The sequence below is a fragment of the Ranitomeya imitator genome, chromosome 4 (genome assembly GCF_032444005.1).
Source record: "Ranitomeya imitator isolate aRanImi1 chromosome 4, aRanImi1.pri, whole genome shotgun sequence".
Lineage (NCBI taxonomy): Eukaryota > Metazoa > Chordata > Amphibia > Anura > Dendrobatidae > Ranitomeya > Ranitomeya imitator.
Window position 1 is genome coordinate 590,723,215 of NC_091285.1, and position 72,089 is coordinate 590,795,303.

A 72,089-nucleotide genomic window follows, 5' to 3' on the forward strand; every position below is an offset into this window, starting at 1 on the left:
GGTGCAGCGCTTTATGGGGTTCATCAATTATTATCGCCAGTTCATCCCGCATTTCTCAACTTTGGTAGCTCCCTTGGTTGCCCTCACCAAGAAGGGGGCGAATCCCAAATTGTGGTCTGAGGAGGTCTCCAAGGCTTTTATCTCTATAAAGTCACACTTCGCTAGCGCTCCCATTCTTCATCGCCCCGATGTTGATAAACCATTTATCATGGAGGTGGATGCCTCTTCTGTTGGTGCTGGAGCAGTCCTCTTCCAAAAGGATGCTCAAGGTCGGAAGCATCCTTGCTTCTTTTTCTCCAAGACCTTCGCACCAGCAGAGAGGAATTATTCCATCGGGGACAGGGAGTTGCTAGCCATGAAGTTGGCTTTCTCGGAGTGGAGACATCTCTTGGAGGGAGCACGTTTTCCCTTCCAAGTCTTCACAGATCACAAAAATTTGGTGTATCTGCAGACAGCTCAGCGGTTGAATTCTCGCCAGGCCAGATGGTCCTTGTTCTTCTCCCGGTTTCATTTCACCCTGCATTTCCTTTCTGGGGAGAAGAACATTCGGGCCGACGCTCTCTCTCGCTCCGTTGTGTCATCTGCGGAGGAGGAGGAGGAGCCTCGGCTTATTGTCCCCACCGAGAGTTTGAGAACCGTGGCCCCGGTTTCGCTGGAGTCTGTGCCCCCGGGCAAGACTTTTGTTCCATCTAGTTTGCGACCGGAGGTTCTCTCTTGGGCGCACTCGTCTAGGGTGGGTGGACATTTTGGTACTAAAAGGACATCAGAGTTACTGGCGAGGACTAGAGTTGAGCGACCTTGACCTTTTTAGAGTCGAGCCGGGTTTCGCGAAACCCAACTATCTCAAAAGTCGGGTCGAGTGAAATCGGCCGATTATGACGTAAAGTCGGGATCGACCGAAACACGAAACCCAATGCAAGTCAATGGGGCAGCATAGTCGGCAGTGAGTGGGGGCCAGGAAAACACCTAGAGTGCCCATTTTAATGTCAAAACCATCCATTCTTCTTAATGAAGCTTGTCAAGCGTAATTTACCTTATAATAATTGGAAGGCATTTGAAATTGGGGGTCATTTGGCTAAAGTTGTGGTGGGTAGGGCTGGTTCAAGTAATTAGTGGGCCCAGGAAATCTGGACCACGTCACGGCAGTGGAGCAGGGAGAGGTAAGTATTTCAACTATGCAAGTGCTGTGAACCTGAGCAAGCAGGGGGGGCCCACTCGTTGGCATTGGCACTGGCACAGGGCCCCTCAAAGTACAGCGGTGTGTTTGCACGGCGGGGGCGCCTCCCACCGGCAGCAACACTTTTGCGTACCATGAGAGGCCCTGTGCCAGTGACGTCGCCAACTAGTATTCCTCCCCCCACCTGATGAAGGAACCTGCACTTTCATCTGCACCTTCCTGTTTGTCCCCGTGTAAGGTGGTATGGTATGCGGGAAGGGGGACCTGACTTTCAGCAGGGTCACAATCTTGCAGTGTAGCGTGCACGGGAAATGTTGCGTTATGGGTCAATGTACCAGCAGACTCATCTATCACTGGCTGGGCAATGGGCAGGATGAGGAGGAAACACAGATATAGGCCCAAAGAATAAAGTGGGCTAAATGCAGTTCAAAATTGGTAACACAGGACTAATCAGGGGGCATTGCAGTGGAGGACAACTGGAATGAGAGGCTGACACAGAGAGTAGGCCCAAATCAGTAAGTAGTCGAAATGCAGTTCAAAATTGGCAACAGTAGTAAACAGGCGGCACAGCTTTGTTCAGTGGAGGAGAACAGCAAGGAGTGGCAGACACCGATAGTAGGCGCCAACCCAACTAGTAGGCCAAATGCAGTCTAACATTAACAACTACTTAACGAGCGCCTGAAAACGGAATTTCAGGACAGGAAACCAGGAGAACAGCAAGGAGCGGCAGACACCGATAGTAGGCCCCAAACCAACTAGTACGCCAAATGCAGTTGTTCTGTTTAACCACAATTGAATGAGAGCCTGAAGATAGAAGTTCAGGAAAGGCAACCTGGAGAACACCTTGGAGTGGAACACACCATCTCTCTACACCCCATACCCAATTTATAGGTCTAATGCAGCGTAGTTTCCAACAACTACTAAACGAGAGCATGATGATCGAAGCATTGGCGAGGAAACCTGGGGAACACCTTGGAGTGGAACACACCATCTCTCTACACCCCATACCCAATTTGTAGGCCTAATGCAGCGTAGTTTCCAACAACTACTAAACGAGAGCATGATGATCGAAGCATCGGCGAGGAAACCTGGGGAACACCTTGGAGTGGAACACACCATCTCTCTACAGTGGAACACACCATCTCTCTACACCCCATACCCAATTTGTAGGCCTAATGCAGCGTAGTTTCCAACAACTACTAAACGAGAGCCGGAAGATCGAAGCAATGGAGAGGAAACCTGGGGAACACCTTGGAGTGTAACACACCATCTCTCTACACCCCATACCCAATTTGTAGGCCTGATGCAGCGTAGTTTCCAACAACTACTAAATGAGAGCCGGAAGATCGAAGCAATGGAGAGGAAACCTGGGGAACACCTTGGAGTGTAACACACCATCTCTCTACACCCCATACCCAATTTGTAGGCCTAATGCAGCGTAGTTTCCAACAACTACTAAACGAGAGCCGGAAGATCGAAGCAATGGAGAGGAAACCTGGGGAACACCTTGGAGTGTAACACACCATCTCTCTACACCCCATACCCAATTTGTAGGCCTAATGCAGCGTAGTTTCCAACAACTACTAAACGAGAGCCGGAAGATCGAAGCAATGGAGAGGAAACCTGGGGAACACCTTGGAGTGTAACACACCATCTCTCTACACCCCATACCCAATTTGTAGGCCTAATGCAGCGTAGTTTCCAACAACTACTAAACGAGAGCCGGAAGATCGAAGTAATGGAGAGGAAACCTGGGGAACACCTTGGAGTGTAACACACCATCTCTCTACACCCCATACCCAATTTGTAGGCCTAATGCAGCGTAGTTTCCAACAACTACTAAACGAGAGCATGAAGATCGAAGCAATGGAGAGGAAACCTGGGGAACACCTTGGAGTGTAACACACCATCTCTCTACACCCCATACCCAATTTGTAGGCCTAATGCAGCGTAGTTTCCAACAACTACTAAACGAGAGCCGGAAGATCGAAGCAATGGAGAGGAAACCTGGGGAACACCTTGGAGTGTAACACACCATCTCCCTACACCCCATACCCAATTTGTAGGCCTAATGCAGCGTAGTTTCCAACAACTACTCAACGAGAGAATGAAGATCGAAGCAATGGAGAGGAAACCTGGGGAACACCTTGGAGTGGAACACACCATCTCTCTACACCCCATACCCAATTTGTAGGCCTAATGCAGCGTAGTTTCCAACAACTACTAAACGAGAGCATGATGATCGAAGCATTGGCGAGGAAACCTGGGGAACACCTTGGAGTGTAACACACCATCTCTCTACACCCCATACCCAATTTGTAGGCCTAATGCAGCGTAGTTTCCAACAACTACTAAACGAGAGCATGAAGATCGAAGCAATGGAGAGGAAACCTGGGGAACACCTTGGAGTGGAACACACCATCTCTCTACAGTGGAACACACCATCTCTCTACACCCCATACCCAATTTGTAGGCCTAATGCAGCGTAGTTTCCAACAACTACTAAACGAGAGCATGAAGATCGAAGCAATGGAGAGGAAACCTGGGGAACACCTTGGAGTGGAACACACCATCTCTCTACAGTGGAACACACCATCTCTCTACACCCCATACCCAATTTGTAGGCCTAATGCAGTGTAGTTTCCAACAACTACTAAACGAGAGCATGAAGATCGAAGCAATGGAGAGGAAACCTGGGGAACACCTTGGAGTGGAACACACCATCTCTCTACACCCCATACCCAATTTGTAGGCCTAATGCAGCGTAGTTTCCAACAACTACTAAAGGAGAGCATGATGATCGAAGCATTGGCGAGGAAACCTGGGGAACACCTTGGAGTGGAACACACCATCTCTCTACAGTGGAACACACCATCTCTCTACACCCCATACCCAATTTGTAGGCCTAATGCAGCGTAGTTTCCAACAACTACTAAACGAGAGCCGGAAGATCGAAGCTCAGGAAAGGCAACCTGGGGAACACCTTGGAGTGGAACACACCATCTCTCTACACCCCATACCCAATTTGTAGGCCCAATGCAGCGTAGTTTCCAACAACTACTAAACGAGAGCCGGAAGATCGAAGCTCAGGAAAGGCAACCTGGGGAACACCTTGGAGTGTAACAAACCCTCTCTCTACACCACGGAAGGGCTGATTCTTAGGAAGGAAGGCTGTCGGAAAGAAGCAGGGCGCGTCCGAGGGTGATTATATTCTTATTAGGTATATACTCACCCTCGGACGCGCCCTGCTTCTTTATTTGTAATGAATGTTTATTTGCAATGTGGTTTTGACTTACTCTATTTTTTTGGTAAATAATGATTTTATTATTTTCATTGTTTTGCATCTTCTTGGCAATAATATAAAGAAGACGCGACAGGACAACACTCGGTGGATGCCATATCTGTGTTTAAAATTGAAAAAACCTTTCAGTTAACTACTTGCAGGAGAAAGTTATTGTAGCTGGTGGCCATTTTTAGTACTGTACCAGATTTTTGTTGTATGTGTTTGCTTTTAATGTTAAAATGTCTGCATTTGATATCTCTCCAGTATTTTCTTTTTTATAAGCAACATACTTATTTTTATATTTTCTGATGTTGGTTCCAGGGGTACACGGGCAGCAGTGGTGTGGTCAGTGGAGGCCTAGTGGAAGGAGTCACCGCAGACAGGCATCGAAGGCCTAAAATAATAACACATGGCTGTAGGCAATTTTAAATTGGTTCCAGGGGTACACGGGCAGCAGTGGTGTGGTCAGTGGAGGCCTAGTGGAAGGAGTGACCGCAGACAGGCATCGAAGGCCTAAAATAATAACACATGGCTGTAGGCAATTTTAAATTGGTTCCAGGGGTACACGGGCAGCAGTGGTGTGGTCAGTGGAGGCCTAGTGGAAGGAGTCACCGCAGACAGGCATCGAAGGCCTAAAATAATAACACATGGCTGTAGGCAATTTTAAATTGGTTCCAGGGGTACACGGGCAGCAGTGGTGTGGTCAGTGGAGGCCTAGTGGAAGGAGTCACCGCAGACAGGCATCGAAGGCCTAAAATAATAACACATGGCTGTAGGCAATTTTAAATTGGTTCCAGGGGTACACGGGCAGCAGTGGTGTGGTCAGTGGAGGCCTAGTGGAAGGAGTCACCGCAGACAGGCATCGAAGGCCTAAAATAATAACACATGGCTGTAGGCAATTTTAAATTGGTTACAGGGGTACACGGGCAGCAGTGGTGTGGTCAGTGGAGGCCTAGTGGAAGGAGTGACCGCAGACAGGCATCGAAGGCCTAAAATAATAACACATGCCTGTAGGCAATTTTAAATTGGTTCCAGGGGTACACGGGCAGCAGTGGTGTGGTCAGTGGAGGCCTAGTGGAAAGAGTCACCGCAGACAGGCATCAAAGGCCTAAAATAATAACACATGGCTGTAGGCAATTTTAAATTGGTTCCAGGGGTACACGGGCAGCAGTGGTGTGGTCAGTGGAGGCCTAGTGGAAGGAGTGACCGCAGACAGGCATCGAAGGCCTAAAATAATAACACATGGCTGTAGGCAATTTTAAATTGGTTCCAGGGGTACACGGGCAGCAGTGGTGTGGTCAGTGGAGGCCTAGTGGAAGGAGTGACCGCAGACAGGCATCGAAGGCCTAAAATAATAACACATGGCTGTAGGCAATTTTAAATTGGTTCCAGGGGTACACGGGCAGCAGTGGTGTGGTCAGTGGAGGCCTAGTGGAAGGAGTGACCGCAGACAGGCATCGAAGGCCTAAAATAATAACACATGGCTGTAGGCAATTTTAAATTGGTTCCAGGGGTACACGGGCAGCAGTGGTGTGGTCAGTGGAGGCCTAGTGGAAGGAGTCACCGCAGACAGGCATCGAAGGCCTAAAATAATAACACATGGCTGTAGGCAATTTTAAATTGGTTACAGGGATACACGGGCAGCAGTGGTGTGGTCAGTGGAGGCCTAGTGGAAGGAGTGACCGCAGACAGGCATCGAAGGCCTAAAATAATAACACATGGCTGTAGGCAATTTTAAATTGGTTCCAGGGGTACACGGGCAGCAGTGGTGTGGTCAGTGGAGGCCTAGTGGAAAGAGTCACCGCAGACAGGCATCAAAGGCCTAAAATAATAACACATGGCTGTAGGCAATTTTAAATTGGTTCCAGGGGTACACGGGCAGCAGTGGTGTGGTCAGTGGAGGCCTAGTGGAAGGAGTGACCGCAGACAGGCATCGAAGGCCTAAAATAATAACACATGGCTGTAGGCAATTTTAAATTGGTTCCAGGGGTACACGGGCAGCAGTGGTGTGGTCAGTGGAGGCCTAGTGGAAGGAGTCACCGCAGACAGGCATCGAAGGCCTAAAATAATAACACATGGCTGTAGGCAATTTTAAATTGGTTACAGGGGTACACGGGCAGCAGTGGTGTGGTCAGTGGAGGCCTAGTGGAAGGAGTGACCGCAGACAAGCATCGAAGGCCTAAAATAATAACACATGGCTGTAGGCAATTTTAAATTGGTTCCAGGGGTACACGGGCAGCAGTGGTGTGGTCAGTGGAGGCCTAGTGGAAGGAGTCACCGCAGACAGGCATCGAAGGCCTAAAATAATAACACATGGCTGTAGGCAATTTTAAATTGGTTACAGGGGTACACGGGCAGCAGTGGTGTGGTCAGTGGAGGCCTAGTGGAAGGAGTGACCGCAGACAGGCATCGAAGGCCTAAAATAATATCACATGGCTGTAGGCAATTTTAAATTGGTTACAGGGGTACACGGGCAGCAGTGGTGTGGTCAGTGGAGGCCTAGTGGAAGGAGTGACCGCAGACAGGCATCGAAGGCCTAAAATAATAACACATGGCTGTAGGCAATTTTAAATTGGTTCCAGGGGTACACGGGCAGCAGTGGTGTGGTCAGTGGAGGCCTAGTGGAAGGAGTGACCGCAGACAGGCATCGAAGGCCTAAAATAATAACACATGGCTGTAGGCAATTTTAAATTGGTTCCAGGGGTACACGGGCAGCAGTGGTGTGGTCAGTGGAGGCCTAGTGGAAGGAGTGACCGCAGACAGGCATCGAAGGCCTAAAATAATAACACATGGCTGTAGGCAATTTTAAATTGGTTCCAGGGGTACACGGGCAGCAGTGGTGTGGTCAGTGGAGGCCTAGTGGAAGGAGTGACCGCAGACAGGCATCGAAGGCCTAAAATAATAACACATGGCTGTAGGCAATTTTAAATTGGTTACAGGGGTACACGGGCAGCAGTGGTGTGGTCAGTGGAGGCCTAGTGGAAGGAGTGACCACAGACAGGCATCGAAGGCCTAACATAACAAAAATGTCAATACAATGGTATTGTCAGTGGCAGGCATTGAAGGATGTCAGCGCATAGACTAAACATTGGTGGGGCTGTGAGATAATTTTGCAAGTGGTAGAGCACTGTTTGAGCTGGGATGGGGGGGAAACTGTCTTGTGGCCGGCGGTACAGGCCCAGGGCCCCTCATATTACAACGGTGTGTCTGACGTTGGGTGCGCACCACCACCGCCAGAGACACTTTATTGTACTAGGAGGGACCCAGTGGCAGTGCCGTCGACCAAAAGCGGGCTCACCCACCTCTTCAGACAAACTGCACTCTCACGGGTGCTGTCGCCAAGTGTCGATACCACGGCCCCGTGTGGGGAGTTTGGCCATTTAGTGAGGTGTAAACATGTCGTATGCTGGACAATCAGGTGCAGAAAATTACGAGATTGGAAAAGGCATTCAGAATAGTCCACAGGCAAGACCTTTTCATAGGAAAGCTAGGTGTCAGCCGGGCAAGGTGGGGCAAAAGATTTCGAAATCCAGTCGTGGTTCATTTTAATGAAGGTTAGATCATCTACATTTTGGGTAGCCAGACGAGTCCTTTTTTCTGTTAGTATTGAACCTGCAGCACTGAATACTCTTTCTGATAGGACACTAGCTGCTGGGCAAGCAAGCTCCTGCAATGCATATTCTGCCAATTCTGGCCAGGTGTCTAATTTTGATGCCCAGTAATCAAATGGGAATGACGGTTGAGGGAGAACATCGATAAGGGATGAAAAATAGTTTGTAACCATACTGGACAAATGTTGTCTCCTGTCACTTTGAATTGATGCTGCAGTACCTGTCCTGTCTGCGGTCATAGCAAAATCACTCCACAACCTGGTCAGAAAACCCCTCTGGCCAACGCCACTTCTGATTTCTGCCCCTCTAACTCCTCTGGTCTGCTGACCCCTGCAGCTCGTGTGAGAACGATCACGGGCGCTGTGTGCAGGGAATGCCAGAAGCAAACGGTCAACAAGAGTTGATTGTTTGGTTGCTAATATTAGTTCCAAGTTCTCATGTGGCATTATATTTTGCAATTTGCCTTTATAGCGAGGATCAAGGAGGCAGGCCAACCAGTAATCGTCATCATTCATCATTTTAGTTATGCGTGTGTCCCTTTTGAGGATACGTAAGGCATAATCCGCCATGTGGGCCAAAGTTCCAGTTCTCAAATCTGTGGTTGTGCTTGGTTGAGGGGCAGTTTCAGGCAAATCCACGTCACTTGTGTCCCTCAAAAAACCAGAACCCGGCCTTGCCGCGCCACCAATTTCCAGTGGCCCCGGAAAAGCTTCCTCATTAAAAATATAATCATCCCCATCATCCTCCTCGTCCTCCTCCTCCTCTTCGCCCGCTACCTCGTCCTGTACACTGCCCTGGCCAGACAATGGCTGACTGTCATCAAGGCTTTCCTCTTCCTCAGCTGCAGACGCCTGATCCTTTATGTGCTTCAAACTTTGCATCAGCAGACGCATTAGGGGGATGCTCATGCTTATTATGGCGTTATGCACTAACCAGCCGTGTGCATTCCTCAAAACACTGAAGGACTTGACACATGTCTTGAATTTTCGACCACTGCACACCTGACAACTCCATGTCTGCCATCCTACTGCCTGCCCGTGTATGTGTATCCTCCCACAAAAACATAACAGCCCGCCTCTGTTCACACAGTCTCTGAAGCATGTGCAGTGTTGAGTTCCACCTTGTTGCAACGTCTATGATTAGGCGATGCTGGGGAAGGTTCAAAGAACGCTGATAGGTCTGCATACGGCTGGAGTGTACGGGCGAACGGCGGATATGTGAGCAAAGTCCACGCACTTTGAGGAGCAGGTCGGATAACCCCGGATAACTTTTCAGGAAGCACTGCACCACCAGGTTTAAGGTGTGAGCCAGGCAAGGAATGTGTTTCAGTTGGGAAAGGGAGATGGCAGCCATGAAATTCCTTCCGTTATCACTCACTACCTTGCCTGCCTCAAGATCTACAGTGCCCAGCCACGACTGCGTTTCTTTCTGCAAGAACTCGGAAAGAACTTCCGCGGTGTGTCTGTTGTCGCCCAAACACTTCATAGCCAATACAGCCTGCTGATGTTTGCCAGTAGCTGCCCCATAATGGGAGACCTGGTGTGCAACAGTGGCAGCTGCGGATGGAGTGGTTGTGCGACTGCGGTCTGTGGACGAGCTCTCGCTTCTGCAGGAGGACGAAGAGGAGGAGGAGGGGGTGCGAACGGCTACAGCCAATTGTTTCCTAGACCGTGGGCTAGGCAGAACTGTCCCAAACTTGCTGTCCCCTGTGGACCCTGCATACACCACAATTACCCAGTGTGCCGTGATGGACACGTAACGTCCCTGGCCATGCCTACTGGTCCATGCATCTGTTGTCAGGTGCACCTTTGTGCTCACAGATTGCCTGAGTGCATGGACGATGCGCTCTTTAACATGCTGGTGGAGGGCTGGGATGGCTTTTCTGGAAAAAAAGTGTCGACTGGGTAGCTCGTAGCGTGGTACAGCGTAGTCCATCAGGGCTTTGAAAGCTTCGCTTTCAACTAACCGGTAGGGCATCATCTCTAACGAGATTAGTCTAGCTATGTGTGCGTTCAAACCCTGTGTACGCGGATGCGAGGCTAAGTACTTCCTTTTTCTAACCATAGTCTCATGTAGGGTGAGCTGGACTGGAGAGCTGGAGATCGTGGAACTAGCGGGGGTGCCGGTGGACATGGCAGACTGAGAGACGGTGGGAGATGGTATTGTTGCCACCGGTGCCCTAGATGCAGTGTTTCCTACTACGAAACTGGTGATTCCCTGACCCTGACTGCTTTGGCCTGGCAAAGAAACCTGCACAGATACTGCAGGTGGTGCGGAAAATGGTGGCCCTACACTGCTGGAAGGGATGTTGTGTTGCTGACTAGCTTCATTGGCCGAGGGTGCTACAACCTTAAGGGACGTTTGGTAGTTAGTCCAGGCTTGCAAATGCGTGGTGGTTAAATGTCTATGCATGCAACTTGTATTGAGACTTTTCAGATTCTGTCCTCTGCTTAAGGTAGTTGAACATTTTTGACAGATGACTTTGCGCTGATCAATTGGATGTTGTTTAAAAAAATGCCAGACTGCACTCTTTCTAGCATCGGATACCTTTTCAGGCATTGCAGACTGAGCTTTAACCGGATGGCCACGCTGTCCTCCAACAGGTTTTGGCTTTGCCACGCGTTTTGGGCAAGATACGGGCCCGGCAGATGGAACCTGTTGCGATGTTGATGCCTGCTGCGGCCCCTCCTCCTCCGCTTCAGAACTGCTGCCGCCTGCACCCTGTTTCCCCAATGGCTGCCAATCGGGGTCAAGAACTGGGTCATCTATTACCTCTTCTTGTAGCTCGTGTGCAACTTCGTCTGTGTCACCGTGTCGGTCGGTGGTATAGCGTTCGTGATGGGGCAACATAGTCTCATCAGGGTCTGATTCTTGATCAGCACCCTGCGAGGGCAATGTTGTGGTCTGAGTCAAAGGACCAGCATAGTAGTCTGGCTGTGGCTGTGCATCAGTGCACTCCATGTCAGATTCAACTTGTAATGGGCATGGACTGTTAACTGCTTCACTTTCTAAGCCAGGGACGGTATGTGTAAAGAGCTCCATGGAGTAACCCGTTGTGTCGCCTGCTGCATTCTTCTCTGTTGTTGTTTTTGCTGAAGAGGACAAGGAAGCGACTTGTCCCTGACCGTGAACATCCACTAACGACGCGCTGATTTGACATTTACCAGTTTCACGAGAGGAGGCAAAAGAGTTAGAGGCTGAGTCAGCAAGATAATCCAAAACTTGCTCTTGCTGCTCCGGCTTTAAAAGCGGTTTTCCTACTCCCAGAAAAGGGAGCGTTCGAGGCCTTGTGTAGCCAGACGACGAACCTGGCTCCACAGCTCCAGACTTAGGTGCAATATTTTTTTTCCCACGACCAGCTGATGCTCCACCACTACCACTACCCTCATTACCAGCTGACAATGAAAGCCCCCGGCCACGACCTCTTCCACCATACTTCCTCATTGTTTTAAAAACGTAAACAAACTAACGGTATTTGTTGCTGTCACACAAATTACACGGTGAGCTATAACTTCAGTATGATTTAGCTACCCCTTTACAGGTGAGTGAGACCACAACGAAAATCAGGCACAATGTTACACACTCTGTTGTTGGTGGCAACAAATGAGAGAGATGCCACACACGCAGGACTGTCACTGAAGCACAAATGTAAATATTAATCTCCCACTGATTTGATTTTTTTTTTTTTTAAGGGAGACTTTAGGAAAAAAAATAATAGAATAAAATGATTTTTTCAGGAAGAATTTAGAAACCAAATAAAATAAAATGATTTTTTCAGGGAGAATTTAGAAAACAAATAAAACAAAAAAAGGCTTTCTATGGCCCACTGAGTGAGAGATGACGCACACAGGAGTCAGGAGTGGCACACAAGCCCAGAGGCCAATATTTATCTCCCACTGATTGATGTAGTGATTTTTTCAGGTAGATTTTGGAACCCAAATCAAGCTAAAAAAAATAATAGGCTTTCTATGGCCCACAATTGGAGAGAGAGAGAGAGATGGCACACCCAGGAGTCAAGACTGGCACACAAGCAGAAAGGGCAATATTAATCTCCCACTGATTTGTTTTTTTTTTTTTTTTTTCAGGGAGACTTTAGGAAAAAAAAAATAGAATAAAATGATTTTTTCAGGAAGAATTTAGAAACCAAATAAAATAAAATGATTTTTTCAGGGAGAATTTAGAAAACAAATAAAACAAAAAAAGGCTTTCTATGGCCCACTGAGTGAGAGATGACGCACACAGGAGTCAGGAGTGGCACACAAGCCCAGAGGCCAATATTTATCTCCCACTGATTGATGTAGTGATTTTTTCAGGTAGATTTTGGAACCCAAATCAAGCTAAAAAAATAATAGGCTTTCTATGGCCCACAATTGGAGAGAGAGAGAGAGATGGCACACCCAGGAGTCAAGACTGGCACACAAGCAGAAAGGGCAATATTAATCTCCCACTGATTTGTTTTTGTTTTTGTTTTTTTTCAGGGAGACTTTAGGAAAAAAAATAGAATAAAATGATTTTTTCAGGAAGAATTTAGAAACCAAAGAAAATAAAATGATTTTTTCAGGGAGAATTTAGAAAACAAATAAAACAAAAAAAGGCTTTCTATGGCCCACTGAGTGAGAGATGACGCACACAGGAGTCAGGAGTGGCACACAAGCCCAGAGGCCAATATTTATCTCCCACTTTTTTTTTTTTGTTCCAGGGAAAATTTATAAACCCAATAAAAAAAATAATAAATAGGCTTTCTATGGCCCACTATCTGAGAGACAGAGAGAGATGGCACGCTTAGGACTGGCACACAAGCCCAAAGGCCAATATTAATCTCCCACTTTTTTTTTTTTTTCCAGGGAAAATTTATAAACCCAATAAAAAAAAATAAAAATAAATAGGCTTTCTATGGCCCACTATCTGAGAGAGAGAGATGGCACGCTTAGGACTGGCACACAAGCCCAAAGGCCAATATTAATCTCCCACTGATTGATTTATTGATTTTTTCAGGTAGAATTTAGAACCCAAATAAAGCAAAAAAAAAAAAAAATGGGCTTTCTATGGCCCACTGAGTGAGTGATGATGCACACAGGAGTCAGGAGTGGCACACAAGCCCTGAGGCCAATATTTTTCTCCCACTGATTGATGTAGTGATTTTTTCAGGTAGATTTTAGAACCAAAATCAAGCAAAAAAATAAATAGGCTTTCTATGGCCCACTGAGTGAGTGATGATGCACACAGGAGTCAAGAGTGGCACACAAGCCCTGAGGCCAATATTTTTCTCCCACTGATTGATGTAGTGATTTTTTCAGGTAGATTTTATAACCCAAATCAAGCAAAAAAATAAATAGGCTTTCTATGGCCCACTGAGTGCGAGATGACACAGACAGGGATGGCACTCTAGCAGAAATGTCAATCTTAATCTCCCACAAAAGAAACAAAAAAAACAGGGAGTGTCCTTCAATTACTATCTCCCTGCAGTAATCTCAGCCAGGTATGGCAGGCAGCAATAAGGAGTGGACTGATGCACAAATTAAATAAAAAGTGTGTACAAACCAAAAAGATAGCTGTGCAGAAAGGAAGGAACAAGAGGATTTGTGCTTTGAAAAAAGCAGTTGGTTTGCACAGCGGCGTACACACAGCAATGCAGCTATCAGGGAGCCTTCTAGGGCAGCCCAATGAGCTACAGCGCTGAGGGGGAAAAAAAAAAAATGTAGCTTCCACTGTCCCTGCACACCGAAGGTGGTGTTGGGCAGTGGAAATCGCTACAGCACAAGCGGTTTGGTGGTTAATGGACCCTGCCTAACGCTATCCCTGCTTCTGACGAAGCGGCAGCAACCTCTCCCTAAGCTCAGATCAGCAGCAGTAACATGGCGGTCGGCGGGAACGCCCCTTTATAGCCCCTGTGACGCCGCAGACAGCAAGCCAATCACTGCAATGCCCTTCTCTAAGATGGTGGGGACCAGGACCTATGTCATCACGCTGCCCACACTCTGCGTTTACCTTCATTGGCTGAGAAATGGCGCTTTTCGCGTCATTGAAACGCGACTTTGGCGCGAAAGTCGCGTACCGCATGGCCGACCCCGCACAGGGGTCGGATCGGGTTTCATGAAACCCGACTTTGCCAAAAGTCGGCGACTTTTGAAAATGAACGACCCGTTTCGCTCAACCCTAGCGAGGACATACTGGTGGCCGCATATGGCTCGTGATGTCGCGGAGTACGGAGTACATATGGCTCGTGATGTCGCGACGTGATGTCGCGGAGTCGGGATGGACTTTGTGGTTGGCTTACCCAAGTCTCGTAATTGCACCATTATCTGGGTGATCACCGATCATTTTTCCAAAATGGTGCATTTGGTGCCTCTTCCACGGCTACCATCTGCACGGGCGTTGGCTGTCTTGTTTATCAAGCATATCTTTCGCTTACACGGTATGCCAGACAAAATTGTTAGTGACCGGGGTCCCCAGTTTGCGTCTCGATTCTGGAGGGAGCTATGTTGTCTACTCAGTATTGAGTTAAATCTCTCTTCGGCATATCATCCCGAGACGAATGGGTTGGTAGAAAGGGCCAACCAGACCTTGGTCACATATCTGCGACATTTTGTTTCTGCCAGACAGGATGACTGGGCATCCTTGCTACCGTGGGCAGAGTTTGCACTTAACAATGCCGTAGCCGACTCCACTGGTCAGACTCCATTCCTCTTAAATTACGGCCAGCATCCGCGTGTTCCTGTGCCCATGCCTGTGTCTTCCGCTGATCCCAGGGTGGCAGACTGGGCTGTGGAGGCACGGGACATTTGGGATCGCACGCAGGATGCCATTCGGGCCTCCAAGGAGAGATTGAGGTCCACCGCCGATGTTCATCGGCGCCCCGCTCCGACTTTTGCCCATGGCGACTTAGTGTGGCTCTCCGCCCGTAACATCAGGCTGCGAGTTGAGTCCACTAAGTTTGCTCCTCGCTACTTGGGTCCTTTCAAGGTTCTCGAACAGGTTAATCCTGTGGTCTACCGCCTGGCTCTTCCTCCACGCTTGGGTATCACCGACACCTTTCATGTGTCCCTCTTGAAACCCGTATACATGTCCCGGTTTTCCGAGTCATCTGCCGGGACATCGGGTTCGTCTACGGACGATTACGAGGTGAACGCTATTTTGGGGTGCAAGGTGGTACGCGGCAAAAAGTTTTATTTGGTGGATTGGAAGGGTTATGGTCCAGAGGACAGGTCTTGGGAGCCTGCTGAAAACATTCGGGCCCCACAGCTCATTGCTGCCTTCGAGCGTAGCGAGGCCCAAGGAGGGGGGGCCCTAGGAGGGGGGGTAATGTTAGGAGTCGAGTTTCCTCTGCTGCACAGGGGGAATCTCGATCCGTCTCCGCTGCGGTCTCCCATTCTCCTCCAGTCGCAGTGGAGTCTGCTCAGCAGGGACGTCGCTCCCAGTGTCTTGCTCGCTCTCACTCTGTACAGAGAGTTACTGCTGCTTCTTCAGCTCCTGCCATTAAAGTCAGTGCTGGTCAGCGGCGAGCGGACTTCCCTGGGACTAAGTCCTTGTTTGCGCACACTGAGCATGCCCAGAGCAAGATCTCCCGTTGGAGATCGAGGGTCATGTGCTCTGGCTCTGCAGCGCATTCCATTGGTCCTCTTGGCAGGCCCTGGAAGGGCAAAGTTTCTGTGGCCACTTCTTGTCCTGCAATTATATAAACTGCGCATGACCGCACGGCCATGCGCTAGTGTACAATTGAATACGTGTGTTTGTTGTGAGTGCAAGTCGTTCATTAAATACCCCTACCCTATTGTATGACTGTTCGCGTGTGGAGTATGGCTGCTATCTAGCGCCCGACAAATCACTCAACGTGTCACACACGTATCAGCGTCTATTGCTGTGACCGCCAGTGCGGCGCCACGCGCCAGTAGTGCGCTTCCTGACCCACGTCTGGGTGCTTAGTGGTGCCTGCCAGCACGGCACAGTTCGCACTTTGGTGCTCTAATTATAAGAGTTGCCTAACACAACCTGTTGCGGTGTTGTGTCAGCAAGTGGTCTAATCGGGCTTCAATCCTAGTTGGGGTTAAGTTCGCTGACTGCTTGCTCGCCTTCTATGTGCGGTACCGCGATCCTGTGACGCAACAGGATCGCTTCCTTCACGTTGGGTGAAGTTTAACCCACGCGAGTATACTTATGAGTACCGCCATATAGTCCGTCATTACTCAGCAGCAGGTTCCATCTCTGCACGGTGGACCCCGGGCTACGAACGCACCGTACACTATCAGTCTTATTATTTGGTGCGTTCCGCTAGCCCTAACACAGAGTCACCAGCCTCAGAAATCACAGGTTAACAGCAGCTTAGATTAAAGACCAGGTCAATGCCACACAGAGTTCTAGCAGCAGACACATCTCTACAACAACTGTTAAGAGGAGACTTTGTGCAGCAGGCCTTCATGGTAAAATAGCTGCTAAGAAACCATTGCTAATGACAGGCAACAAGCAGAAGAGACTTGTTTGGGCTAATGAACACAAGGAATGGACATTAGAAAAGTGGAAATCTGTGCTTTGGTCTGATGAGTCCAAATTTGAGATCTTTGGTTCCAAACACCGTGTCTTTGTGCGACGCAGAAAAGGTGAACGGATGGACTCTATATTATTATTATTATTATTTATTTATATAGCACCATTGATTCCATGGTGCTGTACATGAGAAGGGGTTACATACAAGTTACAGATATCACATACAGTAAACAAACTAACAGTGACAGACTGATACAGAGGGGCGAGGACCCTGCCCTAGCGGGCTTACATTCTACAGGATTATGGGGAAGGAGACAGTAGGTTGAGGGTTGCAGGAGCTCTGGTGTTGGTGAGGCGGTAGCTTCGATAGTGATGAGGCGGCAGCGGTGTCAGTGCAGGCTGTAGGCTTTCCTGAAGAGATGAGTTTTCAGGTTCCGTCTGAAGGATCCGACTGTGGTTGATAGTCGGACGTGTTGGGGCAGAGAGTTCCAGAGGATGGGGGACTCTATATGCCTGGTTCCCACAGTGAAGCATGGAGGAGGAGGTGTGATGGTGTGGGGGTGCTTTGCTGGTGACACTGTTGGGGATTTATTCAAAATTGAAGGCATACTGAACCAGCATGGCTACCACAGCATCTTGCAGCGGCATGCTATTCCATCCGGTTTGCATTTAGTTGGACCATCATTTATTTTTCAACAGGACAATGACCCCAAACACACCTCCAGGCTGTGTAAGGGCTATTTGACCAAGAAGGAGAGATGGCCTGGCCTCCACAGTCACCAGACCTGAACCCAATCGAGATGGTTTGGGGTGAGCTGGACCGCAGAGTGAAGGCAAAAGGGCCAACAAGTGCTAAGCATCTCTGGGAACTCCTTCAAGATTGTTGGAAGACCATTCCTGGTGACTACCTCTTGAAGCTCATCAAGAGAGTGCCAAGAGTGTGCAAAGCAGTCATCAAAGGAAAACGTGGCTACTCTGAAGAACCTAGAAAATAAGACATAATTTCAGTTGTTTCACACTTTTTTGTTAAGTATATAATTCCACATGTATTAATTCATAGTTTTGATGCCTTCAGTGTGAATTTACAATTTTCATAGTCATGAAAATACAGAAAAATCTTTAAATGAGAAGGTGTGTCCAAACTTTTGGTCTGTACTGTATGTTTTATGTTTTCACAAATATTTGAGCCCATGGATCCATTCTATGTCCATTTTGCAAGCCGACAAGAAAATCTCGCCGTACGGATGCCATACGGATGACACACGGATAATTTTTAGAGAAAAAATCGCATCCTCGCATTGAATACGGATCACTCTTCAGGAACTTTTCTGCGTATTACGCCTGTAAAAAACAGACCAAATCTCCCTACACTAAGTGTGATGCCGGCCTTAGAAGTTAAAGGTTCACCAGAAAGAAAACGTTTGCAGAGCAAAGAGCAAGAGTTGCACATCATTTTTGCATGTGTCAGGCAGATTGCATTATGACATTTGTGATATTAATAATTAGAAAGCTTTCTGTGTCCACTTTCTATGGTGCAGGTCTATATCCTTCGTTTGGGAGGTGGTAGAGGTGGTGGATTTTCACTATAGTTTTCTTACTTCTCCTGCGTACCTTTCCAAAACGGAACTTCTTCTGCTCCTACATCTACTAACCTCCCTAAATCTGACATTTCCCTCTCCGTGGGTGGCACCACAATAACACCCCGGCAGCAGGCGCGCTGTCTGGGTGTTATATTTGACTCCAATCTCTCCTTCACATTCCATATACAATCTCTTGCCCGCTCTTACCGCTTACACCTAAAGAACATCTCTAGAATCCGCCCTTTTCTGACCATGGAAACAGCGAAAACCCTCACTGTCGCCCTAATCCACTCCCGCCTGGACTACTGCAATTCTCTATTAATTGGCCTCCCCCTCACTAGATTTTCCCCTCTCCAGTCTATCCATAATGCAGCAGCCAGGGTCGTCCATATAGCTAATCGGTATTCAGACATGTCAGCTCTTCGCCAGTCATTACACTGGCTGCCCATTCATTACAGGATACAATTCAAAGTACTTGTTCTCACCCACAAAGCTCTCCACAGTGCAAAACCCCCTTACCTCTCCTCCCTCATTTCGGTCTATCGGCCTAACCGACCGCTGTGCTCTGCAAACGACTTTCGACTAACCTCTGCTCTAATCCGTACCTCCCACTCCCGACTCCAAGACTTCTCCCGTGCTGCGTCAATCCTATGGAATGCTCTACCCCATGATATTAGGACCATCCACAATTTGCATAGGTTTAGGCACTCCCTCAAAACACATTTGTTCAGAGCGGCCTATCACGTTCCCTAATCAAAGTCATTTTATGTTTGTGTGTGTGTAGCCCATTCACTATCTCCATCTATCACCCACCCCCTGAAGATGGCTGGACCATGATTGTAAATACATCATTGTAAATACACACCTGTACTTTGTATCTCCCCCACCTCATTGTAGATTGTAAGCTCTCACAAGCAGGGTCGTCTTATTTTGCTTTAATTATTGTATTATTGTTAACATCGTTACTTATGACTCGTATGTTTGAAATTGTTAACGCTGCGGAATATGTTGGCGCTATATAAATAATGATTATTATTATTATGGGCCAATTTTTTCAGATAGGCTCTTGTACGGAGTGGTTCAGCTGGTTTTCAAGGTAAATCTCTTATGAATTTTTACCACCCAAATTCAACAGAGTGAAAAATATGACCATTGGCCAGCGCCTGGAGTTTCTGTTGATGCTGAAAGTTGAGCACATCTGTTCAGCTGTATCAACTCCCCTTTGGTTGAATTATAAAATTTAATTATTTCCATTTTTTGTGCTTCAGACCCAGGATTGATGGCATCATCATCATGAAGCGTTGAGACAAGAATTACATTTTTCTTTTTGCGTGGTACATAGGAAACCAAAACCTTTCCATTATTGAATGCAAACATACTGCTGTATTGCTTTCTCCCATTCACATTTACAAACTGTGGCGGCAATTCATTTTTATTTTTTCTTAGAGTACCTACATATAAAAGCTTATGCATTTTCAGATAATCAATCAGATCACAATTTGAAAACCAATTGTCAGCTGTTGTATTGCGACCCGATCCATATAAGGGCTCAGCCATTCTTTTCACAACATCACTATTGTGATGTTCCGCAGGACTGGCGCATAGCAAATGTGGTGCCAATATTCAAAAAGGGCTCTAAAAGTGAACCTGGAAATTATAGGCCAGTAAGTCTAACCTCTATTGTTGGTAAAATATTTGAAGGGTTTCTGAGGGATGTTATTCTGGATTATCTCAATGAGAATAACTGTTTAACTCCATATCAGCATGGGTTTATGAGAAATCGCTCCTGTCAAACCAATCTAATCAGTTTTTATGAAGAGGTAAGCTATAGGCTGGACCACGGTGAGTCATTGGACGTGGTATATCTCGATTTTTCCAAAGCGTTTGATACCGTGCCGCACAAGAGGTTGGTACACAAAATGAGAATGCTTGGTCTGGGGGAAAATGTGTGTAAATGGGTTAGTAACTGGCTTAGTGATAGAAAGCAGAGGGTGGTTATAAATGGTATAGTCTCTAACTGGGTCGCTGTGACCAGTGGGGTACCGCAGGGGTCAGTATTGGGACCTGTTCTCTTCAACATATTCATTAATGATCTGGTAGAAGGTTTACACAGTAAAATATCGATATTTGCAGATGATACAAAACTATGTAAAGCAGTTAATACAAGAGAAGATAGTATTCTGCTACAGATGGATTTGGATAAGTTGGAAACTTGGGCTGAAAGGTGGCAGATGAGGTTTAACAATGATAAATGTAAGGTTATACACATGGGAAGAAGGAATCAATATCACCATTACACACTGAATGGGAAACCACTGGGTAAATCTGACAGGGAGAAGGACTTGGGGATCCTAGTTAATGATAAACTTACCTGGAGCAGCCAGTGCCAGGCAGCAGCTGCCAAGGCAAACAGGATCATGGGGTGCATTAAAAGAGGTCTGGATACACATGATGAGAGCATTATACTGCCTCTGTACAAATCCCTAGTTAGACCACACATGGAGTACTGTGTCCAGTTTTGGGCACCGGTGCTCAGGAAGGATATAATGGAACTAGAGAGAGTACAAAGGAGGGCAACAAAATTAATAAAGGGGATGGGAGAACTACAATACCCAGATAGATTAGCAAAATTAGGATTATTTAGTCTAGAAAAAAGACGACTGAGGGGCGATCTAATAACCATGTATAAGTATATAAGGGGACAATACAAATATCTCGCTGAGGATCTGTTTATACCAAGGAAGGTGACGGGCACAAGGGGGCATTCTTTGCGTCTGGAGGAGAGAAGGTTTTTCCACCAACATAGAAGAGGATTCTTTACTGTTAGGGCAGTGAGAATCTGGAATTGCTTGCCTGATTAGGTGGTGATGGCGAACTCAGTCGAGGGGTTCAAGAGAGGCCTGGATGTCTTCCTGGAGCAGAACAATATTGTATCATACAATTATTAGGTTCTGTAGAAGGACGTAGATCTGGGGATTTATTATGATGGAATATAGGCTGAACTGGATGGATAAATGTCTTTTTTCGGCCTTACTAACTATGTTACTATGTTACTATGTTACTGGGTTTGTTGCTGACATGGCATGGACCTTCTGGCTGTTTTCCTGCATAAATTTAAAGGTTGTATGTGTAGGTCTTCCTGGCATCAACAAGGGCAAAAATTTTAATTCTGTATTTGCTAGGCTTTGATGGAATGTATTAATGAAATGCACATCTGCCACAAAAGCCAGGGAGCATTTCGTCAATGGTGATGTTCTCAGCAGGGCAATAGCTTTTTTTTTATAGTTTTCAACAAGTTTTTGGAACAAATCGCAAATCGGAGCAAGGCCAAATTTTTCTATTTCATCACCATCTATACCCCAAAGTTCCTCCAAACTTTGGTGATGTGTCCTATAAACTACTGCAAGGTATCACAATCCAAAAAAAGCCCTCAGTTCTATTTCATCTGTGGGCTTGATGATTCTGTTGCAGATGAACTTGTCCTTTTGTCTATATATTGATTCATGTAATATGTGACATTAGAGTCCAGAATGTCACCTGTGAATAAACTATTCCATCATTCAGCTGCAGTTTTAGCATTCCTTGCTGTTTCTTTAACTGCAGGAAGCTGAGTGAGAATGTTTTGAGGTTCCCTACGTTTAGTTTGCATGGGTGGCTGATTGCTCCATTTGTTTTTTTATCTCTTCCCATATAATATGTTTCTATATCTTCTTCATCCTCATCACTCTCACCATATTGCTCTGTTTCTGCGTCACCATCATGAACATCTAACAGCATCTTCACTTCATTAACATGAAGGGGTTTTGACAAATCATACATTTTCCTTTCCATTTCAGCAGATAATCTGAAGTAAAAGAGAGAATATGTGTTAGGCAAACAATGTTCCTGAGAAGCACTTTCATTTGTATAAAAAGCTTCTTCTATATTTCTATGAAATATCCACAAACTTTGCACTATCCATTCATAAAACAAGCTAAATTAACAATAGTGATGAGTCTGACTAAAAACACAAAATACCAAACTTAAATAGTGTGACTCGTTCGGGAACAATGTGTCTGAGAAGCCAGCACAGTTCTGTGTCTCTGCAGTACAACTGTGATATCAGGTTTCACAAAGCATCAAGAGTCAGGTAGGTATTGGATTTGGGGGATTTCCTGATAAACTGGTGAGGAGAGAGAAATAAAACTCTAAAGGTACCGTCACATTTAGCGACGCTGCAGCGATCTAGACAACGATGCCGATCGCTGCAGCGTCGCTGTGTGGTCGCTGGAGAGCTGTCACACAGACAGCTCTCCAGCGACCAACGATGCCGAAGTCCCCGGGTAACCAGGGTAAACATCGGGTTACTAAGCGCAGGGCCGCGCTTAGTAGCCCGATGTTTACCCTGGTTACCAGTGTAAATGTAGAAAAAACAAACACGTCCCCCGGCGTTCTGCTTCCCTGCACTGTGTAAGCGCCAGCCGTAAAGCAGAGCGGTGACGTCACCGCTGTGCTTTACGGCCAGCCAGCGCTCACATTCAGTGCAGGGAAGCAGAACGCCGGGGGACGCGACAGACACCGGAATGTAAGTATGTAGTGTTTTTTTTTTTTTACATTTACACTGGTAACCAGGGTAAACATCGGGTTACTAAGCGCCGCCCTGCGCTTAGTAACCCGATGTTTTCCCTGGTTACCAGTGAAGACATCGCTGAATCGGTGTCACACATGCCGATTCAGCGATGTCTGCGGGAGATCTAGCGATGAAATAAAGTTCTGGCCTTTCTGCTCCAACGATGTCACAGCAGGATCCAGATCGCTGCTGCGTGTCAAACACAACGATATCGCTATCCAGGATGCTGCAACGTCACGGATCGCTACCGATATCGTTGTTAAGTTGTTCAGTGTGAAGGTACCTTAAGAGCTGCGCCTGTCAGATCAGTTGTTCCTGATGGAGGGTTAAGGTACTCACCACACATCTAGCTACTTTCCTTGAGGGGTCTAGATTCCAAAAAAGGATCACTTGTGTTTTTTTTTTACTGTTTAGGCATATCAGAGGCTCTGCAAACACAACATGTCATCTGCTAATAATTCCAACAAATTTAATGTTCAAAAAGTCAAATGGCGCTCCTTCCCTTCTGAGCGTTGCCATGCGCCCTAACAATAGTTTTTCTCCAGATAAATCGGCATACTCAGGATAAATTGCACAACAAATTGTATGGTGCATCTTGTCCTGTTATCCTTCTGAAAATAAAAAGTTTGAGGTTAAAGTAAAATTTTATTTTTTCCTTGCACATTTCGTTAATTCCTGTGAAGCACCTGAAGGATTAATAAACTTCCTGAATGTGGTCTTGAGCCTTTTGGGTATTTTCTGTCATAAAAACCCCTCAAAGTCACTTCAAATGTAATGTGGTCCCTAAAAAAAAGTTTGTAAATTTTGTTGGAAAAATGAGAAATCAACTTTTAAGCCTTCTAACATCGTAACAAAAAAGAATTATGTTTACAAAATTATAAAGATGTGAATAAGACATGGAAAATGTTGCTTGTTAATTATTTTGTGTGATGTAACTCTCTGGTTTAAGAGTATAAGAAGTAAAATTCAAAAAAGTTCTACATTTTATAAATGTTTGACAAATTTCTGATATTTTCACAAAAAATGCAAGTCCCATCGACCTAATTTTACCACTATTATGAAGCATAATATGTCACGAATAAACATTCTCGAAACCAGTAAAATCCCTTGAAGTGTTCTAGGGTTACCTCATAAAATGACACTGGTCAGAATTGTAAAACTTGGCGAGGTCATTACTGTGAAAACAGGCTTGGGGGCTAAAGTGGTTAAAGCAGTGCCCCTGGGACCAATGTGATCTCCTGAGACACAAGAGTTGCAGAGATGATCAAATCTTTTGAACCTCGAATTTACCAGGTTCTCTGATATTTACCAGAAAAAAAGTATTACAAAGACTACAATTGCCCTGAAAAGATGTGTATGTCACTGACACATCTATCTCTTTCCCCATAAATTTAATCTGTATTATTTTCTGTTCCTCAAACAATAATGCTTTTCTCCCCTGTGCTGTCACACACTATTTGTACAGCTTTTTCAAGGTTGTATGGTTTTCTCTCCTTATCTCCATGTCTAAACTATGAGCTGTGACTGACATCCTCTCACTTTACACACCACAAATTGCTGCTGCATTCTTCATTGTTGGTGCATAGCATGTGATGTGAGAGCTGCATTATGAGGAAGGCCATCCAAGTGCACCTCAAGTCATCTGTCCCTTTTCTTGCTTTCTACAATCTTCTGCAATGACATCGGTCATTTTTGGCGATTCCCAGGAAGCTAATCGCATATTGTTCAAATTCGAGTTCCTAAAAATTGACATTAATTAAATTTGCATTTACTCAATTTGTTTACATCTAATGAGATGTTTTATACCTATGGGGATTGGTGTCCATTATTAATCAAGAACCCTGACATCTCTCAATCTGTACCAGTAACAATGTAAACAATGGCCTTAGGGGCATGAGGACCTGACACTTCGAGAAATTCAGAGATTTCTTCCCTTCTAGATGTTTGAGGCCTACCTGAAATCATTAAAGCAATTGACTTTCTTACTTCTCAATGAAGTAAGCATTTCATTTTTAGTAAAATCAGAAGGCTAGGAAGATCCAGGTAGTGGGACTGCTTTAGGGGGTGCAAAAATTAGGAGGTCAAAGTACAAGCTATAATTACCTCAAATTACAATACATACAAGGGCTAAGGAGTATGTAAAGGGTACAATATTAGACTCTAACAGTTCACAGATTAAGGGTCGCAAGTGCAATGCATCACACCAGAGTTGAACATACCATTGATACAACTTGTATAGGCACGCAGGGGTCCAAGAGGTAAGGGGGCCACTACCACAACCACAATAGGTGGAATTTTGAATCATTAGGGCCCATATACTGCTCTTGTAAAGGGACCCTCTTCTGTCTGTGTCCACCAGTGCGTTACACAACTGAATCCAGGACAGCCTGAGTTCACCCTGATGCAAATCTGCTTGAACATAGTGAACATAGGACTTTATTTTTCCCGTTTATCATCGTATGTGCATCAGTAATATTTTTAAATAGAATTTAGCAATCATAAACTTAATGAAGGCAGTCCTGCATTTTTCTCCGGTAGATTGCCATCAACTTTCAAGTTTTGACATCAATTCTGCACGGACACAGACCTGCTCGTAAATCACATCTAAAAAGGTGAGTAAGAATTCATCGCTATTTGCCATAATTTATGATGAAGAGCCAGAATGAATAATACTATCTTGATTGAAATTTATGCCAATGAAATGAGAATCATCGTGTGCATAGCCTTGACAGTGATAGACAGACAGGTGCTAATTATTTTACATTATGTGCTAGACACTTGTCAGCGTTCACACTGTACCTGTGCTACACGTTGGCTGATATGTGTAAGGGAATGGGGTCCGGAAGATGCCCTTGTTGTAGGTTGTTAATAAATGATTATTACTAAGTGAGGAATCATATTTTATCATAATGCTTGTTGCGCCATGTCTTATTAATCTGATTCTGTCCCGTTATGTGAGTTTTAGTGACACAGTTGAAAAATTCAGATTAAAAGGAATAAATCATGAAAAAATACTTATTGCAAGATGAAGGTGTTAAATTGTGTTAAATGCATTTTTTTTATATTTGGCAACTTTTTTTTCTAAAGTGAAAAAAAAAATCAGAATTTTGCAATTTTTTGCCCCCTGGACTATTTTAGACTCAAACTTTCTATTCTTTATGGAAAACTTTTCAGAAGTCATCACAGACAGGAATACAATAACAGGCAACACCTCTATACACAGGTGATAACACATTATTCACCAATCACAATAGGTGATATATCTACATATGTTACCCATTCGGTCACAATGACTTTATGAAACGCTCAGTAAATGCTTCTATACAAAATAGTAGAGTCAGTCTCTTGCTGCTAATTTACATGTGTATTTCATGAAACAACAGAAATAATTAGTCTGGCCCAATGTTCCCCAAATCCAGACCTCAAGAGTCACCAATAGATCATGTTTTTAGGACTTTCTTAGTATTGCCCAGGTGACAAAATTATCACCCGGGCAAGAAAATCCTGAAAACATGATCTGCTGGTGGCTCTTGAGGACTGGAGTTGGGGAACACTGAGTATCCTCAATGGCTAGTGTGAAAGTTGCAACATTTTATTATTTAATTCAGATAATGATATGAAAATTCAAAAATAATATTACCAAATATAAAATTAACATAATAATTTTTGTATATTCTCCCTGTGTTTGTGTGAGTTCCTTCCGGGTTCTCTGGCTTCCTCCACACTCCAAAGACATACTGATAGGGAATGTAGATTGTGAGCCCAAAGGGGACAGTGATGATAATGTCTGTTAAGGGCTTTGGAAAATGATGGTGCTATATAAGCAAAGCATAATAATATTAAAAACTTGATTCATATGTAAGGCAGCCAGTGTGGTAGTCGTGGCAATAGGCTGTATGGTTCCCACGCCCTGGCGCCCTACAGATGAAATGCAAAGTCCATTCTGTTGCATCTGCAGCATGTGCCACAGCACACTTACAGGCTCTGTCAGATTCCCCTCAGCTGCTGTCATGTCAGCTCCATATCCATGAGTTCCACAAATCACTTCAGTTTAGCTTTACTGAACAGCAGCATATTCATCACATGGGCAGCACAATTCACACAGTGCCACATATCCTGCACTTTCCATGCCTTCCGGGCAGACTCTATTCTTTCTTTAATTTCTCTCTCTTTCTTCCGGCATTCGCTTCCATACCTCTGGTCAAACTCTGTTCTGTCTGTGCCTTCCTTTTCCCTGCCATCCAGGCAGCCTCTTTGGGCAGTCCATGTCCCATCTGTGCCTTCCACATTACCAACTCCCTGTCAGCCCCTTGTTCCAATTGGAAAATGTGCTGGGAACGCCATCTCAGCTGCTCCCACCTCAGTCTTAGACCCTGGATCCTTCTTGGAGATGGTCCTGTTGAGCTGGTGCCCGACAGCACTATTCTCCAGCCTGGGGCCCCTTCCTGCTGTAGCAGCTTTATCCCCATGGCCTGCAACTGTCTGCTCATTGCTTTTCACACACCCTGCCTTTGGCAAGGGTGCCCAGGCATCTGGCTCTAATCAGGAAGTATCCTGACTATACTTCCCTGGTCTGTGCTGTCCCTCCCATCTACTTAACCCCTGTGCCGCTTGTACTTTACTAACACTTCAAATTATTCTATGCTTAACTCTATAATGCCCCCTCTGCTCTAACCCTTATGACTATGCTATCTAAGATCCTATCCTAACCTAATCCTATGCAATACACAATATAACAACACATAATACATTTGCATTACAGTGCATGACTTCACAGTATAGAACCTTTACATGTTCACATCAATAACTATAAGGTGCCGCAGGTAACTGTGCAACAGCATTCAGGAGAGAGAAGGCACATGAGTGTCCCCACCACCTCCTTACACATACAGTAGTTAATTTTCTTATGACACATTCCCTAAATGTTCCTAGAGTAGATACAGACGCCATATGATTCTTTGCTGGGTGTATAATTACCAAACTGTTGGTGCATTAGTTGTGATGCCATTGTGCTTCACATGACCCTCCTTTAAATAGAACTTGTTTTTTGGGCAACTGGTGTCTGTAGCAGAGAAAATTCCTAATAATTCTTCAAAATCCATAATCTTCACTTAGGACTGAACCAGCAAAGACAAATAACTCTTGCAAAGCAGTCTCCAATGAGTGACTAACTGAGTGAAAACTTCTGCATCAATGGTTCTGCAATCCCCTGAACCGTGAGTAAGCCACACACTAGCTGTAGCCCAATACCAGCAACCAAAAGCAGTAACTAAGTACCTGATCCAAGCTAAGCACCCACATCAGTAGGCTGTTTAGCCTGTTAATAATATTAGGATACTGCACCACTACAGAGCAGAACTATAGCCTTCAGCTATTCATTTTACATATGACCCAACAGTTGAGTTACATTTTTGGATCTTGTCAGCATTTACCCTCCTAATCTGGGGATGAGTTTTTAAACATGGACGTATAAGTGGACTAGGGTCGGACTGGCCCACTGAAGAACCGGAGGATTATCCTTTTATTATTATTATAGACCCTCTCATTCCTTGGCATCACAGACTTGGCCCTATCCTGGATGTCGTCATACCTAACAGACCGGATATTCAGAGTCTCCCACTCACACACCACCTCCTCACCTCGCCCCCTATCTGTCGGAGTCCCACAAGGTTCAGTCCTAGAGCCACTGCTCTTCTCCATTGACACCTTTGACCTGAGTCAGCTCATAGAATCTCATGGCTTTCAGTATCATCTCTATGCTGATGACACACAGATCTACATCTCTGGACCAGATATCACAGCCTACTAACCAGAATTCCTCAATGTCTGTTTGCTATTTCATCCTTCTTCTCCGCTAGATTTCTAAAACGTAACAAGGACAAAACAGAATACATCATCTTTCCCCCATGTCACGCGACCCTCCAAGTGAACCTATCCATTACAGTAAATGTCTGCCCAGTCCTACAAGATCGCTGCCTCGGGGTAATCCTTGACACTGATCTCTCCTTCAAACCACATATCCAAGCCCTTTCCATTTCCTGCCATCTTCAACTCAAAAATATTTCACGGATCCGTACATTCCTAAACCAAGAATCTGCAAAAACCCAAGTCCATGCCCTCATCATCTCCCGCCTCGACTACTGCAACCTCCTCTTCTGTGGCCATCTCTCGAACACTCTCTCTCGCATCCCTCCAATCTATTCTAAACTCTGCTGCCCGATTAATCCATCTGTCCCCCCGCTATTCCCCGGCCTCTCCCCTCTATCAATCCCTTCACTGGATCCCCATTGCCCAGAGACTTCAGTATAAAACCCTAACCATGACATACAAAGCCATCCACAACCTGTCTCCTCCATACATGTTTGTCCTCGTCTCCCGGTACTTACCTGCATGCAACCTCTGATCCTCACAAGATCTCCTTCTCTACTCCCCTCTTAACCACTCTTCCCACAATCGCATACAAGATTTCTCTTGCGCATCACCCCTACTCTGGAATTCTCTACCACAACACATCAGACTCTCGCCTACCATCGAAACCTTCAAAAAGAACCTGCAGACCTACCTCTTCCGACAAGCCAACAAATTGCAGTAACCACCGATCAGCCAAACCGCTGCATGACCAGGTCTACCCTAACCTATTGTATCCTCGCCCATCCCTTGCAGATTCTGAGCCCTCGCGGGCAGGGTCCTCTCTCCTACTGTACCAGTCGTGAATTGTATTTTTTAAGATTATTGTACTTGTTTTTATTATAACATTACACCCCTCCTCACATGTAAAGCGCCATGGAATAAATGGCGCTATAATAATAAATAATAATAATAATCATTCGGTGGGCCCAGGCATTGACACCTGCTAGCATACAGGGCCCCCGCTACTCCAGGGGCCCACAGCCAGTGGCATGTTGCAAATAGCGGCACACCATGCAGCTGCTATGGGGCCTGTAATCAGGAGGGCCCGCCTGGTGCCAGAGAAGGAGCAGCAGGTGACAGAAGGTTGGGCCCGGCTGCTGCAGCTAAAGCCTGTCTCCGCTGCTAAAGTGAAATGAATATTCACTCTTCCCCACACCCCATGGGCATAGATAAGTAAAAATATTCATTTCACTTTAATAACTAGCAGTGTCAGCCACAGCCGCAGGCTAACACTGACTGCTATCATGACCAACATACCAGGGCCCCTGCTCCCCTTGGGGCCCCAGCCCATGTGGCCTCTATGGTCAGCGCCGCCCCCCCATTGCACGCCGCATTCAACTGCATTGGCATCATAGATTATGATGCAAATAAAAGCAATAATAGAGGAGAGAGCATCAGATGACGCTCCCTCCCTCATCATTCCCCTCTGTCTCTGACACAACAGGTGCGCAATTACGTACCCGCTGTGTGCCGGGCAGACGGTAGTGCAGCTGCATATGTCAGTGAGTCCTGGTGGCCATAAGACTGCAAGGCTGCATTATATTGTGTGTGGGGGGGCGGCATTATGCCCTATGAGGGGGGCTGTATTATACTCTGAAGGAGGCTGCATTATACCCTATAAGGGGGCTGCATTATACCCTATGAGGGGGGCTGCATTATACCCTATGATGGGGGCTGCATTATACTCTGTGGAGGCTACATTATAATCTGTGGAGGGCTACATTACACTATATGAGGGGGCTACATTATACGCTATGAGGGGGCTTCATTATACTCTGAGGTGGGCTGCATTATACGCTGAGTTGGGCTACATTATACCCTAAGAGGGGGGCTGCATTGTTCCCTATGAGGGGGGCTGCATTATACTCTATGAGGGGGCTGCATTATCCTCTGAGGGGGCTACATTATATTCTGTGGGGGCTGTATTATACTCTGAGGGGGCTACATTATATTCTTTGGTGAGGCTGCATTATAACTTATAAGGGGGTTGCATTATACTCTGTGGGGCTACATTATATTCTGTGAGGGGCTTTATTTTACCCTATGAGGGGCTACATTATTTTCTATGGGGGCTGTATTATATTCTATGAGTGGGCTGCATTACACTATATGAGGGCAGCATTACAGTGGGGCAAAAAAGTATTTAGTCAGTCAGCAATAGTGCAAGTTCCACCACTTAAAAAGATGAGAGGCGTCTGTAATTTACATCATAGGTAGACCTCAACTATGGGAGACAAACTGAGAAAAAAAAATCCAGAAAATCACATTGTCTGTTTTTTTTATCATTTTTTTTGCATATTATGGTGGAAAATAAGTATTTGGTCAGAAACAAACAATCAAGATTTCTGGCTCTCACAGACCTGTAACTTCTTCTTTAAGAGTCTCCTCTTTCCTCCACTCATTACCTGTAGTAATGGCACCTGTTTAAACTTGTTATCAGTATAAAAAGACACCTGTGCACACCCTCAAACAGTCTGACTCCAAACTCCACTATGGTGAAGACCAAAGAGCTGTCAAAGGACACCAGAAACAAAATTTTAGCCCTGCACCAGGCTGGGAAGACTGAATCTGCAATAGCCAACCAGCTTGGAGTGAAGAAATCAACAGTGGGAGCAATTAGAAAATGGAAGACATACAAGACCACTGATAATCTCCCTCGATCTGGGGCTCCATGCAAAATCCCACCCCGTGGGGTCAGAATGATCACAAGAACGGTGAGCAAAAATCCCAGAACCACGCGGGGGGACCTAGTGAATGAACTGCAGAGAGCTGGGACCAATGTAACAAGACCTACCATAAGCAACACACTACGCCACCATGGACTCAGATCCTGCAGTGCCAGACGTGTCCCACTGCTTAAGCCAGTACATGTCCGGGCCCGTCTGAAGTTTGCTAGAGAGCATTTGGATGATCCAGAGGAGTTTTGGGAGAATGTCCTATGGTCTGATGAAACCAAACTGGAACTGTTTGGTAGAAACACAACTTGTCGTGTTTGGAGGAAAAAGAATACTGAGTTGCATCCATCAAACACCATACCTACTGTAAAGCATGGTGATGGAAACATCATGCTTTGGGGCTGTTTCTCTGCAAAGGGGCCAGGACGACTGATCCGGGTACATGAAAGAATGAATGGGGCCATGTATCGTGAGATTTTGAGTGCAAACCTCCTTCCATCAGCAAGGGCATTGAAGATGAAACGTGGCTGGGTCTTTCAACATGACAATGATCCAAAGCACACCGCCAGGGCAACGAAGGAGTGGCTTCGTAAGAAGCATTTCAAGGTCCTGGAGTGGCCTAGCCAGTCTCCAGATCTCAACCCTATAGAAAACCTTTGGAGGGAGTTGAAAGTCCGTATTGCCAAGCGAAAAGCCAAAAACATCACTGCTCTAGAGGAGATCTGCATGGAGGAATGGGCCAACATACCAACAACAGTGTGTGGCAACCTTGTGAAGACTTACAGAAAACGTTTGACCTCTGTCATTGCCAACAAAGGAAATATTAGAAAGTATTGAGATGAAATTTTGTTTCTGACCAAATACTTATTTTCCACCATAATATGCAAATAAAATGTTAAAAAAACAGACAATGTGATTTTTTGGATTTTTTTTCTCAGTTTGTCTCCCATAGTTGAGGTCTACCTATGATGTAAATTATAGACGCCTCTCATCTTTTTAAGTGGTGGAACTTGCACTATTGCTGACTGACTAAATACTTTTTTGCCCCACTGTATATTCTGAGGGGCTACTTTATATTTTTTGAGGGGGGCTACCGCAATCCCTGCTATATAATTAAGATGTGTACTACCTTATATTACACCCTGATATTAGCGTGTTTTACCTCACAATTGGTGGTCCTGTATTTATTTCTATGTAGCTACATAGTGGGCCCCAATAATTATTTTTTCTGGTAGGCCCAAGGTGCTCCAGTCCGATTCTACCCCCGTATGTACCTCCACATATAGCCTGCACTCCAATATGTACCCCCACATGTAGACTGCACTCACATATGCAGCCCCACATATAGCCAGCACCCCATATGTACCCCACATATAGCTTGCACCCCCATATGTAACCCCACATATAGCCTGCACCCCCATATGCACTACCACCAGGGCCGGACTGGGACTGAAATTCAGCCCTGGCATTTGAAGTTACACAGGCCCACTTGTCACATGGTGACTGTATAATATCTTTGTACATTTGTAGGCAGGGCCGGTTTTAGGCAAAGTGGGGCCCTACGCCTAGGCAAAGTTTAAAATGGGGCCCCAAATGCTAACATATTGCACATCACGCAACAGCATTTCAGTTGTATTTACAAGCGCTGAGTTCAGGCCGCTAAATGAGTTTGATCGACAATACTGAAGTTGTTCAACACATGTTTCCCGGCCTCTTTTCACCAGCTGATGAATAATGATGGGACAGAACGATCACTAACAGATCACTAACAGATTACCATACAGTATCATGTTTTCAGCAGCACATCTACAGTTTACGCTGGCGATGCGCTGCTGAGAACAATGATTTTTGTTCCAGCAAAAACAATCTGAATATGCAGCATTTTACTTGTTTAGTAAATGTAACAGGGTCTACCAAGCTGGGGTACCTCTTTCAGTACCACCCAGTGTTTCAGGAGGTCCACTCTGCTTTGGCTGGAGTCTGAATGAAGGACGCTGGCTGGAATTCCTTGATTACATGGACACATATAAAAGATCACTGCTTCTCCACGTATTTCCAGTCTGACAACACTTTACTCACAGGACACAGAATATATCACACAGATACAGAGGGCAGGCCACTAGAAAAATGGCAGGCCAGACATATATTACAATAGCCGCAGGTGGCCGGAGCCTGACGATATTTACTGTGGGAATTACAAAGGTGGGGGCGGACAAAAGGGGAATATTGTGTCCCCTCTGCCCAGGGGTGCAGCCTGTGGGCTGATGCATTAGGGACATGCATCTCACATGGAATCTATTATACATACATATAACTGCACAACATATTTTGGGTGCTGAGTGGTTCCGTAACACGTAACAGTAAAATACACCCCATAGTCCTCCATATATTATAATTTGCACCACAGTCCTCAATATAGTATAATACACTCCCTGTAGTCCTCCATATATTAAAATACATTGCTCAGTCCTCCATATAGCATAATACACTCCTCATAATAATAATAATAATTTTTTATTTATATAGCGCCAACAAATTCCGCAGCACTTTACAATTAAGCGGGGACATGTACAGACAATAAATTCAGTACAAGTTAAGACAATTTAAACAGTGACATTAGGGGTGAGGTCCCTGCTCGCAAGCTTACAATCTACAAGGAAATGGGGGGACACAATAGGTGAAAAGTGCTTGTTATTTCAGGTCTGGCAATTATACTAAATAGGGATTTTCATATAAAGCTGCATGATCCGGTCATCAGCCCGTGTGTTTAAGTGCAATAGTCAAGTATCAAGTGCAGTTATCATGTGTATGGAGGGAGTGGAGACAGATGAATAGTAGGGTGCAGATTCACATGCAGATAATATTTGGAAGGAGGGAACAGGACAAAGTTAGTTTACAGAGTAGTGGATGTGGTAGGCTTGTTTGAAGAGATGGATTTTTAAAGCGCGCTTGAATAGGTCGGGGCTAGGTATCAGTCTGATCGTCTGGGGAAGTGCATTCCAGAGAGCTGGCGCAGCACGAGAGAAGTCTTGAAGACGGAGGTGTGAGGTTCGGATAACGGGGGATGTTAGTCTTAGGTCATATGTAGAACGGAGGGCACGTGTAGGGCGATAGATGGAGATGAGAGAGGAGATATAAGGCGGTGCAGAACTGTGGAGAGCTTTGTGGGTGAGAGAGATGAGTTTATACTGGACCCTGTAGCGAATGGGTAGCCAGTGTAATGACTGGCACAAGATGGAGGCATCAGTGAAGCGGCTGGACAGAAATATGACCCTGGCTGCCGCATTTAAGATGGATTGGAGAGGAGAAAGTTTGAAAAGAGGGAGACCGATCAGAAGAGAGTTGCAGTAGTCCAGACGGGAATGAATGAGAGCGACAGTAAGAGTCTTAGCAGTTTCAAAGGTGAGAAAAGGTCGGATTCTGGAGATGTTTTTAAGATGCAGGTGACAGGAGCGAGTGAGTGATCGGATATAGGGAGTAAAGGAAAGTTCGGTGTCGAATATCACCCCAAGACAGCGGGCATGCTGCTTGGGAGTTATGGTTGAACCCTCCAGGGTAATTTCGATGTTGGATAGTGTGAGGTTAGTAGAAGGGAGAAACACAAGTAGTTCAGTTTTGGAGAGATTTAGTTTCAGATAGAGGGAGGACATGATGTTAGAGACAGCAGACAGACAATCCTTGGTATTTTGAATTAGGGTAGGGGTGATGTCGGGGGAAGAAGTGTATAATTGGGTGTCGTCAGCACAGAGATGGTACTGGAACCCAAATCTGCTGATTGTTTGTCCAATAGGGGCAGTGTATAGAGAGAAGAGGAGGGGGCCCAGGACTCATAGTCCTCCATATAGCATAGTACACTCGTCATAATGCTCCATATAGTATAATGCACCGCAATAGTCATCCATGTAGTACAATTCACTTCCCATAGTATAATGCACCCCATAGTTCTTCATATAGAGTAACGTATTCCCCATAATCCTTGATACAGTATAATGCAGTCCACATATAGTATTATGCCACCACCACCCTACAGAATATAATGCAGCCACCCCATAGAATAGAATACAGCCCACCTCCCCATAATATAAAATGTTGCCCCCATAGAATATAATGCAGCCCCCATAGTATAACACAGCCTCCCCCATAGAATATAAAATACCCCCACAATCTATATATATAATTGTCTAAGGGTTTTTCCGTCTGTCTGTCGTGGAAATCCCGCGTCTCTGATTGGTCGAGGCCGCCAGGCCTCAACCAATCAGCGACGGGCACAGTATCGACGTAGAAATCCCGCGTCTCTGATTGGTCGAGGCCTGGCACAGTATCGACGTAGATGTCATAATGGTTGCCATGGCGATGATGATGTCATAAAGGTTGCCTCGACCAATCAGCGACGGGCACAGTCTGCCGCAAATTCTGGAATCATCATTGTCCATATACTACGGGGACATGCATATTCTAGAATACCCGATGCGTTAGAATCGGGCCACAATCTAGTAGTATATAACAGCCACATAGTATATAACATGGCCTCCCCCATAGAATATAATATACCCCCCATAGTATATAGCACAACCCGCATAGCAGATAACACAGCCCACATAGCAGTATATAGCACAGCCCATGTAGCAGTATACAGCACAGCCCGCATAGTAGTATACAGCACTGCCCACATAGTAGTATACAGCACTGCCCACATAGTAGTATACAGCAGAGCTCACATAGTAGTATATAGCACAGCCCACATAGTAGTATACAGAAAAGCCCACACAGTAGTATACAGCACTGCCCACATAGTAGTATATAGCACAGCCCACATAGTAGTATACAGCAGAGCCCACACAGTAGTATATAGCACAGCCCACATAGTAGTATACAGCACAGCCCATATAGTATTATACAGTATTGCCCACATAGAAATATACAGCACTGCCCACATAGTAGTATACAGCAGAGCCCACATAGTAGTGTATAACACAGCCCACATAGTAGTATACAGCAGAGTGTTATGACCTGGTGGTTAAGAGGCCACACTGATATGACCTGGTGGCAAAAACGCAACATGGAACGAGCTCTGAGAAGGTGGTAGCTCTACTGACCGCAGTCCCTAATCCTAACAACACAACTAGAAATAGCCGTGGGATGTTCCTGACACTCACTAGACACCTTGTCACAGCCTCAGATATAACTACCCCTAAAGAAGGAAATAGAAAGCTATCTAGCCTCAGAGAAACCCCCAAAAGGAAAGATAGCCCCCCACAAATATTGACTGTGAAAGGAGAGGGAAATGACGAACTCAGAAATGAAATTAGAATTCAGCAAAGGGAGGCCAAAACTAAACTAGATAGACAGAGAGCAAAGGATACTGTGCGGTCAGTATTAAAAACTACAAAATCCACGCAGAGTTTACAAAAATGAACTCCACACCGACTCACGGTGTGGAGGGGCAAATCTGCTTTCCCAGAGCTTCCAGCTAGCCTGAATAAGACATAGTGACAAGCTGGACAAAGAGACAAAATGCAAAGCAATAGACAAATATGCAAACAAATGGACAAACAAAACTAGCAAAACTTATCTTTTGCAGACAAGGACTGGCCATATGAGAAATCCAAGGGAAGATTCAAATCCAACCAAGAACATTGACAGCAGGCATGGACTAGCGCCAGAGCAGGTTTAAATAACAAACCCAGGCAAGGCGATTAGTGAAGGCAGCTGCTACAGCCACCTAACGGAGCAGCAGTTCCACTCGACACCACCAGAGGGAGCCCAAGGGCAGAACTCGCAAAAATACCATTAGCAACCACAGGAGGGAGCTCCAGAACGGAACTCACAACAGCAGAGCCCACATAGTAGTGTATAGCAGAGCCCACATAGTAGTATACAGCACTGCCCATGTAGTAGTATACAGCACTGCCCACACAGTAGTATACAGCACAGCCCACACAGTAGTATACAGCACAGGCCACACAGTAGTATACAGCACAGCCACACAGTAGTATACAGCACTGCCCGCATAGTAGTATACAGCACTGCCCACATAGTAGTATACAGCAGAGCCCACACAGTAGTATACAGCACAGCCCACATAGTAGTATACAGCAGAGCCCACATAGTGCTGTATAGCACAGCCCACATAGTAGTATACAGCAGAGCCCACATAGTAGTGTATAGCACAGCCCTCATAGCAGTATACAGCACAGCCCACACAGTAGTATACAACAGAGCCCACATAGTAGTATACAGCGCAGCCCATATAGTAGTATATAGCACAGCCCATATAGTGGTATACAGCAGAGGCCACATAGTAGTGGATAGAACAGCCCACATAGCAGTATACAGCACAGCCCACACAATAGTATACAGAAGAGCCCACACAGTAGTATACAGCAGAGCCCACATAGTAGTATACAGCAGAGCCCACACAGTGGTATATAACACAGCCCACATAGTAGTATACAGCAGAGCCCACATCTCTCCTCCCCCCCTAATGGCTCCACAGTCCAGTAAAAAAAACAAAACACACTCCTCACCTCCCCTCATGCCTGCGTTGCTCCCTGCTCCTGTCTGGGCGGCTGCCGCTGCTCTGCCTGGGACACAGTGAGTGCGCGTGCACCCGCAGTGTCAGAGGCAGAGCGAGGAATGATGGGAGAGGGAGCGTCAGGTGACGCTCTCTCCTCCATCATTGCATTCAACTGTACCGGCGTCATAGATGCCTGTATAGTTGAATGCGGCAGCGGTGGCACTGGGGAGGGCAGGGTGAGTCGCCGCGCAGCGGCCCACTACTAGCACCAGCCCTTCTGGCACTTGCCAGAACTGCCCGATGGCCAGTTCGGCCCTGACTACCACATATATGCTGCACCCCATCCATACCCCCACATATAGCCTGCATTTCATGTAGACCCAAATATAGCCTGCACTTCTTGTATCCCACATATAGCTTGCACTCCCATATATACCCCCACATATGTCCAGCACCTCCTATATGTACCCCCCACATATAGCCTGCATCCCCATATGTACTACCACATATAGCCTGCACCCCCACATATAACCTGCGCCCCATATATGTACCTCCAATTATCTCCAGCACCTCATATATGTACCCCACATATAACCTGCACCCCATATATATTCTGCACCCCATATGCATTCTGCACCCCACATATATTTTGCACCCCTTATATACCCAACACATACAGCCTGCATCCCCATATGTACCCCACATATTATGTACCCCCATATATACCCCTCACATATAGCCTGCACCCCATATGTACCCCACACATACTGCCTGCATCCCCATATGTAACCCACATATTATGCACCCCCATATGTACCCCCACATACAGCCTGCACCCTTATCTGTACCCTTACATAGCCTGCATCCCTATATGTTCACTAATTACCTGTCACTAGTGCCTTTCCTTCTCTTGTGCTGTTTCCTGCCCAGGAAAGCATTTCACTTGCAAGCTGTTGCATGGCTCCAACCATAAGTCATATGGGCATGATGTCATCACAGGTCCTTCACTTCTATCATTTAGCTTCCTCTTTCAGACAGGGAGCAGAGCAGTACTCCTCTGACCAATAAAGATGGTGGATTTCATACCCAGTCCATCGGAACTAAGAAGGGGGGAAAAAAAATCTTCCTTTCATGGTGGCACCCCCCACAACCTGCCGCCCTAGGCACTTGCCCTCGGTGGGCCTAGTGGCAAATACACCCCTTGCAATGAGAATAAAGCTGGTAATAATATTCTGACTCCTATACAGAAAGGTAGAGTTTGTGTAGGGTTAAGTATCCTCTAATAGGTGCTGATTTCATATTTCCTGGTCTTGTGGCTTATTCTAGAAACTCAAGTGCATATTTCATGGGCTGGCAGGATGTGCTCTTTCTTCCTGTATCATCTGTCTTCACATGACAGCCTGCATACATTCCTCCTTCATTTCACAGCAAAGAAAGAAAAATCCAGCAATGACAGTTGATAAGTGAGAAAAACCATCAGCAAACAGAACAAGGAGCTTAGCAAACAGTTAAATGTCAGGCTGAGGCATCTCTTCAACTGCAAGTATACAAGAGCTGCAGTATTTATGGCCTATTGATGTCATTACAAAGTAAATATGGCCTCTCTTCTGCAGAATTAGGTATGATTAAGTGCCAGACAGATGTTTGTTTAGAACATAGGAGTGTCCAAGCCAACAAAGAAACCAGGATTAACCAACGGGATGCTGGATGGAACTGTACGGGACCAACATATTACTGAATGCACTAAATATGAAGATGAATGTGGCTCACTTTATACTGGACACATTAGGAGTGAAGGTAACGTTAGATGATGCAAACTGATCTGTGTAAATCAATCTGCTTGTCAAAATTACAGATCTTAAGCTATAAATGTAACCTACATAATGCATATTGTGGTTGATCAGCTCACTCGGCTGCACATGGAGGTAGTCACAGGAACACTGTGTCTTTAAGGATGCACTTGGCTTTTTGGATACAGCATGAGGCTTCAGTATTTTTGCATCAGTGTTTCTATACCAAAACCAGGAGTGTCTCCAAAACACAGAACAGGCGTCAATCTTTCAGTGATAGTTTGTCTTTCTAAGTTCCACTCCTGGCTTTGGCATACAAACACTGATGCAAAAATACTGACGTGTGAATGAGGCCTAAACCAAGTTTTAAGCACAAAAATAAACTCGGTCCTCTAGGCAAAACAGCAAAACAAAATGGTAGCACTTAATGCTGGTCCTTGCATTTGTGGGAAGTCAGCCCACTCAGGGTTAGCAATGTCCTTTCACAAGCAACATGTGCACAAATACTCTTCTGGAGTCTTCCTCTTCAGGCACTCAATAACCCTGCGGCCTTTGGAAGACAACTACTTAAGCCCCAGACTATGTGTCTCCTCCATCATGTGCTGATCACATGACTGTGACATCACACAGCTCCAGTCAGGACACGGTGTTGCCAGCTCTGCAGGTGGAGAAAAGGTGGGCATTCTGCCACCCGCTCTATGAATGTCCACATAAAACCAGCCCATTTATGTAACTTTAGCCTAGTCTCACAACACTTTAAAGTGCTGGAGAAAATACTCTGGCTTTATATCACTGACGCCCTTTAGCGTAGTGACACAAATCTCCCCTTCATCAGTGACTTTGTCAGAATATGTTGTGCATGGATGGACAACCCCAGTTACTAAGCCATTTGAATACTTTGATAATGACCTATAAAACTTGTTAGAGGCTCATACATTTTTTTGTTTTGTACAAATAGAAATGTATTGTTTTGCAAATTTTGATATCTTACACCCCAGGAAAACACTCCAAAGTGATGGCCACTAGGTTTCCCCCTGCTGTATAACCAGGGGTGGATTAAGGGTAGCCAGGGCCCCGGGCTGTTCAGACACTGTGGGCCCCCGGTCATGTGACGGGGTCATCATATACCTGAACCAGATTATTCCAGAAAAATAGTTGCTGTGTGAAACTATAACCTGTCGAACATCCATTGATCTAGTCAATTTACCCTTCAGTTAGGAAGAAAACAAAAACAAAAAAAAGCAAAAATACTATCACCATAAGTGCAATTATTCACATGAGATCTGTACTGCAGTGTCTGTGTAGAGGTAATACAGTGATCACCGGTGACATTATACATAGGACCTCTGTATGTAGTATACAGTGTATAGTGTCAGTGTATAGGTAATACTGACTCACCAATGATGTATCTAGGTAAAGTCCTTCATCCAGCACAGACCGCCATCATTTCTTCCAGCCAGGACTTGTCTCTGCAGGAAATAACACAGTTATCTCGAGCTCCGCTTGCAGAACACATTAATTTTTCCCAACTTCTACATTACACCACATGAAGAAAAAGAGGCAACATAGTGTCACTCTACACAGTAACAGGCCTGCCCCCCCCCATTTAAAACAGTGTCCTCAGTAATAATATCCCTTAATTAGCCCCTATGGTAATAATAATATCCCCATCTTGGCTCCGTGTATCTCATTCCTGGCTCCAGCCATATGTTCTCCCATCCTGCCCTTATGAGTATCCATCCTGCTCCATATGATCTCTTCATCCTGCCCCATCAGTCTCCATCATATCCATCCTGCCCCATGATCCTGCACGATCTGTCTCCAATCCTGCCCCATGTCTTTCATTCTTCCCCGTGTCTCCAATCATGCCCCGTATCTACATTCTGCCTATGTCTCCAATCATGCCCCCAGTGTGTCCAGCATCTCTGCCCCCATTGTCCGGCATCTCTGCCCCATTGTCCAGCATCTCTGCCCCCATTGTCCAGCATCTCTGCCCCCATTGTCCAGCATCTCTGCCCCCAGTGTCCAGCATCTCTGCCCCCAGTGTCCAGCATATTGCCCCCAGTGTCCAGCATCTCTGCCCCCAGTGTGTCCAGCAATCTGCCCCAGTGTCTCCAGCATATTGCCCCCAGTGTGTCCAGCAATCTGCCCCAGTGTGTCCAGCATATTGCCCCCAGTGTGTCCAGCATCCTGCCCCCAGTGTGTCCAGCATATTGCCCCCAGTGTGTCCAGCATATTTCCCCCAGTTTCGAGCATTCTGGCCCGGGCCCCCCGGATTACCGTTCGCAATAAAAAAAACAGTTCTCCTCACCTGTCCACGCTCCAGCGGCGAAGCTCCCTCCAGCGGCGCGCACTCACCGGCGACTGACAATGACATCAGTCGCCGGCGATGTGTGCGCTGTGGCTGACTTCAGCTGCCAGCCTACAATTGGCTGGCAACTGTTAATTATTGATGTGCGGGCGCGTGCCCGCACGTCAATAGCGTTATACTGCCGCAGCGCCGGTAGGGACCCGGTGAGCAGATGAGACACGGCCAGATGCGGGCCCCCTCTGTCCACCGGGCCCATACGTCAGTCAGGGCAGTAATGCCCTGATGGTGTCGGTCAATCTGAGCAGTTGCCCATGGCCCTCCCACACCACTGGGCCCTGGGCTACTGCCCAGATTGACCTCATTATAATCTGCTACTGTGTATAATGTTATCTGTCTCCAGCAACAAAAAACAATGGATGGATTAGAGTAAGTAGGGATGGGGCTTTGACTCTCCACTCTCCTTTTCTGTCAAGCTGCAAACACCTTCTCAAACAACAACCACAAACCACTATCTCCTAACCATGCAACATATGCTTGCTCTGGCAATGAGTGCTTGCCAGGGCCCAGAATATATAAGAGATGAGAGTGGCTAACAGTGAACAGCTGAGAGCCTTAATGCAGGAAAGCATCCAAGACCTCTCAACTGAGTAGATTGAATCCTGCACTGCTAAAAGAATCCTGCACCGTTTAATATGTAGGTGAAGTGCTTTTAAACATTGCAGAAGTAGGAGAAATGAGATGCTGCTTTCTGCTGGAAACACTTCCTGAAAGTTTTAGTCTAGAATCACCCCAGTAGTCATTGTAAAAATTGCAAGTTTACTATTACTAATTTTTTAACATACATGACGTGATATGAGTTAAAACAAAACATTGCAAAAGTTTAAAAACAATCTCTGTAACATTAAAATCTGATTTAAACCATGAATGATTTTCCGATTTCACATCCCTTTTAATACTGATTATTGCTACTAATAGAAGTTGGTTTAATAATCATGAACTATGGAGATGAAGATATTTATAGTAGTCATTCTGTTAGTCTTGTCCAGGGACCGCGTTGTTGGTGCCTCTGCAGCAACCCAGGTAACCGGTTGCTGCAGTGATGTTGCTTTTTCTTCGGGGAAGGTAATGTCATGCTCAGAGGCAAGGGAGTTCTCTTCACCAGGTAAGGCACACACATGCAACACATTCTGAATCCAGGCCTTGAGGGGGAGCTCAAGACCTGGATTCAGGGGAGCTTCCCTAGGCTACATGTATCCTGACCTGGAGGAGGAGTTAGGCTAGTTGGACAGAGAGACTGAAGTGGAAGGACGTCTGGAGCAGACGTGAGAGGACTCTGCAGAGTACCTCACTGCCCTGGCTGGGTGACTCACCTGCTCCCTCTTATCTCCTCACTTCTCACTGATGGAACATTATTCTATTGATTGAATGGGGTTTAATGGGTGGGGTCTCAGCAATTATACCTACAGAATAGGTGTCAAAAGTTACTGGTCTGAATATGTGGCCATACTCATACATCATATGATAGGCTGTCCCTTCATCTTACAAACCTTCTGCTCTTGGATACTTTTTCCCTGGAACATTTAGTATTTGACTGTTTCCTTGAAGAGGACTACAAAACCATACGTAAATCAAAGCCATGTTTCTGCAAATAACGTTTAATTGAATTTAAATGAGACTCTCAGCTCGTAAAGGCAGTATAAATAATATGCTAATAAATACCATGTATCCTGTCCAAATATATTGTCGCATTCTCATTAGAAGAGAAAAATCTTCACATCTGGAAGCAGGGAAAAATTCTACTGCACCAACATCCACTTACAATGGTCTAATGGTTTTATACAAAATGTATGATGGATTAAAGGAACAATTTAGGTAAAACTATTAAAATGACCCACATGTACTTTACGTAGGTCTAATAGAGGAGATTGAGTCATTTATGTACCTTTTATTAAAAGTCATAAAATCAAGTCTGTGTCGGTTAAGGGCAAGCATAAATTTATGCTATTTTCTGCTTTTTTTCTAATACGTTCAACTAAATTTAGTGAAAGCCAATAAGAGTTAACTTTTTTGTACAAATTTGCTGCATGTCACGATTTGGGACTTTTTAGGTGCAGCAGACATCAAAAACTGGTATGTTTGGCTTGGTAATTTTGTCCCACTATATTATACCTCAAAGAGGGAGAGGGAAAATGGAAGTCAGCTCACCACATCTACTTGTAGAAGCACCTTGCTTGGTCAGATGAAACAACATGGAGCCGTTCCAGTCTAGGACTTGGAAAATAGCTAAAGAAAGAAGAAAGGTTCTCCAGCGGTCAATGTCCTATTCATAAGTAGATAGTCCAGTTGGATTAAAATAATCGCCTTTATTGTACCAACATTAGAAATATAAAAGCAAGCCTCCTAGAGGATGGCATATATCATCTTCTAGGTGGCCAGCTTTTATATTTAAAATGTTGGTAATGTAAGCAGGTGCTGATATGCAGTACACAGGGATTCAGGAACACATGGGCTACTTGCACAGTGAACAAGTCTGTAAGAACATGTTCACACACCACCAAGAAACCTGAAGACACAAAAGAGAATGGTAAAACCAAAAACACTCAGTTTGAAAAAATGTTTGCAGTAATCCGCAAGTGCTAGTAAAAGATGTAAATAACAGGGTATTTGGTTGATACGTTTTTTGCAAAAAATGTATACTAAGCTGCTCTACCAATCTTCACGGTATACCCTTATCAGAGCAGTCCTAACTAATGTATGCAATCCCTATCTGATGTATTTAAAAACCTGATCATCTGTATATTACCTGTGTGAACAGGGTTCAGATAGGAAAAATCCATGTGTGCATACAGGGCAGAACAGCTTTTGTGCAGCTAGCCCAAGGGGAGTGGTGGAACTCCCCAGTCTTGTAGACACAAGAGAACAATCATGGAAACAGGAACACATGGGCTACTTGCACAGTGAACAAGTCTGTAAGAACATGTTCACACACCACCAAGAAACCTGAAGACACAAAAGAGAATGGTAAAACCAAAAACACTCAGTTTGAAAAAATGTTTGCAGTAATCCGCAAGTGCTAGTAAAAGATGTAAATAACAGGGTATTTGGTTGATACGTTTTTTGCAAAAAATGTATACTAAGCTGCTCTACCAATCTTCACGGTATACCCATATCAGAGCAGTCCTAACTAATGTATGCAATCCCTATCTGATGTATTTAAAAACCTGATCATCTGTATATTACCTGTGTGAACAGGGTTCAGAGAGGAAAAATCCATGTGTGCATACAGGGCAGAACAGCTTTTGTGCAGCTAGCCCAAGGGGAGTGGTGGAACTCCCCAGTCTTGTAGACACAAGAGAACAATCATGGAAACAGGAACACATGGGCTACTTGCACAGTGAACAAGTCTGTAAGAACATGTTCACACACCACCAAGAAACCTGAAGACACAAAAGAGAATGGTAAAACCAAAAACACTCAGTTTGAAAAAATGTTTGCAGTAATCCGCAAGTGCTAGTAAAAGATGTAAATAACAGGGTATTTGGTTGATACGTTTTTTGCAAAAAATGTATACTAAGCTGCTCTACCAATCTTCACGGTATACCCATATCAGAGCAGTCCTAACTAATGTATGCAATCCCTATCTGATGTATTTAAAAACCTGATCATCTGTATATTACCTGTTTGAACAGGGTTCAGAGAGGAAAAATCCATGTGTGCATACAGGGCAGAACAGCTTTTGTGCAGCTAGCCCAAGGGGAGTGGTGGAACTCCCCAGTCTTGTAGACACAAGAGAACAATCATGGAAACAGGAACACATGGGCTACTTGCACAGTGAACAAGTCTGTAAGAACATGTTCACACACCACCAAGAAACCTGAAGACACAAAAGAGAATGGTAAAACCAAAAACACTCAGTTTGAAAAAATGTTTGCAGTAATCCGCAAGTGCTAGTAAAAGATGTAAATAACAGGGTATTTGGTTGATACGTTTTTTGCAAAAAATGTATACTAAGCTGCTCTACCAATCTTCACGGTATACCCATATCAGAGCAGTCCTAACTAATGTATGCAATCCCTATCTGATGTATTTAAAAACCTGATCATCTGTATATTACCTGTGTGAACAGGGTTCAGAGAGGAAAAATCCATGTGTGCATACAGGGCAGAACAGCTTTTGTGCAGCTAGCCCAAGGGGAGTGGTGGAACTCCCCAGTCTTGTAGACACAAGAGAACAATCATGGAAACAGGAACACATGGGCTACTAGCACAGTGAACAAGTCTGTAAGAACATGTTCACACACCACCAAGAAACCTGAAGACACAAAAGAGAATGGTAAAACCAAAAACACTCAGTTTGAAAAAATGTTTGCAGTAATCCGCAAGTGCTAGTAAAAGATGTAAATAACAGGGTATTTGGTTGATACGTTTTTTGCAAAAAATGTATACTAAGCTGCTCTACCAATCTTCACGGTATACCCATATCAGAGCAGTCCTAACTAATGTATGCAATCCCTATCTGATGTATTTAAAAACCTGATCATCTGTATATTACCTGTGTGAACAGGGTTCAGAGAGGAAAAATCCATGTGTGCATACAGGGCAGAACAGCTTTTGTGCAGCTAGCCCAAGGGGACTGGTGGAACTCCCCAGTCTTGTAGACACAAGAGAACAATCATGGAAACAGGAACACATGGGCTACTAGCACAGTGAACAAGTCTGTAAGAACATGTTCACACACCACCAAGAAACCTGAAGACACAAAAGAGAATGGTAAAACCAAAAACACTCAGTTTGAAAAAATGTTTGCAGTAATCCGCAAGTGCTAGTAAAAGATGTAAATAACAGGGTATTTGGTTGATACGTTTTTTGCAAAAAATGTATACTAAGCTGCTCTACCAATCTTCACGGTATACCCATATCAGAGCAGTCCTAACTAATGTATGCAATCCCTATCTAATGTATTTAAAAACCTGATCATCTGTATATTACCTGTGTGAACAGGGTTCAGAGAGGAAAAATCCATGTGTGCATACAGGGCAGAACAGCTTTTGTGCAGCTAGCCCAAGGGGAGTGGTGGAACTCCCCAGTCTTGTAGACACAAGAGAACAATCATGGAAACAGGAACACATGTTCTCTTGTGTCTACAAGACTGGGGAGTTCCACCACTCCCCTTGGGCTAGCTGCACAAAAGCTGTTCTGCCCTGTATGCACACATGGATTTTTCCTCTCTGAACCCTGTTCACACAGGTAATATACAGATGATCAGGTTTTTAAATACATCAGATAGGGATTGCATACATTAGTTAGGACTGCTCTGATATGGGTATACCGTGAAGATTGGTAGAGCAGCTTAGTATACATTTTTTGCAAAAAACGTATCAACCAAATACCCTGTTATTTACATCTTTTACTAGCACTTGCGGATTACTGCAAACATTTTTTCAAACTGAGTGTTTTTGGTTTTACCATTCTCTTTTGTGTCTTCAGGTTTCTTGGTGGTGTGTGAACATGTTCTTACAGACTTGTTCACTGTGCAAGTAGCCCATGTGTTCCTGTTTCCATGATTGTTCTCTTGTGTCTACAAGACTGGGGAGTTCCACCACTCCCCTTGGGCTAGCTGCACAAAAGCTGTTCTGCCCTGTATGCACACATGGATTTTTCCTCTCTGAACCCTGTTCACACAGGTAATATACAGATGATCAGGTTTTTAGATACATCAGATAGGGATTGCATACATTAGTTAGGACTGCTCTGATATGGGTATACCGTGAAGATTGGTAGAGCAGCTTAGTATACATTTTTTGCAAAAAACGTATCAACCAAATACCCTGTTATTTACATCTTTTACTAGCACTTGCGGATAACTGCAAACATTTTTTCAAACTGAGTGTTTTTGGTTTTACCATTCTCTTTTGTGTCTTCAGTACACAGGGATTGCAGAGCACTACGGTATAACAATATTATTTATTCTTTTAACAGTAAAACTTAAAGTAATCTCCTTGCAGGGAGTTAAAAGGCAGCAGCAAAGAGCTATTGGAACAGTAAGGGTTAAATGAAATAAGCAAAACGAGTGTGACAGTCTAAGATTCAAACAACATTTATCATAGCTCCTGGTGGGTTCCTTAGTCCACAGTCCAATGGGGGTAGTAGTAGGGCAATGACCAGTGTAGGGTCCTCAGATGGGGTTCAAAGTTAACAATCCATCTTCTGGCGGCAGCGGGCGGTCTCCGGTTTTACCCGCTGAGTTCCTAGTCCAAGTCCATAAGCCCGCGCAATCAAAGCGGGAAAAGCTGAAGTCTCTGTACCGACCGTGGGGTGATGCATACTGGCCAGCAAAGGAAACCGCACTTCAATGTCCAGTAACCAGCTCACGCTTCCCTGCATGCGCCCTATCTTATGTTTAGCCGGGTGCACGGCGCTTCCCCACTGGCGTTACCTGGAGGTGTCAGCTGCCATACGTCGCAGCGCTGGGGCTCAGTGTGCGGTTGCACTTCTAACTCTTCTGCGTTCTCCCTGATGGCGGGAAACTGACTTCTTGCTTCGCTCGCTTTTTTCTGTTCCCTGCTTAAACACGCCCCCTCTTCCCGGGTCATGTGACCTGTTTAGTCCCCTATTCCTTCCCCCAGGCCACATGGGATGCAGACTCAACAGTTCCGTACCCAAGAGGTCAGTTTCCCAGTCTTCCTCCTCACAGTACAATAAAGGCGATTTTGTTTATCCAACCTGAATTGGCCATTTGCCGCTGGAGAACCTTCCTTCTTTCTTTAACTATGTTATACCTAGTACAAGATGGTGCATATGAAGGGTTCGAGCAGGAACGTGGGATACAGTGATGGACGGGAGGCAGAGCAAGGGTTAACAGGTTTATTAACAATAAATTCACTTCACGCAGGGAGTAGTGAGTAGCGGGGTGATGGAATGAAATGGGGCAGAACTGGGAGAGTGGCAGGGTAGAACAGGGACAAAGGATAATTCAGAATTAAAGGGATAAAACTTATCAGACTGTAGTCTTCCGGTGTGCAGCTCTTCAGGGTTCCATCAGTGGCACCGACAACAGCGACACATGGCGTCTCAGCGAAGTCTGTAGCAGGTGAGAATCCAACAGTGGCACTGACAACAGCGATGTGTAACGTCTCAAAACAGTCTCTGGAAGTGGGTAGATTTCCCGTACTTAAAGGTGCCTAGCACGGTACTGAGGCTAATGAGGGGGATCCACCGGCACGTAGCTCTGCTCTGCGGCATGTGCAAGTGTCGGGACCAGAAGCTCTAAAACTAGAAGCCCTGGTGAAGTCAGGTCACGCGTGTCTGGGCCTCTATTAACACAGTCGAGGTAGCCGCAAGGTCACGCTCTTGGTCTCTTTTCAAGCAGCAAGAAAGTGGTATACACTTTCCCGGGGTGTCTGGCACCTGACTTTATGGCGTTCACTGAGCATGGACTCTACATCTCCTTTCCTCTTGTCCTCGCTGATGGCGGCAGATGACAGCGGTCACTGGTCTATGTGGTGTAGGTGCTCCCCGGACAAAGCACTCACCTCTTTGTCTGCAGCAGCACCCGACTTGGCTTTGCGCGCATGGCTCTGCAAGACTCTGCTCTGTATGACTGGCCCTTTTCTCCGCTGCGGCCTCTCTGTGAGCGGTGGGGCCTGTTGCAGCACCGGTACTGTCTGGAGAGACGGGGCGCAGCACTTCTCGCTCCGTGTGCTGTTCTGCACTCGAGCCAAAAATCTTCGGCAGCTCCCGATTTTCTGCTTTTTCCTCCTGCTGCTGTGTACTCTCTATTTTCTCTCCCCGCCCCCTCTTGTCAACAGGAAGCTCTCTCTCTCCTTCCCTTGGACAGCAGGAGAAGGTCCTCCTCCCTAAAGCCTCCCCTCGGAAACAGAGGATGCAGCCCTTTCTGTTTTGGACCAGGCAGGCAGGTACCCACGGTCTGGTCTACCCCCTTACACATTAAATTAATGGTCATTTCACTAGGATTCACCCCTGCCATATCCCACAATCATACAGTGTTGTATTATCATTGTATTGTTGTTACATTGGGATACAATCAGGTTTGCCTCTTGTAAAAGTCTGTCCCTTCTGTTTCCCTCTAGTCCAGCTCCAATGTAAGAAACCCCTTCCTTCCTCAGTAAGTGTTTGTCAGCCATCTTTCTAGGCTCATTTCTGTACAGCTCTGGTTCAGGATTGTCTTTTAACTTATTATTTATTATTATAGCACCATTTATTCCATGGCGCTTCACATGTGAAATTGTGAATGTGAGATTTGGTGCCAAAGAAAGGAAAGATGCGGACGTGGGCCAGAGATGACACTGAAGTCAGAGTGACAGGCCTCAGTGGATAGCGTGGACCGGCAGGGTGCTGGCCACTGTCAGACAGAGCCTGGACGACGCCCAATGAGATCTGAAGACCCAACTATGCCAGTAAAGACTCAAGACCCAGTTCTACGCCAGTCAAGGTCCGAAGCCCCGATCTGCACTGGTCAAGGTTCAGAGGCCAGACAACGACAGCTGGGAGCCGGAGCCCAGCTCTCTTTCTCCTAGGCCCAGGAGACACTCGCTGTCGATCAAGCACGGAAGATCCAATAGGAGACTTCGACCAGGGGAGGACACCTGTGATGACAGGAGGGAGACACGAGTGAGATCAACTGTCTCTACCGACAGCAATGTACGGTACAGGGGTTGGCCTGGGCAAGGACAACAGGTGGGGTGGGGGTCGGCTGGGGGTGAAGTAGGCTCAACGTTTCTTGATAGATTTCGTTAGGAGGACTTGCGACTTAACAGGAATATCCGGTGACCCCCGCTAGGGCCATTGTGTCAAGAGGAGCTAGCGTAGCAGTTCTCCAATGAACAGATGTAGCACCCTTGACTAAGAGACACCAGTATAATACTTTAAGAGACATCTCCGATTATTCCGATGGAACTGTAATACTTATTGTATGTTTTGCATTGTATAATCCACTTGTGTTTCTGTTGTTAAACTACTTCCCCAGTTCCACAGATTCCCGCCATGCCAGAAGCAATAAATAGTTTGGTTGTCTGTTTAGGCTTGTTCTCCTCTGTGTGTTGCATCCTGCTTACTCATCTATCTATCTATCTATCTATCTATCTATCTATCTATCTATCTATCTATCTATCTATCTATCTATCTATCTATCTATCTATCTATCTATCTATTTTCCAAAGATTCTTTTGTATTATATGACTTAACTGAATGTTTAGATTTTTATGTACGTCTCTGTAAAAGAGATTACCGTGCCTCTCGCAGATACATCACTGATACTTTAATCATGCCCAGTGGGTGCACTCCTCTGAAAGCGAGGCCTGCCAAGCACCCACTCTGACCATGAAAACCTTTGATGTTTTAAGTATTTGCTTTCAGGATGATTAATCAGAGTACATCTAGAACTCAGGATCTCACCATAATAGCAGGTGCCTGAGTTCTCGTGGTTCCACTGTCAGAGTTGCTAATGGAAGCGTCTGTTTTACAGCGCGGTTGACAGCAGCATTGTCCTGGCTGGGTTACAGCCCTGACATGTGGAATCAATCTTTTTAAACTGTCAATTAATCAGTAAGGCAGCTGTCAGATGTGGCTGAATTGCCCAGAAGGACAGCACCTCTCGTGTGCATTATACCTAGTCTGTCTGACTGCAGAGAAAAGCAAGTGTTTTACAGGAGTCAGACATGTTGCTGTCCCAGTTAATGGTACTGCAGGATGACTAGACCAAAATGATAAAAAAGCCTCCTAAATAACAATGTACTATAACTGTCGTCCTTCCGCATAGTTACGGCAGTAGCAATTAAAAGCCTTGTAGTTTTTTTTTATGGCCCTCTGTTACTACTGGCATCATGGCTTACATTAGTAAGCCACAACACTATATATTAAACACATGACAGCTACGCCGGATATATTTTTAAATAATAATAATATAATAATAGTAATCTTTATTTTTATATATATAGCACTAACATATTCCGCAGAGCTTTACAGTTTTGCACACATTACTATACACTTCACCAACCTCATTGCTTTAAATAGGATTCATTATGTTCTGGGTTTTTTTTTCACCAAGAATAGTGCACCAAACTATCCTATTCAAACAATTAAAATTACAAACAATGCAACAAAGCCCATTCTAGAAAATCAATTATTATTTCCGATAAAATAATAAATCTAGATCAACTTTTCTTGTTTACCTCCGTTATGGCGGGCTTGTGGAGACGACTTCTTGAATCGGATGAGTAGTATCTGTGGTTTTGATGGATTGTACTCATTCCCATGAGATTCTATGGTGCTGTGCGCACATCCGATTCGCAGCACGCACGATTTGTCTCGTGTCAGTGTCAATCAGATGACACTCGCCCATTCAAGTCTATGGGTCCGTGAAAACAACCGGACCACACTCGAATGACATTTCCATGGACTGACATAAGGTGGAGAAATCTTTTTTTTACTCTCCAACTTCGAGAAAATCGAATTACACTGATAAGAATCTGATTAGCATCAATGGACTGATTTTCTTAGATGGAGAGAAAATGGTTGTGTGACCATAGCCTGACACTGAACAGTCAGTGGGTGTCACACAGTGCAAGAGGGATGTGCTGCCAACAAATTGCTGTATTAATGAATATTGTTTCCCGTACATTTTTTGTTGGCCCATTTGAACGAGCTAGTAAACGACCACCAGTTAACTAATATATCGGCCATTGAAAGGAGACTTTACAAAAAGGTTTTTCCAATGACTAATTCCCTTCTAGAAACCTCAGAATTTACAATAGATATGTGTGAACTGCAGATGCATAGTAAAGTTTTGAGATCTGAGCTTTAACCCCTTCATGACCCAGCCTATTTTGACCTTAAAGACCTTGCCGTTTTTTGCAATTCTGACCAGTGTCCCTTTATGAGGTAATAACTCAGGAACGCTTCAATGGATCCTAGCGGTTCTGAGATTGTTTTTTCGTGACATATTGGGCTTCATGTTAGTGGTAAATTTAGGTCAATAAATTCTGTGTTTATTTGTGATAAAAACGGAAATTTGGCGAAAATTTTGAAAATTTCGCAATTTTCACATTTTGAATTTTTATTCTGTTAAACCAGAGAGGTATGTGACACAAAATAGTTAATAAATAACATTTCCCACATGTCTACTTTACATCAGCACAATTTTGGAAACAAAATTTTTTTTTGCTAGGAAGTTATAAGGGTTAAAATTTGACCAGCGATTTCTCATTTTTACAACGAAATTTACAAAACCATTTTTTTTAGGGACCACCTCACATTTGAAGTCAGTTTGAGGGGTCTACATGGCTGAAAATACCCAAAAGTGACACCATTCTAAAAACTGCACCCCTCAAGGTACTCAAAACCACATTCAAGAAGTTTATTAACCCTTCAGGTGCTTCACAGCAGCAGAAGCAACATGGAAGGAAAAAATGAACATTTAACTTTTTAGTCACAAAAATGATTTTTCAGCAACAATTTTTGTATTTTCCCAATGGTAAAAGGAGAAACTGAACCATGAAAGTTGTTGTCCAATTTGTCCTGAGTACGCTGATACCTCATATGTGGGGGGTAAACCACTGTTTGGGCGCACGGCAGGGCTTGGAAGGGAAGGAGCGCCATTTGACTTTTTTAATGAAAAATTGTCTGCACTCTTTAGCGGACACCATGTCAAGTTTGGAGAGCCCCCGTGTGCCTAAAAATTGGAGCACCCCCACAAGTGACCCCATTTTGGAAACTAGACGCCCCAAGGAACTTATCTAGATGCATAGTGAGCCCTTTAAACCCCCAGGTGCTTCACAAATTGATCCGTAAAAATGAAAAAGTACTATTTTTTCACAAAAAAAATTCTTTTAGCCTCAATTTTTTCATTTTCACATGGACAACAGGATAAAATGGATCGTAAAATTTGGTTGGCAATTTCTCCTGAGCACACCGATACCTCACATGTGGGAGTAAACCACTGTTTGGGCACATGGTAAGGCTCGGAAGGGAAGGAGCGCCATTTGACTTTTTGAATGAAAAATTATCTCCATCGTTAGCGGACACCATGTCGCGTTTGGAGAGACCCTGTGTGCTTAAACATTGGAGCTCCCCAACAAGTGACCCCATTTTGGAAACTGGACCCCCCAAGGAACTTATCTAGATGCCTAGTGAGCACTTTAAACCCTCAGGTGCTTCACAAATTGATCCGTAAAAATGAAAAAGTACTTTTTTTCACAAAAAATTTCTTTTCGCCTCAATTTTTTCATTTTCACATGGGCAATAGGATAAAATGGATCCTAAAATTTGTTGAGCAATTTCTCCCGAGTACGCCGATACCTCATATGTGGGGGTAAACCACTGTTTGGGCACACGGCAGGGCTCAGAAGGGAAGGCGCGCCTTTTGACTTTTTGAATGGAAAATTAGCTCCATTTGTTAGCGGACACCATGTCGCATTTGGAGAGCCCCTGTATGCCTATGCAATGGAGCTCCCCCACAAGTGACCCCATTTTGGAAACTAGACCCCCCAAGGAACTTATCTAGATGCATACTGAGCACTTTAAACCCCCAGGTGCTTCACAGAAGTTTATAATGCAGGGCCATGAAAATAAAAAATAATTTTTCTTTTCTCAAAAATGATTTTTTAGCCTGGAATTTCCTATTTTGCCAATGGTAATAGGAGAAATTGGACCACAAATGTTGTTGTCCAGTTTGTCCTGAGTACGAAGATACCCCATATGTGGGGGTAAACCACTGTTTGGGCGCACGGCAGGGCTCAGAAGGGAAGGCACGCCATTTGGCTTTTTAAATGGAAAATTAGCGGACACCATGTCGCGTTTGGAGAGCCCCTGTGTGCCTAAACATTAGAGATCCCCCACAAATGACCCCATTTTGGAAACTAGACCCCCAAAGGAACTAATCTAGATGTGTGGTGAGCACTTTGAACCCTCAAGTGCTTCACAGAAGTTTATGACGCAGAGCCATGAAAATAAAAAAAATAAATTCTTTTCTCAAAAATGATTTTTTAGCCCACAATTTTTTATTTTCCCAAGGGTAATAGGAGAAATTTGACCCCAAAAGTTGTTGTCCAGTTTCTCCTGAGTACGCTGATACCCAATATATGGGGGTAAACCACTGTTTGGGCACACGTGGGGGCTCAGAAGGGAAGTAGTGACTTTTGAAATGCAGACTTTGATGGAATGGTCTGCGGGCATCACGTTGCGTTTGCAGAGCCCCTGGTGTGCCTAAACAGTAGAAACCCCACACAAGTGACCCCATTTTGGAAACTAGACCCCCAAAGGAACTTATCTAGATATGTGGTGAGCACTTTCAACCCCCAAGTGCTTTACAGAAGTTTATAACACAGAGGCGTGAAAATAATAAATACGTTTTCTTTCCTCAAAAATAATTTTTTAGCCCAGAATTTTTTATTTTACCAAGGGTTACAGGAGAAATTGGACCCCAAAATTTGTTGTCCAGTTTCTCCTGAGTACGCAGATACCCCATGTGTGGGGGTAAACCACTGTTTGGGCACACGTCGGGGCTCAGAAGGGAAGTAGTGACTTTTGAAATGCAGACTTTGATGGAATGGTCTGCGGGCGTCACGTTGCGTTTGCAGAGCCCCTGGTGTGCCTAAACAGTAGAAACTCCACACAAGTGACCCCATTTTGGAAACTAGACCCCCAAAGGAACTTATCTAGATATGTGGTGAGCACTTTCATCCCCAAAGTGCTTTACAGAAGTTTATAACACAGAGCCGTGAAAATAATAAATACGTTTTCTTTCCTCAAAAATAATTATTTAGCCCAGAATTTTTTATTTTCCCAAGGGTTACAGGAGAAATTGGACCCCAAAGGTTGTTGTCCAGTTTCTCCTGAGTACGCTGATACCCCATGTGTGGGGGTAAACCACTGTTTGGGCACACGTCGGGGCTCAGAAGGGAAGTAGTGACTTTTGAAATGCAGACTTTGATGGAATGGTCTGCGGACGTCATGTTGCGTTTGCAGAGCCCCTGGTGTGCCTAAACAGTAGAAACCCCCCACAAGTGACCCCATTTTGGAAACTAGACCCCCCAAGGAACTTATCTAGATATGTGGTGAGCACTTTGAACCCCCAAGTGCTTCACAGACGTTTACAAAGCAGAGCCGTGAAAATAAAAAATCATTTTTCTTTCCTCAAAAATGATGTTTTAGCAAGCAATTTTTTATTTTCTCAAGGGTAACAGGAGAAATTGGACCCCAGTAATTGTTGCGCAGTTTGTCCTGAGTATGCTGGTACCCCATATGTGGGGGTAAACCACTGTTTGGGCACACGTCGGGGCTCGGAAGTGAGGGAGCACCATTTGACTTTTTGAATACAAGATTGGCTGGAATCAATGGTGGCGCCATGTTGCGTTTGGAGACCCCATGATGTGCCTAAACAGTGGAAACCCCTCAATTCTAACTCCAACACTAACCCCAACACACCCCTAACTCTAATCCCAACTGTAACCATAACCCTAATCACAACCCTAACCCCAACACACCCGTAACCCCAACACACCCCTAACCCTAACCACAACCCTAATTCCAACCCAACCCTAGCCCTAAGGCTATGTGCCCACGTTGCGGATTCGTATGAGATTTTTCAGCACCATTTTTGAAAAATCCACGGGTAAAAGGCACTGCGTTTTACCTGCGGATTTACCGCGGATTTCCAGTGTTTTTTGTCCGGATTTCACCTGCGGATTCCTATTGAGGAACAGGTGTAAAACGCTGCGGAATCCGCACAAAGAATTGACATGCTGCGGAAAATACAACACAGCGTTCCCGCGCGGTATTTTCCGCACCATGGGCACAGCGGATTTGGCTTTCCATATGTTTACATGGTACTGTAAACCTGATGGAACACTGCTGCGGATCCGCAACGGCCAATCCGCACCGTGTGCACATAGCCTAATTCTAAAGGTATGTGCACACGCTGCGGAAAACGCTGCGGATCCGCAGCAGTTTCCCATGAGTTTACAGTTCAATGCAAACCTATGGGAAACAAAAATCGCTGTACACATGCTGCAGAAAAACTGCACGGAAACGCAGCGGTTTACATTCCGCAGCATGTCACTTCTTTCTGCGGATTCCGCAGCGGTTTTACAACTGCTCAAATAGAAAATCGCTGTTGTAAAACCGCATTGAAATGCGCAGAAAAAACGCGGTAAATCCGCCATAAATCCGCAGCGGTTTAGCACTGCGGATTTATCAAATCCGCAGCGGAAAAATCCGCAGAGGACCAGAATACGTGTGCACATACCGAAACCCTAACCCTACCCCTAACCCTAACCCTACCCCTAACCCTACCCCTAACCCTACCCCTAACCCTACCCCTAACCCTACCCCTAACCCTACCCCTAACCCCTAACTCTAACCCTACCCCTAACCCTAACCCTAGTTCTTACCCCAACCTTAGTGGAAAAAAAAATTATTTTTTTTATTGTCCCTACCTATGGGGGTGACAAAGGGGGGGGGAGTCATTTACTTTTTTTTATTTTGATCACTGAGATAGATTATATCTCAGTGATAAAAATTCACTCTGGAACGAATCTGCCGGCCGGCAGATTCGGCGGGCGCACTGCACATGCGCCCGCCATTTTGGAAGATGGCGGCGCCCAGGAAAGAAGACGGACGGTCCCCGGGAGGCCAGGTAAGTATAAGGGGGGGGGGGAGATCAGGGCACGGGGGGGCGTCGGAGCACGGGGGAGTGGATCGGAACACGGGGGGTGGATTGGAGCACGGAGTGGGGGATCGCTGTGCGGGCGGGTGGATCGGAGCACGGGGGGGGATCGCTGTGCGGGGGGGATCGCTGTGCGGGGGGTGGGATCGGAGTGCGGGGGGGTTTGATTGGAGCACGGGGGTGTGATTGGAGCACGGGGGGAGCGGGCAGGAGGACGGGGGAGCGGAGCACAGGACCGAGGGGAGCGGACCACAGATCAGGGGGCTGGGGGGGCGATCGGAGGGGTGGGGTGGGTGCACATTAGTGTGTCCAGCCATGGCCGATGATATTGCAGCATCGGCCATGGCTGGATTGTAATATTTCACCATTTTTTTAGGTGAAATATTACAAATCGCTCTGATTGGCAGTTTCACTTTCAACAGCCAATCAGAGCGATCGTAGCCACGAGGGGGTGAAGCCACCCCCCCTGGGCTAAACTACCACTCCCCCTGTCCCTGCAGATCGGGTGAAATGGGAGTTAACCCTTTCACCCGATCTGCAGGGACGCGATCTTTCCATGACGCATATGCTGCGTCATGGGTCGGAATGGCACCGACTTTCATGACGCAGCGTATGCGTCAAAGGTCGGGAAGGTGTTAAAAAGCAAAATAAAAAATAACTAGACTAGTGTGTTATTTCTTTTCAAACTATCACTACCAAGTAAGTGTTTTCTATTTTATGATAGCATATCAGCAGCCTCATGGATTAACATCTAGTATCAGCTCGAAGAAAAAGTAATAAAAGCCAAGATTCCTAATGTAATTTTAATAATTAATAGAGTGTTTGAATCCACAAATCACCATATGTTTCCTGTATAAGCCATGAATACATCTAGAAGCAGTAGCATAGCTACAGGGAGTAGGAGGGTCTGTCACACCGGGCCCCGTGACATAAAGGGACCCACTTGAACTCATGAATGCTTCTGTCATTAGCCAGAAGGTGGCGCTCTGAGATGACAGAGACAGGGCAGAAAAAAGGCTGCTCTCTTGTCTGAGTGAGACTCGGCACAGTGGCCAATCACAGAGTCTCAGTGCAGTGTGCTGTGCGGGCTGGAGCTGACCTGACAAGTTTCTTCCTATAGACTAGCAGCACTGCGGTTAGCTCCCCCCCATGCACGTGCTCTGATTGGTCCACACATGCTGGATTTCCTCTGGGTCCTAGTGCCCACCGTATATTGAATGAAGACACCTCCTGGCACTGACCTTATTTTTTTCGTCACTGCCACCCACCATCTTTGAATGAGAAATTGCCATTCATTAAGCCTGCCTGCAAACTTCATCTGTAAGGATGGTTAGAATTATTATGTAGATCCTACAGAGTAAGGCTGCCGTCACACTAGTAAGGCTGCCATCACACTAGGGTCCCGTGGAAGCGCAACAGCGCGAAACGGCCGTCATCTTGTGGAAGCCCATGTTTCCCTGCCTGTCCTGCATTTGACATAATGTCAGAATAAAGTTTGGATTTTATTTGGATGGTGAGTGCCCGCTTTTCTTCTATCTTCATGCAGCAGAAATTTTAAAAAACAGCATGAAGTCCCCCCATTTTTTTACATCCAGCCAATCTAAAGCAGACAGCCGGGAGCTGGCATTCTCAGGCTTGTAAGGCGCCATGGATATTGCCCCCCATGTATAAATAGCAAAATAGCAGCCCGCAGCCACCCCAGAAAAGGTGTATCTAAGAGATTCTGGTTCTTTGCCAACTCTCTTCACTTGCCATGTGGCGGTGGCAAGTGGGGTTGATGTCACCTTTTTATTGTCCTGCGACATCAAGCCCACAGCTTACTAATGAAGAGGTGTCTATAACACTAACAATATAGTTATATTGTAAGATCAACCCCACAAATATGAACCACACTTGCCACTACTACAGGGCAAGTGGGAAGAGTCGGGCAAAGCGCCAGAATTGCTGCATCTTATTATTTATCCTGGGACTCTACGGTACTCCTCTGGGCAGATCCTGCCTTAAGCTTTTGATGAAAATTGACATAAGTGGTGGCCCGAAGGGAAAAAAAAGCTATACTTCTGGAGTGGCTCTGAGAAGAGTAGTACAAAATCTGCTGAGTTCCCTGAATATTATGCAAGAAAAGTTGACTCAAATGGAAAAATGGATGGGGACCGGCTCCCCCTCTGAGGCCCCCAAAATCCTTATCGGGCCTTTCCCGAACTTGAGCCTCCTCTTGCAAGTCTGCTGAACCCCTACGGTCCTCCACATACTATACCTGTATGTGTACCGTTCTACCAAGTTCCTCAATATCATCCATAGGGGGGCCCTCAGCCTAAGCCAATCTATCCGGGACCCCAGCATCTTCCACCAAGGCCAACTAGTCAGGTTCCAAGGGTGCCTTCTACATGAAGATGAAGAGAGGATCATCGAGACACACAGTGCTCACAGTGTGGAAGTATCGTCCACTTCGCTAAAGGGTGTCGGAGTGATTTGCAAGGACAGGACACCCAGAACTGCTGTTAAACTTCCAACTCTTGCAGCAGTGGGGTGTACTCTGGAGCAGAAAAAAGACAAACCACCCAGCAAAACGCCGAACATCTGGTTGCAGGCTGTCTCATCCTGCAATCTGAGTTTGAAGACATCACAGTGGACTGCTTAGTGGATACTGGGCCACAGATAATGACCATGCCCAAGTTGTACGTCAACCGTTACTTTCAAACAATGGCCAAGCCAGAGCAAGAGACATTGATCTGGGTAACAACCTCTAATCAGCAACCGATCTACATCACGGGGGACATGTGAGGCTATGTGGACAAAATGTGGAAAGAAAAGGCTTCCTCCTGGATCCCAAGCCGTTCAAAGAAGATGTACCAGTGATAATGGGTATGCATATCCTGTGAGAGTTGGACCAGCTCATGTTCACTAAATGGGGAACTAGCTACAGGAAAAAGGCCACTCCACACAAACCTACCCAGAAAGCATTCCAAAGGTTGATCCGTGTCTGTGGGACGTAGAAGAGTGAGGGGGGAACCTAAAGCAACCTTGAAGGTATGGAGGTGGTCATCAAACCACAACAGGTTTGCCAGAATGCCCTGGTAGCTGATACATTAACGGTTGTCCATAATGGATGAGTACCCATCAGAGCCGAGAATGTGAAGAGAGAAGTCTGCTTTACCTCAGGAGTGGAGCTGGCTCGTGTGTACCTACATCAAGGCAAAGTGCTGAGTCAGAAAGAAGTAACCCTTCTGCTATCTGGACCCTGGCAGCCACAGCTAAAATGGAAGAGGCCCCAACCCCAGAATTGCATGGGTCCAAATGGGGTGGATGTGGAGGCTCTCGTTCTGGATCATATACAAGCAGTTGAAGCAATGCTGCATTCGCACACCCCATCGATTACATCAGCTGCACACACGCCATCACCTATGAGATTCCAGTGGGGTGATACTTCTCTGATTTGAGAAATATATAGACAGACATCTCCCAAGCTGTACCAGGAGATGAAGACCTTGTTGAAACAGATGTTGGATTCAGAAGTCGTGCAAAGTAGTTGTCCATGGGCAGCCCCAGTGGTGCTTGTCAAGAAGTAGGATGGAACCATTCATTTTTTCGTGGACTACTGGGGGTTCAGTGCGTGCACTGTGCGAGACTCATACCCCTGCCTCGCAATGAAGGGTCCTTGATAGCCCTGGGGAAGGCTAAATACGTCTCCTCTCTGTATCTTGCTAGTGGGCACTGGCAAATACTGGTGGCAGAAAAAGACAAGGCAAAGACAGCTTTCATACTCCCCATGGGACTGTTTGAATTTAACAGAATGCCATTCAGACTATCCAATTCACCAGGTATATTCCAGCGGCTGATGGAAAAGTGCCTTGGCAACTTGAACTTTGTGCACATCGATACATTTCAGGAACACATGAACAGACACAGGCAGGTGTTCTGGTGGCCTTGGAGCAGCATGAGACATACTCTGGAGAAGGTGGTACTTGTACTGACCGCAAACCCTGAACTTAACAGCGCAACTAGAAGTAGCCGTGGGGGGTACCTAACACTCCCTAGACCCCTTGACACAGCCTAAGAACTAACTACCCCTAAAGACAGAAACAGGAAACCTATCTTGCCTCAGAGAAAATCCCCAAAGGATAGACAGCCCCCCACAAATATTGACTGTGAGAGGAGAGGGAAATAACATACGCAGAAATGAAATCAGGATTTAGCATAGGAGGCCATACTAGCTAAAAAGAAAGAATAGAACAGAGTACTATGCGGTCAGTATTAAAACACTAGAAAATATCCACCACAGAAAATACAAAACACCACATCTGACTAAAGACATGGAGGGTATATCTGCATCTCCAGAGAAATAGCTAGGCTGCAAAAAATCCTTCACAGACTAAGCTGGACAAGACAAAAACATGAAAATGCACAGAACTATAAGGTCCAGAGCAGGTGGACAGCAAAAACAAAGCCAGGACTTATCTTTGAAGAAAAGCACAGCAAACAGGAGAGACCAGAAGGGATGTGAATCCTCCAAAAACAATGGACAACTGGCACTGACTAAAGGATCAAGCAATTCTATATAGCCCAGCCCAAATTGCAAAAAATAGATACACCTGATAAATGCTGCGATCCAACTACCGCAGCACTACCACTCATAACCACCGGAGGGAGCCCAAGAGCAGAATTCACAACAGGCAGGTACTCGGGCTATTACGGGCCCATGGCCGGAAGGTTAAAGCCAAAGAAGTGTTATCTTCTCAAGAAAGACACCAGGTACCTGGGCCATAAGGTGTTCTCAAGACAAAGTAGCTGCAATATAGCAATGGCCAGCACCCAGAAACCCTGCGGGAGTTAAAAGCCTTCCTTGGATTGGCCAGGTACTATCAGAGAGTCATCAAAGAGTATGCAAAAATAGCAGGCCCTCTGAATGAGCTGATAAGAGGGACAGTTGGGGTACCCAATAATCAAAACATACACTGGGGACAGAACCAATAGGAGGCCTTTCAGACCCTGAAAGAAGCCCTGACATAGGCCCCATGCTGGCTTATGCAGATTTTGTTAGGTCATTCTTCTTATACACTGATGGCAGTATCTATAGGCATGAAAGGGTTATCACCTATGCCAGTAGGTCTCTATGGGATACGGAGGGAAAACCCCCACAACTACAGCTCCTTCCGGCTGAGGATGGCTGCCTTCAAGTGAGGAGGCATGAAGGTGGTCAGCCCCTGCTAAGAACTGAATTATACTGTGACTTTAATAGACAATGCTCCCCTCTGATTTGCATGCGCTTGGACTAGACCTCTCCTCTCCGCAGCTTGCTGTGTGTTGACTTTAAACAAGAAGCAGGAAGTGTTAATTGAGGAACTGGTGAAGGAGACTCCTGTCTGTGAGAGACCCACAGGACAATATGTGTGTCCTAACAATGAGAGACTGATAAATGAACTAAAGGCTTCATGAGAGAAGATAGTGCCTGGTTACAGCAGGATCTATCACCAGGATCGTGTTAGAAAGGAAGAGTTGCATCGCACAGCCAGAGTAGTTCTCCCGGAACACCTGTAGCCTGAAAGAGAAAACAACACTGTGGTGCCAGTAATCTCTCAACATTGAAAGTGGAAACGAGACTTTCCCAGATCTGGAAGAAGATAGACCAGTAAATTTGAAGGAAGAGCTCAACACAACAAACTCGGCTCAACTACATGAAGATCAAGCAGCAGCTACCACACTTTCTTCTAAGCCCGGGGTGAGGAACCTCAGGCCATGAACTGCTTACAGTCTTTGAAGATCTTTTATCCGGCCCCCTGGCATATACTTTGGGATCGCAGTGCTGTTTTTTGATGGCCATCAGTTCATTAATTTCTTCTTGCTCTGTGAGCACATGTGCACTGTGTTTTCTATAGAACACTGAAGGGCATGCAAAGAAAGATTACCTTCTGAAACCTGTGCCAGCGTCAGAACGTACTTTGTGGGTGGAGTTAGTAATCCTAATGAACCATGGCAGAAAAAAGATTTCCCACCCCTGTTCTAAGCTGTACAGAACTGTGAGTGTGACACTGATGTTCAACTGTATTAGGGTGTAGGGCAGGCTTCTTTAGCTAGGATACTGTAGCAGCATGACCCGATTATCAGAAGCCAGGTAGGAAGTTAGAAGAGAGTTGTTTGTAGAAATTGTTTACACTTGTTGTTTTGAACTTTGCATTGCCATAGCTGTAGTGCAGCTTGTGTGACATGCTCCAGCTGTCTCTCTACAGTATGTAAGTATTATTGCTGTTATCATTACAATAACTGTTAGCCTTATTTTCCAGCATATAATCCTCTGTTTTTCAATAAAGTTGGTGTTATGATTCTGCCTTCTTGTCTACTGTACCGCATTTGAATCCTGCCCGCCGGTGTCTTTCAGGCACCGCTACACAAGTCAAAGGTCTTTGTGTAGGTTAGTCAGGTTTGTCAACTTGACTTTTTACTTTTTCTGGATGGCTTATCAAAAAATTATGGACAGATAATCAGACATCAACTGCATTCACTTGAAACTGTAAAATGACGCCTTACTTTTTTCTATGGACAAGACAAGAAAGTGCCTATTTTTACGGACTGTCCTGGAATTTCTGGATGGTTGGCAACCCAGAGGGTAGCGGGGAGGGTAGGTGACCGCCGGCCCGCACCCTCCGCAGGGTCCCGAGAGGGGCTCCGTGGCCGGCGGTTGCCGCGCCCTCCAAGCTCCGGTGACAGGCGCTCCGGTGGACGGGTCCTCCTGGATCTGGTCCCCTGGGCACCCAGACTGCCCAGCAATGATGCCAGCTGGTCCTCCAGCCAGCCTCCGCGCCGCGACCTCGCCATCTCCCTCAGCTGCCCGAGGATGTCATCGACGGAGGACATCCTGCACGTCTTCACAGGTCGGAAGTCTAACAGTAATGGCCCCCTTTCCCGCACTTTTCCCCATAACCCGCCCCATAACTCTGGGCCACCCCCCTACTCCTCCCCCATCCCCTAAACCAATCACCTCTCCCTGCATTATTATTTAAAAATTGCTCCCCTGCGTTCCCTTGGCAACGCAGTCATGGGGGGCTTTCGTTAACTCCGTTACTACAGCCCCCCCTCTGGAATGTGGTCAGACAAGAATGTAGAAATCAATAACCAGTGTATAGTAAATTAGGATGATAACAGAAGACAAAAGCAGGATCCAAGAAAGAAGCTTCACCATTGGTAAAGTAATTAACCACACCCCCTCAAATAGCTCTTTTAATGTCTTTTTGATGTCATCTGGCTGAGAAAAATTGTCTTTATATTCTTCGGGATTGCCTAGGCACTCCTTCTTGCCCCCTGATGGCCACATTGGGCACTAAATCTTTGCATGCTCTCAGCCTGTTGGCCATTGTCAGCAGTGTGGCTGTAACATGATCTTTAAGTTTTCTGCTCCAGTAAGTCATCATTGCTCACTACACATCCGTTACCTGAGAGATTGACTTTACCATCTTTGGTTCCAACCGAACAAACAAGTTCATCGTATTGTGAATACAGATACTTAAAAGCAATGAAAAAGGCATCGGAGAACAGTGTGTAAGCCGCTGATCTTATTTTAGAGTTACTACAAGAAGTATAACCGATAATGCCTTCAGTATTGATTACAACATTTGTCTGCAAGTCTTTGTGCTCATCCATCCCAGAGAATAGCTCTGTGACGTGTGGCCTTTAGAGATAATGAGCATGCGGTGAGGTCAGATCGTTCCCGACAAATAAGACATAAATAGATGCAATATTCCATTAGGGTCATATATTAGGCATTTATTCGCTTCCAGTAAACAATCATTGAATGGTAATAAACAATCAGTTCCCAATTAAGAGTTGCCATAAGAGGATAAATGGCAAATGCAATGCAAATGATTCTCATTTAGAAAAAAACTCGGGTAAATGAAACTGGACTGCAATGACAAAGTGTAAGAACTTGCTGGATATGGATTAAAAATTTCACGCCTCAGTTTTTTGCAATTTTTTTTTCAAAAGATGTACTGCTCATAGCACAAGCAAGAAAATGACATCCTGGCATCACTAAACGCAAGAGTTTTTGAGCACGTAAAATTTTTAGGATATTTCACTTGCAATTTGTGAGTAAGGGAAAGAAGTCTGTAAAGGCAAGGATCACCAAATAATAAATATAAATAATTTATTAACAAATGAACCAAACAAAACAGTTAAAAACAATTAGAAAGCACAGATAGCTATAACAAATATATACAGTATAGGACTACAACACTATAGTGTGTTGGGTCTAATCTTTGAGTATGTAAGATGTTTAAATAGGTAACCAAATAAATGCCAGGAAAGAGTATCCATATCCTTGTCTGTATATCTCCACAGGTTACTATTTAGTTTTAAAGTGAACATGTCAGGTCCCCCATGCCCTCCAACCCAGCAGCATTCACTTACTGTATGAGTAAATTCCATGCCTAACCAGCCCTGTACATCTTTTTTCGGTAAAAATTAGGTTTAGAAAAAATCGCTTATATGGTCCCTGTTTCCAATGTTTATTACTGTTTTGACTAGTCAATGGGGTGTTGGTTTCCTCAAACTAGTGAGCTGTCATTATCCCCAGCCCCTGCAAATCTTGTGCACACGCAACGCACATTTCGGCAGCATCACTGCACCTCTGCAGCCGAGTGTACGCTTCCTGGCTTGAGAGGCGCCCTGCACATGAGCGGAGGTTCAGAAGAAGACGTCTGGCCATGCGCAGTGCGTCTCTGAAGCCGAGTGTACACTTCCTGGCTTGAGAGGCGCCCTGCATATGAGCGGATGTTCAGAAGAAGGCTTCTGGCCATGCGCAGTGCGCCTCTGAAGCCTGGAAACTTACTCCCGGCTTTAGAGATGGAGTGACGCTGCTGAAATGTGCGGAACACGTGCGCGAGATTTTCTGTAGCTGGCGATGACTACAACTCCTGCAAATTATGTTATCACGCCTACAGGTGCGTGATTACATGGAAAGAGGGCTGACTAGTCTTTGGCAACTAACGCCCCATTGCCTAGTCAAAGCCCTAATTAGCCGTAATTAGCATAGGAAACGGGGGCATTCTAAATGCTTTTTTTAAACCTCATTTTTACAGGCAAACGTTATACAGGGCTGGTTAGGCAGTGAATTTAATCATACATAGGTGAATCCTGCTGGGTTGGAGGGAATGGGGGGCCTTGACTGGCTCTGTTACACATGCATAAAAAAATTATTTTTTTTGTCTTGTGTAGACTCTATATAAACATTTTGTATTGCTTTTTGCTCTCGTGCCAGCAGTATATACTTTTGCATGTCATCATTATTTGGGGCTTAATAGCTGTTATCTATAATGGTATTTGGTGCCCATGATGCTGTGTTTATTAGATGTCAAATTGTATTATACATGCACTTTACCTGATTTCAACTTTGTTTTATAAGATATATATTTATATCCCCTGGGCATCTTATTTATGTGCATATATTATTTTTGGATATTCCATTTAGGCTATTTCAGCCACAGCACTTCATTGCATTTTTTCCTTATTCTGGTACTTAGTACTGCAGCTATAGCCTATTCCTCTTAGCAGCTCATTATTGTTTGCACTATTATGCATATATACTCTTTCTTGGCATTTATTTGGTTACCTATTTAAACATTTTACATACTTAAGGACTAGATTCAACACTATACTGTTGTAGTCCTATATATTTTTGTTATAGCTATATGTGCTTTTTAATTGTTTTAAAATCGTTTGCTAGCTTGTTTGTTAATAAATTATTTATATTTATTTTTTGGAGAGCCTTGTCTTTACATACTTCTTTCCATTACTCAAATATTGTATATTTTTTTAGGTATGTGACAGGTAGACCCCAACTGTTTTTGTTAACAATAATTGGTTTATGCCCATTAACAATTATCAGATACAGTGGCTTGCAAAAGTATTCATCCATTTTTTGTATTTTGCTACCTCACAACCTGGAATTTCATTGTTTATTTTGAGGTTTCCATCAGTTCATGTAACATGCCTACAACTGTGAACACGTGGTTATCTTTTTTTGTGAAGCAAACAACAAATAGGACAAAATAACTGAAAACTTCAGTGTGCATAACTATTCACCCCCTAAGGTTAGTACTTTGTAGAGCCTCCTTTTGCAGCAACTATAGTTGCAAGTAGATTTGGATAAGTCTCTATGAGCTTTCCACATCTTGCCACTGGCATTTTTGCCCATTATTCAAGACAAAACTGCTCCAAACTCCTTCAAGTTAGATGATTTCCTCTTGTGAACAGCAATCTTCAAGTCTGACCACAGAGTCTCAATTGGATTAAAATCTGGGTTTTGACTAGGCCAATCCAAAACATTTACATGTTTCCCCTTATACCACTCGAATGTTGCTTTAGCAGTATGCTTTCGGCTATTGTCTTGTTGAAAGGTGAACGTCTATTTCAGTCTCAAATCACTGATAGATTGAAACATATTCTGTTCAGGAGTATCCCAGAAATTCGCACCATCCATCTTTCCTTCAACTTGGACCATTTTCCCTGTCCCTACTGCTGAAAAACATCCTCACAGCAAGATGCTGCTACCACCATTTTTCACTGTAGGGATGGTGTTTATGGGGTAATGAACTGTGTTGGTTTGGTGCCCAGACACCTTCCTCCATACATTCGGGGAGTCTCTTTCATGTATTTTGGAAAACTCAAAGCAAGCCTTACATTTTTTGCATGTAATTAAAGGCTTTTTCCTGCCCACTCTTCCATAAAGGCTACATCTATGGAGTGTACAGCTTACTGTGGTTGTATGGACAGATACTCCAGTCTCTGCTTGGGAACTATGCAGCACCTTCAAGGTTACCTTTGATCTCTGTGCTACCTATCTGATTAATGCCCTCCTTGCTCCGATTGAGAGTTTTGGTGGGTGGCCCTCTCTTCGCAGGTTTGTTGTGGTACCATGTTCTTTCCATTTGATGATAATGGATTTGATGGTGCTCCAGGGATCATCAGAGATTAGGATATTTTTTTATAGCCCAACTTGTGCTTCTCAACAACTTTGTCCTTGACTTGTTTGGAGATCTCCTTGGTCGTCATGGTGTTGTTTGGTAATAGTGGTGCCTCTTGCTCAATGGTGTTGCAGCCTCTGTGGCCTTTCAGAAAAGGTGTGTGTATATTGACAGACATGTCACACTTAGATTGCAAACAAGTGGACTTCCCTTCACTAAGATAGTGATTTATGAAGTTAATTGCTTGCACCAGAAATTTTTAGGGGCTTCATCGCAAAAGGGGTGAATGCCTATGCACATGCCAATTTTTAGTTATTTTTGTGACACTGAGTCACTTCTCACAGACAAGCCGTGAGTCGGGATAGTCAAGGAGTCCGAGGTCAAAGGCCAGGATGGTATGTCATTAACAGAGAGAAGAGCGATAGATCAATGAGCAAAATACAAGGCATAGAGTAACAAGTCACACTTAGCTGTAGCTACGGCTGACAGCTATCTGTGAAGCTACGGCAAACAGCTATCTGGGGCTGCCAGCTCAGTTAAATAGCTGAGCTATTATGGAAACTCAGAGCACCTGACGAGAACTCAGCGACTCACTGTCTTGGACAGCCGAACTGTCAATCACTGCACAGACAGCTCAGCACTGAGGGGAGGAATCGTTACAATTTGATCCCATAAATTTAAGTTATGCCTATATTTTTCTCACTTTACTAACTTAGACTGTTTAGTGCTGATGGATCACACACAAATCAGATTGCAAAAATATTTAAACACATGTTGCTATGCAACAGAATAGCTAAAGAGCCAAGGGGGTGAATACTACTTTTAATTTCGCAAACCATTGTATGATATTTAGTCCATCAGTTGAAAGACTTATAGCATTTGCTGCAAGATTTTTCTTGGTTGCTATAGGTATTGTGATTATGGGGCAATGAAAAAGCAAAATATTCCCACTTCATAATTTTTTCTCACTTTTATTTCCTGTTTCATGGTATTCCTTGGGTTTTTTTTACACAAAATTCTTCCAAATGGTGCACACTTTCATGAAGTTTGCACCAAATTAAAAATGCTCTTTATTTTAGTATTTAACCAAATTTTGCTACTCTTTAAAAATACTGATTGATGAATCGGCTGCAAACATCGGGAAAACAACCCATCAATGAAAGGTAGCTCCCTGACAGCACTCATGCAGCCCAATGTAAGGACACTGCCACCACCATGTTTCACTGTAGGTACCATACGTATTCTTCGTACTGTTTTGTGACACCATACAGTTTTGAAGCCATCAGTTCTAAAAACATTTATCTTGGTCTCATCACTCCAGAGCAAAAGTCCCAGTAGTCTTCATATTTTTCAGCAAAGGCCCTGGAAAAATTGTAGGTGGACTTTTTTTTTTTTGCATGGGCTTTAGGAGAGGCTACCTTCATGGATGTCACCCATGTATGTCATACCTCTGGAGTAAATGCAGTATTGTGTCATGGGAAACACTCACCCAATTTGTTTCTCTACTTCTTTAGCTAACTGCAGTTAACTTGCATGTTGGGTATATTTATTTATGCTGAGCAAAATATATATATACAGCGCTGGTGTCCTGGGTTTGAGTCTCACCAAGGAGATGCAATGAGTTTGTATGCACTCATCATTTTTGCCTGAATTTCTTTCCACACTCCAAAAGACATACTGGTAAGGAATTTACATTGAGAGCCCCAATAGGGACAGAGCTGTGGAATCCATGGCGCTATATAAGCAGGTAAAAAAAAAATACATAGTATTTGTTCACAGACCCATTTTTTATCCACAAAAGTAAATGGAGATATGTTCTTTTTTCACATTTGTTGAACATACTCAATAAGTGAAGTGAATGGATCCGTAAAAAAATAAATTAGAGTCGAAAAACCATCTATGTGTCATCCAAGTGCTGTCTGATTTTAACTGGGCAGCTGATAAAAGAAGCTTTGAAAAAACTTTTTTTTCATATGAGAAAAAGGCATGACAACTGTGTTGTAAACCTCATAAACACTGAGAAAAAATATAGATCAGTTTTTGAGAAACAAAATCTGAACCAGTCCTTAGGGAATCGACCTTAAAACAGTTGCCACTACTTTCTTATTGATTACCTATCCTTAGAAACATTCCAAGGTTATTACTGAAAAAAGTGACACGTCAGATTTGAAAAATTGAGCTATTAAAGAGGTTGGCCATGAGAATAGGGGTGGAACTGTGAAACTGCAATACCCAGCCGCAGCCACTAGAAAAATGATGGAGCTGCTGTTTTTCAGCAGCAAGCAAGAACTTACGGATGACCAGCGGTGGAGCCAGTTGATACACCCTCATAGTTCAGATACTGATGGTCCATCTTAAGCCACATTTTTTAAATCTGATGTGTCACTTGATTTGGTAATAACTTTGGAATGCTTCTTCTGAGTCTAATGATTCTCAGATTGTTAATTGATGACATATTGTATTTCATGTTAAAAGTAGTTTTAGGTCAATATGTTTGAACTTTTTTTTATGAAAATGTCTGAAATGTTATGAGAAGTTTGAAAAAATGTGCACTATTCAAACTTTAAATGCTTATATCCTTAAGACAGATAGTCATACCACACAAAACAAGTTATGTATGTCTACTTTATGTCATCATCATTTTTGAAATGTCCTTTTATTTTGTTAGGGTGTTAAAAGGGTTAAAATTTAGCAGCAAATCCATTTTTTATGGACCAATTCAGATTTTAAATAATTTTAAGGTGCCTACTTATTGGAAAACCCCCAGAAGGGATAGAATTTTAAAAACTGAACCCTGAAAACATTTTAACCTGCTAACATAAATTTGTTAACTCTTCAGGTGTTACACAGCAATTAAGGCAAAGTAATGAATAATTGAAAAATGCATTTTTTCCACTAAAATATTGTCTAGCTGTAAATTTCTCTTTTCAAAAGGATTAATAAGGAAAAGTGAACCCCCACAAGTTACCCCAATTTAGATAGTAGACCCTCTCAAGGAATTCATCTAGAGGTGGGGTGATTGCTTTTTACAACATTTGGATGTGAAATGTTTGCTTAAACCCCAGTTTGTAGGAAGAATAGCAGGAAAAAATGGACCCCAAAGTTAGTTGCACAATTTCACCCAAACACGATACCCTATATGTGATTAATTACTAATGTTTAGGTATGTGGCAAGACAAAAAGGAAACAGCGCTACTTCATTTTCTGAGTGCAAATTTGTCTGTAATACATTGTGGATGTCATGTCGCATTTGAGATGCCAGAAGAGCAGAAACTCCACAGACGTAACCCCAAATTTTGTAAATTAGATCCCTCCAGGAATACATTTAGTCATGTGTTCAGAATTTTGAACCCACTGGTGCATCACAGAAACTTATAACTTTATCATTTAGATCTGAAAATGAAAAATTACATTTTTCCTGTAAAATGTTGTTGTAGCCCCAAATATACTGTAATTTACACGAGAAAATAATAGGAGAAATTGACCCTATAATTTGTTTCACAATTTCA

At 44.8% G+C, this 72,089-nt stretch overlaps 1 long non-coding RNA gene across 1 annotated transcript; it reads right to left on the minus strand.

The window, feature by feature from the left end:
* Positions 1–16,694: 16,694 nt before the first annotated feature.
* Positions 16,695–39,102, minus strand: LOC138674279 (uncharacterized). Its single transcript, XR_011320572.1, has 3 exons — positions 38,730–39,102; positions 21,864–21,976; positions 16,695–17,536 (listed from the first exon to the last, which is right to left on the minus strand). It is a non-coding gene; the product is annotated as an uncharacterized lncRNA (long non-coding RNA).
* Positions 39,103–72,089: the final 32,987 nt, after the last annotated feature.